We start from the raw sequence: 61,496 nt of genomic DNA, 5'->3' as shown, positions 1-61,496 counted from the left end.
ACCTTTAATCTGGACAAGGCCAAACCTCATGAATACGCAAGTGTAAACGCACTCAAGACACTTCAGGGGGTGGTCTGAGTCACAGCAGTGTAAACGCATCCATCTCTCCAAGACTCCTTCAACAACCAAAACCCCTCCCAGTCCAACCCAAACACCAGGAATAATTGTTTCACAACAAGTGAATTTGCATATTCCATGAAGTTAGCAGGTGTAAACGCGGGCCAAGTAAACGGTTGCATACAACCTTTGCATTACCAGCAGGGGGCGCTGTGACCACTTTTCTTCTCTTTTTTGCTTGAGCATGCTGCGTGTAGAAGGTTTTTCCTCTGCCCAAATGCCCTTTCGTGTGAATGACGCGGTACAACAGTGAATGGAACGAGTGGCATTTGGCTGTAAATAGGGCCCACCTACACTCGCAGGAATCCTAACGCATTCATTCCACACTGTCAGGAGGTGTTACCATCAGAGCAGAGGCTTTGCTTTAAGCATGTTGGACATCAAGACACCTCAGCAGAGGTAGATTCAAAGATATCTGTGAACTTGACAGAAAGATAAATAGTAGGCTTGAAGTGAAGATGAAGTTGAGGAGTACATGTAGGAGAAGGATGCAGAGAAGCGATTCTAAGGGCCTGAGACTGACAGGGTAGTAGGGTCGAGTATTGTGGAGGAGAGTTATGTAGCCCAGTGTATTGTCTTTTCATGGGTCTCCAAAATCCCTGGCAGCGCCCCGGGCCAGAGCTAACAAACACTACCAAACCAAAGGGACCAAAGTCAACACACGAACAACCACCTGGATTGTCATAGCAATTGTCTAGCAGCACCTTGGCCACCACCAGAGATACCACAGCAACTGGTTGGTAACACCAAAGCAAATATCCAGCAGTCCCCTAATAACCGTGAAAAATACCATAGCAGCCACCTGGCAATTGCATATAAGCTTCCAGATTTTCAAGTCACAGCTAAAACCCTACTGGGTCTGGATTAGTCACGTTGGACCTAGACATAGCAGAAGTAGATGAGAAGGATGAAGTGGAATCAGTCCTTAAAGGGTCCATATCCCATATTTGGCTTCCATGTTTTTTTTGTTTTTTTTCACCTCCACATATATGACCTGGGTAGGTTAATGAAGCCAAAACAGTAATTAATACATTTTTGGGCAACTAAATAATTTAACCTCTTTTTATCCCTTAGACTTAAAGTAACATTATGTATTAAATTTTCACTATAAAATAACAGCTTTAGGATTCTCCACTGACCTGTAATAGGGAGAATAGTTCTGCAGCTGTCGCTACTTCGGACTTTGCGTGCTGCTAACTGCAGTATGGAAGTTTGGAGAAGTGGGCAGGATATCTCTTGCAAGAGCTGCGTGGCATCCCGTAACCCGAGTCACGTTTGTGTAAAATACCACCTCAGTCCACATGCTTCTTTAACTATCAGGGACAGTTCTGGGTCTCTCAGCTTGTCCAGAAAAATGTGTCCTTTAGTTGTGGCTAAAGGCGTGAATTACACTTCCCGACTGTAGGAGGAGCCTGTGTTGCAGTAAATCAGTGTTTTTACTGTGACCTTATGACCTGATATGTACATTCTGATTTGAAGAAATCTGTCTTGTGTCATGTTTGAGTGCTAATGGAAACTGGGAAATACCAACTTCGTCAAAACATCTGCTGCTCTTAGTAGACTGTTAATAATGAAACCTGCAGCTGATCAGTGTTTATTAAGCACTAACAGTATTCTCCATATGCTTAGAAAAGCCTATTATCACAATAACAATAACAATAATTTCAATTGTTTTGTTTTTTTATGTGTAAAAATCTTTCTACAGTTAACCGTGTGCGGTCACATTTACCACGCCTGGTACAAACCGCCTTCTAAGGAGCACTTGAATACATCATGCAAAAGGCTATGCACCTTATGAAGACCATAAAGACCTTATAACCTCAGCTTCAGTGGATGGGACACAGTGGAAAGGCTGGAGTTAAACTGCTGTAGGCTAAATGGGTGGCGCTGACATGCTTTAGCTTAATTTGGTAAGGCTAAACTGCTATAAGGTGAATATGCGGGACAAAACACACACTGTAGACGTGTTTGTGCTATAGTGTCACTTTCACTCGAAACCCTTGTGTAACCAAAAATGCAAATTTACAGTAGAAAGGGGATAAAAACAATGTAACCTTTAACAGAGTTCAGTGTTTTAGAACACCTGTTTTCCTGCCACATATACTTTTCCATTAAAATACAAAGGATCTATTACAGTGGAGGGTATTGAGCTTGTACACACGTGTCTGTCATGCTGCAAAACTAGACGAGCTGCATTCTGAACGCTGGGTGCAGCTGAAATATGCAGATTTTTATGTATTTTTCTTGAGCCTGTTTGTGGATCTACACAGCAGAACAACTAGCTCTTTTCATAAAAGCCGGACCAGATCAGGCAGGTTGGAAAGGTCGGAATTGCTGGGATTGAGAACTGTGTTAAAGAACCCGCCATCTTTAATCAGGGAAGTGTTGCCCAACAGTGTGACACATAGGAATGTGTGACCGTGGCTATTTTTGAGTTGTTGATACTGACTGAGACTTGTAGTAAACAGAACGTGAACAGGAACTTTATGCAATGGCCGGCAAATACGTCACGCTTTCATAGCCACCGGCTTATAGGCATGTTTTCGGAACAGCTGAACAGCACAGTGTTTAACAGTAGTATTAATGTTATCCAACTGTCTTGAATATCATCAATTATCCTACAGAGCTGAAATATTAACTCCACTAATTGTGAACCAACCGCCTAGCACCTACCTAAATGTACTTGATAACAAGTAGCATGCTCACTAGTATGGTGCTAGCTGCATAGATCATCGGACAGTCCCTTCAAACCACATGGAGGTGTTCAGTCATCTCTAATAGACTTGCTTATGTGGTTTCTGACACTTGGCCACAATTCCTTATAAGCACACGCTGAAGACTTGGTTAAGTCCTGTCTTGGTTAAGTTCTTGGTTAAGGACCAACTGAAGAAAAGCCTCCACGCTACATGAGCCTGTCCTTCCATGCTTCACTGTTGGAATGGTGTTTGCAGGAATGGGCAGTGTTTGGTGTTAGGTTTGCAACACGGACAGCATTTTGTCCACATTTCTCCAAAAAGCTTTTTGTCAGGTTCGACCACAGAACCGTATCCCACGTTTAGTTGGATTCAGATCATCATGATGCTTTCTAACAAACTCCAGTGGTGCTGAGTTTTACAGGCTATGCAGAGCTCTAGTGCACCATCTCTCCAGTCTCAGCCACTGAACTCTGTATCCCCACTGAACCCCATTTTCTCCTACAGGTGTAGTCACTCCTAAGTCGCACCCACAAGTTTGGACTCCCCCTGTCATAACGTGCTACCAGTACTGGGAGGGTGAAGGCTAGCTTCTCTGTGTCCCATGAAGCTCTACCTTATCTTTTCAAACTTTACGTGATTGAAGAACACTAACCGCTAACTATGGGAAAAGTGCTTAGACATATTTTTGCTAATTTCCTCATGTTTTTGCACACCATCAGCATATAATGGAACTTTTAAAACTGAGACAGCTGAGACATTTGCATTCATCTTGGCTAGAGCTAGCTGCACTGGCTAATGAGTAAAATGCTTTAGCCATTTTTGGTTGGATGATTAGAGAGTTAAAGCTTATTGTATTTGCGATTTTTATTCTCTTTTTTTCCCCCCAGATTTTTACCCATATTCTTCCTAATTTAGACTGGGGAGAATATGGGTAAAAAAAATTCAATGCTGTCAGAATTGCACATCCAATGCATCTACCCTTCTCAACCTTTTGTCCTCATTGAAAAAATGTACATTTCTAATATATTTTATTTCTTTAATACTTTACAGGAGGCTGTGGTTAGGCTACATTACACTGTTACACACCTTTGCCCCTTTATGCTTAAGGCTGAGGCCAAGTTATCCCGCATATATCCCCGATTTTTGTGTGCATGTGGATTGATGAACAAAACATCCATCATACATTTTTACATTACCGCTTTAACAGCTCTGATGATCTCGGCCTTTGCAAATGCATGTCTGTGTGTGAGACTGAATTCTCCTTCTTCTCTCCCTGCAGGCCTGCGTGTGAGGGTGTGCAAGGCTCAGTATGGCTGAGCTGGGTTCTGAGCTGTTCTCGGAGCAGGAGCTGACCTGCTCGATCTGTCTGGATCTGTTCAGTGAGCCCGTCTCCACGCCCTGCGGGCACAACTTCTGCCAGGGCTGTATCGGGGGCTACTGGGCGTCCAGCTCCGTCTACACCTGCCCCCTATGTAAACGGCCTTTTGAAGAGCGGCCCGAACTCAGCATCAACCGGGTGTTCGCTCACATCGCCCAGAAATACAGAGAAATCCAGTATGGGGGGCCGCCTCAAGTCAAGCCACGCCAGAGGACACTGGCCAGCGTATCTGTTCCCATGTCCACCAGCACAGGGTTAGTGTTGGTCAAAATCTTTGCTACTATGCTATCATAAACAACAGTACTGATGGTTTTCTATGTTTTAGACTGAATCAGCTCTTTAGGAAACTAAGCAATCCTCACTATGGTTCAGTTTTAAGATTTAAAAGCACACCTTATCTTCTGAGCAGGGAGGAGGTGCTGTGTGACGTCTGCACGGGCAGGAAGGAGAAAGCGGTCAGTTCCTGTCTGACTTGCACCGCATCCTACTGTGAGACGCACGTGCTGCCCCACCGCCAGGTGGCGTTCTACACGTCGCACCGACTGCTGGACCCACACGAGGCGCTGCGGGGGAGGACCTGCCGCGAGCATGGCCGGCTGCTGGAGGTTTACTGCAGGACTGATCAGCGCTGCATCTGCGCCATCTGTGTGCTGGAGGAGCACCGGACGCACACCACAGTGTCAGTGCAGACTGAACGAGTGATTAAACAGGTGAGAGCATGAAGAATTATTATTATTATTATTGCTATTATTATTATTGTTGTTGTTGTTGTTATTAGCAATAGTAACTTTATTAATACATAAAACTTAAACAGAGTGATAATGCAGTGCAGAGATGTGTTGAGTGAGTGTGTGTGTGTGTGTGTGTGTGATGAAATCAGTGAGAGGACACTTGCAGGTGTGACCGGTGTGCTTCTGTACTCAGCACTATATAAACATGTTCCCTGGACTCTGAAACAAAGAGACATAGTGTTTCTCTCTTCTGCATTACAGAAACAGCTGGGCAAAATTGAACTGGACATCCGGACGTCCATTGAGAGGAGAATGCTCCGTCTGACTGAACTGAAGCGTCGTCTGCAGTCACTTAGAGTAAGTCCAGCTTGAAACAGTGAAAGCCCCACAACGGGTAGTCCCTCACTGCATCTCTCTCAAACTATAAATCAGCGGCCTGACAGCTGAAATGTAAAATTTACTTGTGGTGATTTTCATATCAATATTATTATTATTATTATTATTATTATTGTTATTATTATTATTATTATTATTATTATCATTAATTTATATTTATTTATTTATTTATTTTTATGTCATTCATAGTCATTTTGGAGCATTTCCATTGGTCCATTCAATATAAGGACCGCTGTCATATTTAATTAATGTCACACAAACAGTTGACATAATTGTCATTAGAATATTTTTTTTTAGCATTAGTGAGGTCAGGTTATTGGATGATCACCACCCAACCTCAGCCCCAGCTCCCTAACTCTCCCTAAAAGTATTGGATGGCACACCATTATTTCAGAGAACACAGTTCCACCGCTCCACAGCTCAATACTGGGGGGCTTTATACCCCTCTAGCCCACATCTTGCATACTTCTCCACAAACAGTAGGATATGAAGTGTATTAATTAAGTATTTGGCAAAGTTGTGGGGCCCCGTTTAATATCTTTTTATGGGTACGGCAATGAGAATAAAAGTTTCAGGTCTTTGTCCGTGTGCTGATGAGATCTGCTTGGTTTTTAAACATCGGCTGTGATTTTTGTTGTTTAGAACTACGCCCATGCCGAGCTGTCCGAGGTGGAGCAGGTCCTCTCAGACGTCACTCAATCTGTGGATCGCATCCGCAGTGAGCTTGTGGGTGGAATCGAGGAAAAGCGAGACGACGTGATTGGCCGAGGGGAGAGAATTGCATCACATCTGGAGGCGGAGCTAGGGCAGCTGCAGGAGCACAGGGCTCGACTGGAGGCTCAGACCACTTCTGAAGATCACATCGCGTTCCTGCAGGTACATAGATGTTCTTTCAGGGCTTTAAATCCCTCCCAAAGGTCTTCAGGACGGTGTGAGTGGCACAGAGCACTGAACCCTGAGAAATGTTCGATACTAGTGCTAGGCTGTTATCTGCTCAGGCACTCTCTGTATCACACGTACATTTACATCCTTATATTGTACAACACATCCTCTCTAGCTGCCAGCATGTCCTATCTGCTCTGTTAGTTAGTTAGTCCACCCAGATGTAAGTTTGTTGCTGTTGTGACATAGAGTAAAGTCACCACATATACTTGCTTATGTGGTTTGTGACCCTGTCTGATGCAGTGTATATTGTTTTCAGTTATAGAACATACTTTTTGCATAGAAACCACATAAGCAGGGCTATTTCCAAAGTAATGCACAAAAGGTCGTGCTATGCTGTCAGATATTCAAGAATACAGTCAGACAGTAATGCAATATCCACAATACAGCTCGATTTCAGTGTATTACTGCAGTCATACCATAGTACAGATTTTATTTATTAGATTTTCAGACGCAAAACTGATAACAAAAAGGTTTACTCCCCTGCGCCAAGAAAAGCAGCCCTGCCTCATTTGAACACTGAGACCCCGTTTACACCTGCTCACTTCCTGTGACTAGTATCTGGATTGTATTCTGATCAGATTTTAGACCACATGCATTTACACTCCACATACCAGCCATTCAGTTTGTAAGGTTGTGAGTGGCTGAGGTATAATAGGTATAATAGATTACTGAACAACTCCAAACGGTTTGAGGCGAGCGGGTGGCGATTTCGGCATGCTATTACCACCATGCTAATCGGAGTGGTCTAAGCTTCCTTGTTCGCTACATTGGCCTCAAAGCTTCAGTGTAAAATCTTCAGGTATACTAAGGTATACTATCTCTACTACATTTGGGGGAGATGTTTGGGTAGATGCCATCTTTCCTTCAAGAATGCTGATAGAATTTGAAAGTTCTGTAGGATTTGCATGTTTTAATTTGCTTGAGGAAGTCTCTGAACTCCCTGCTTTACCCCGTCAGAGCTTCGAGGCTGCAAACATCCCCTATCAGGACACCGGCGCTCGAAACCAAGAGGAGGACCCAGACCTGGAGCTGCACTTCTCATTGGGTGAGATAAAAGCTGCTCTTGGAGAAATTCGGGAACGTCTGGATGATATTCACATGGGGGAGGTGCACTACCGCCACTCAGGTAAGCATCACTAATTAATTAAAAACATTGTGTCTCAGACATTTAAGTAAACTGGGTAAAACTCTATGCAGCATTAACTTAACATTAAACCCAAATAATTGGGTTTTACTTGTTTGGATCAGTGGTCAGTAGTCAGAATGTGCTGTCGGTCAGTAAAGCTAGTGATGTTGGTTAGAAGAACAGTTAGAAGAGCAACTGCATGGATGATGAACTTCTCTGTGAACTCCAGTCACTGTAAAGATTTGGTCAGTCCCACCGGCAGCTCACCTGATTTACATTAATGAAGGACTGATTAAACTAGGATGTTTCATTTTTCATCAAAGAAATCCTTACTGCCCAAATAATCAACTTTATAGAACGTTTTCTCAGATGCGGAAGACTTTTGCACAGCGCTGTACGTTATTGCTTAAAAGAGGCTTGGACCTGGATATCTGTAAAGCTGCCACATGACCTTTGTTGTGAAAAGTGGAATTGAATAGATACCACATGCACATAAGCAAAAAATATTACCTTAGAGAACAAGATTCATGTACATGTATGGTAATGGGCTATATCTTTAGGTAATCCAGCCTTTGGGGCTCTATATTCTAGCAATGCCAGTGTTTGGGGCTCTTTTATGGCACTGCCAGCCTTTGGGGCTCTTTATTTGGGTACTGCTAAAGAATGTAAGTTTGATGGTGACAGTTTTATGGCTTTTTACTCTTTTACACTTGTTTGAGCTGAACTGACTTGCACTGAGGAAGCTTAGTCTGCTATGTGCTTTAAGAACTGAATAAATCAAACATGATTCTAAGGTTATCAGGTTTCACTATCATCATGACACAGGAAAACGCTTTGTCTCAGTTTCTTCCTGTTCCTGCAGCTGATCCAGGTAAAAGAACCTGAGAACAACCCTTCATCCACTGTACTCTAGTGTGAAACATTTTTTGGATCAGTTTTTGTGTGAAGCCGTGAGTCAACAGGATGACGATGTGTTCAGGAATTTGAGCTTAGTCACTCTGAGTGTTTGAAGACCCTAGTTTTTTGGCATGTTTTTCTGTACTAACCAGAGATAGTAAATTCCTGCAGTGACATTTCTTAAATTACAGTCAGGAAATCTCAGATGTCATTCCCATTACAGTTCCTTGGAAAGTGATTAAGTTTATTGTAAAATGTCACATTTCAAAATGAACAATGGTTCTTTGAATTAAAGGAGAGGAAAGGGGTTCTTTACAGCCATAAAAGGGTTCCACTATGATTACGTAGTCAATGTTTCTATTATATATCGAGTGTATTCTAAATATAAATAGTAAAATAATAATAATAATAATAATAATAATAGCATAGAAATTGTAAGCATAGAAAAAAGTAGCACAAGATTTCTTGAAAAGTATTATTAGTATTAAAAGTATTAACATATTGGTATTACATATTAGTTTAACATATTGGGGATAATCTAAAAATGTATGAATCTTTGGCACTTTGTACATTATTCCTTTATTTCGGTATGTTAAATTCAGGAAATTTCATATTTAAGTTTATTTTGCTTTAAAGAATTTGTTCCCATGTACTTGAAGCAGGGGTGCAGCAACTTTTGCAGATGACTGTATCTTAATTACTGTAAGAGACAAAACATCCTCTACAGCTCAAATTTAGTACACATTATAAAGAAATATATTTTACTATTTAATTATTATTTTTGTACAATGAACAATACTGACTTTTTTTGTTATCTATAGGTTTCACCTTTTTTGTACTTTATTGTATTTATTATTGTTTCTGTTTTTGATTACAGGGTCTTATCTGCCAGAGTCTGAGAGTATGATGAGTGTCCGATCTCTGAAGAAGAAGGAATTTTCACTCAGAGGTAAGTTAAATAAGCCAGGGAGTGTTCAGAAACCCCGCAGCAACAGACAAACGGAGCATTAGAGTCATTCCAGTACAGTTAAAGATCAGGTGTATACGCGTTTCCTCTTAACCCAGATTCAATCGATCAGCCAAGGCGTGTTTAATGTCCAAAGTTATCTATGTTTGTGTACTAGAACTACTGGAGCTACTGGAGCTGTATCCAGCTCTTCTTTAAGGTGTTTTGTGGATGTGGTTGAGCATGTACTGTGACGTACTGTGAACTAAAACTTCCCAGTGAAGCTGAACAATGGAGAGAGACATTTTAGACATGGTAAAGTTTTGTTAATGTTTATAGTTCACAGTAAGTCATTGTGCCCTATTTTAGTGATCTTTAGGCATCAACCATGCAGCTTGATTTACGTGATACGCCTTGTGCAGGGTGTAAGATAGGGCCCATAGTGTGTCCCAAAACTTATCCGCAAGTCCAACTTAAGGAAGTATTGGAAATGGTTCGAGCAGATTAGGAGAAGCAAGTGAGCATGTATTTACAGAAAACCTTTACCTTCTGGTGTTTGTTAGCAATGTTAGCGTTGTAGTTGCAGCACTAAACTAAAGAAGCAAAATTAGGACACCAGCCAGGTCCTAGCAAATATATGAAATTTTTTAGGAAAACTGTTCCTTCAATACACACAAATAATACAATAAATAAAATATTCACTAGCTCCGCCCACACATCCGGATGAGTTTAAAACAATAAAGGTGCCAGGACTGCCGTTATGGTGGGCACAACGAAGTCATACGTTAAATTTCTATCCTAAATTCATAACCACCTGCTCATGATTTGTCTCCATTATTTAGGCTGTTTAGTCTTCACATGTAATTGGCCTTGTTCAGAGTTGCATGACAGCGGTAACTGTATGTAATGCAATGTTATATTGTGTGCTTCATTATGTTTATGCGTTAAATAAGCAATGTTCATTTATTAGCAAGAAATTCAATACTCAATACGCTACGAGTGCTACCCAGTGCCCTAAAAGCCCTAATGGCTGCCACTGCTTTACCTCCCAAAGTTGTTCTTGTTGTTAAAACAGCACCACAAACGTGTACAGACACTGTGTGTCATTCTGTAGTCGGCATCAAGTCCATAATAGGAGCACTGGGTCCGAACTGATTTTCTGTGTACTGAAATGAACCTGATTTTAGAAACTCTCCACTATCACACCCTGTGGTAAACACGCAGGTTCCGGGCCTGAGACGCTTTTGTCCTATGTACGTTTTCCCCTGAATGTCTATTGAGCCTCTGAATTACGAGGGCCTGATGGGCATAACGCTGACTACACTCTTGCTTCAAAGGGTTCCTTAAATGATTTTATACAGGAATCACCATCCTGACTCCATAGAGCACCATGTTTGTAATAGAGATGGCGAGCGAGTATGAAGAACCTTTTAAAGGGCTTAAGAACCATTGTTTGATGTAAAGGTTCACTACTAATTGAAGGGTTCTTTAGAAACGCACGTCTTATTCCAAACATGGCTCTCTCTGAAACTAGAATAGTGGTTCTTCTATGAAATCGCTCAAAGAATCTTGAGAAGCATCTTTATTTTTAAGACCGTAGCAGGTAAAACTTCTGTTGGGGAGAAAAATCTCTTTTTTTTTTTTTGTTTCTTTTAATGAAAATCAGTTTTGATTTTGTTCTGAGTCATTTTGAACAATTCTGTTGGTCCAATCATGAATTTTTGACACCGTGTTAAAAAAAAAAAAAAAAGAAAAATAGAAAATGGGCATGGAAGTTTTTTTCCAACAGCGACGGAATATTATTAACTGTGTTTCTTTTTCTTTGCTTAGTAAAACTTCTGTATTAAAGCAATAGCAGGTTGGGTATCATGCATTAGTGATGCTCTGTTGCTATGAAACACCAGCAGAATGTGCATTTGTTTAACTCTCCCTTTGTCTGTCCGTCCTGCAGATCTACGGAAGATAAAATCAAGTAAGCAGATTTTAATTCTCAGGGATCAGATGATTGGGCAAACCGTTCTACTAAGAGTTTTGTCCCTTTATCAAAATCCCTGATCTAGTTAATATCATGTGTGTAAAAAGGCTCTTCCATTTTTGACTCTGTTCTTTCTTCTTTAGGTCACAAAAAGGTAAAAGGTTACCTGGGTAAGTAATCTTCAGTGTCTTTCCTTACTTTACATATTTTGAAGCATGGAATTTAACACACTAAAGTCAAATTTTACACTGAAGTTAAATACGATTAGTTAAAGACGAATGAAGACCATGAGCACAGTTTACACAGTTAAACATGGAGGATTGTTGTTATTTCTCCAGAGGATGTAACTCTGAACCCGGTCACGGCGTACCCATTCCTCATCCTCTCTGAGGACAGGAAGCAGCTGAAGCGTGGAGAGAAGCTGCAGTTTTACAGGAACAGCACACAGCGCTTTGACGTGTGGTCCTGCGTCACCGCCAAGGAGGGATACGAGTCTGGGCGACACTACTGGGAGGTTAGAGCATCTCACACACCCTCACTGGCCACTCGCCTACCTTGTGCCTCTAATCACTGGCCACTTTATTAGAAACGCCTACCATGGCCTATTAGAGGCAGAGAGTGCACAATTTTGGGTTCATTCATCACTCCCAAAGTGATGTTGGCCGGCACAGGCGTCTGTTGGCTGATGTATCAGAGCTGGGGATCCGGCGCTCCCCTCCGAGCATGTTGGCTGCCTGGTGATGCTGCTTTGGTGGCTGTTTGAAAAGGGGCAGAGGCTGACTTCACATGTATTGGAGGAAGCATGTGTTTTGGGGGAAAGAAATGGCTACCTTATACTTCCTACATTAGCTACCAGTAAAGCAGCTGATTTGTGTCTCTGGTTTATCTGTGCAGGTGAATGTAGGCGATAATAAGGACTGGAAGGTTGGTGTAATGCGTGACTCGGCTCAGAGGAAGGGTCTGTTTGACATGAGTCCAGCTAACGGTTACTTCGCTCTGTGGTGGAGCAGCAGCCAGCTGCGCGCCCTCACCACCCCGCCGCTTACCAAGGTGAAAGGCGCAGGCCGCCTGCGCCAGGTGGGCATTTACCTGGACTGTGAAGAGGGTCAGGTGACCTTCTATAACGCCAAAACGGGTTCAGAGGTGTACACCTTCACCTCCCAAACCGCCTTTTCAGAGAGAATGTTCCCTCTGTTCGGAACCGGGGACAAAGAGGTTCCACTGGTTCTGCTGACCACAGTTGCGCACTTTCCTGAGTGAGGTCAAAAGGACACTGTTCAGAGAGTGAGAGAAAAGGAGGAGGAGGAATATGGAGGAAGAATCAGGCCATTATCAATTTTCATTCAAGTGCAAAAATCAAAATTGAAATATTATTATTCTGAGTTAAATTAATTTCAGAAGGAAAAATATATACATTTAATATTTTTTTATGTTCAGTAAAGAACCTATTTAACCCCTCAAAAACCTCAAAATGAACTAACATTTAATTTAGTTTAAAAATTAAATGAAACAAAATTTTAAAAAGTATTAGTTTTTTTCCCCACCTCTGTTCCCTCACATTCTCAGAGTAAGGTCCCAGGGTCCAAGGTTGCTTTAGTGCTGCTCAGTTGTTGCAATGGGGTTGCCCGGTGGTTGCTATGATATCTTGGGTGGTTGCTATGCTATCCTTGGTATTTTGTTGCTAGTGTGCTAGCATCAAGACCACTCACGAGGGGGGGGGGGTTGTTGAGGTCTCAGGGAAATCTCAGGAAAATAACAAAATTGTGATTAATGACATCATAACTCAAGATAACAAGAAGAAAAGAAATAATAAGCCAGTCCTGCTTTTGACTGCAAGTTGTTATTGTGAAAGTGAATTTCTTACATTTTTGTTCATTTTGAATTTCAATTTTCAGAGATTAGATGATTTATTTAACATCGAAAACATGCACATTTCTAATGCCCTGATTCTGTCTGAAAATTCCATCTTTCAGTGTTTTACCAGTCCTGCACATTTTTATGGGATTAGAAGAATGAATTTGTATGACTGCCATGGGAAACAAACTGGCTAAATCTGTAAGTCTAGCCAGAGAACCTCATCCCAGTGTCTCTCATTCCTGTTGGACAGTCCTCACTTTGGATTAGTGTTATGCAGCTTTACTGATGTATCTTAAATAGCCACCAGGACCATCCACTGTCTTTTATACCGTTCTGTGAGAACACGGGACACGAACACCATCACTTCCCACTTTTTTTTTTAGGTTTGGCTCAGCGTTTAATTACCAAAGAACACTAATTGTAATTCATCTAATTGATATTTATAAGTTAGTGAGAATCACACCTGTTAATGGTTCAGTTATGTGGTTTATGGTTTGGTTAAAGGGCAGTTTGAAATGAAGCCTCATTATTTCTCTGCTATATGTTATGTCATGTTATAACTGTAATATGCTGTGCTGATTATGAGAATACCATGTAAAGGAGAAAATGCATCAGTTTCTATTTATTACTGTTGCCTTCGTTCTGTCCTGCTGGAGTGTGTAAATGAATGACTGTAAATGTGTTACTACAAATAAACTTGCATTTAAATGTTACATGAGGGAGGATTTGGATCACATTAGGGATCACATTTCTATGACTATTGACTTGTTTGAAGTGAGAAGGCATTTAGTCAATTGGGCACTCGTTAATTTATTATATAATATAAAATTATATAATTTATTATATTTAATCATTTTATATTTATATATGTTTATTCCACAGCCATGTGGGAAAACGTGGTAAGAGAGGATTCTGGAAGATTCTGTCTTATTTAAACTGCAGACATTTAGTTTGCTTAGTTGGAAGCACCGTGGCCAGATCCAAAGAGAGATCCTTACATGACCTCTGAGACCTGAAGATCAGTATGAGTCTGGGCAAGCCTCAAGATTCATCAGTCACCGTCATCGTTGTAGAAGTCCTGGTCTTTATCTGGGTGGTAGTGTTTTTCTTTTTGAAGGGGGGGGGGTAGAAATCTCTAGATGACAGTGCACTTTCCATGGAAATCAGGCTTGTTTGGTCTCTCTCTGATGGTAGATGCTGTAGATGCTCGGAGGCTCTGACTTGGTCATGCAGACCAGGTCATCTAGTTGTTTATTTATTTGATTCATCCTGAATTTTACACATAAATATATACATATTTAAGGTATCAATTTCTCTAGTCAAACTCAGCAGCCTAAATTATTATTATTATTATACCCTATCTGGTGGCTATTAAAACAGAGCTCATTTACATATGTCAGTCTTATACAGCATGTACATGTTGCTATTGGGGGGAGGGGGGGGGGTATAGGGGTAATTATTAGCCACGCCTCTTCCTATTTCTCCCATCTTACCAGAAACTGATAATAAATGTTAGAAGTCGCTCCCGAGTCAGTCCTGTATTAAATGGAGCTAAACATGCTGAAAGCTGTTTCTAGGGTGCGTCTAAGTTGCACAGATACATGTGTTGTATGTAGTACAGATAAGTGTCAAAGTTAGGTACACTCAAAGATCCATGATTCATTCTGGGGTCGGGCTTTGAATGTGCTATGATGGACGCTATTCTCCCAGAATGCAGTGTGAAATGGAAACAGCGAATCTACTCGACGAATAGCGATACAGTGGCAACGACATCAGGGGAACGTTCAGTGATGGATGTTGGCATGGCAACACATCACTTCCTGTCCTGTCGTCATAATAACAATAATAATAATGGCCACAAACTTTTTTTTCCACAAACTCAGATGCTAAAAGTGGAGCTCAACAATTAAAATGCAAATGTAGGAGCTGGGCTGTTTAACGAAGCAGCTGTAGAAGCGCTAGTGAAGGTGCACAGTGAAGAAAACACAGCACAAATAAAAACAAACCCCATTGTCTTTATTTAGTTAGTCATTTTACAGTAGTCACTCTTAAAGTAGCTGCCTTGAGGTTTTTTCTTTTTTTTTTTTCTTTCCTGCCTTTTCCCCCCCCATCGTTTCAATTTTTCATCCTCGCTTTGATCAACACGAAGGAAGAAACAATGGAAAAAGAATGAGAAAAGTAACTCAACAAAAAGAAGCAAAGAAATGGATTTTTTTAAATGCCCCTGAACGAAGAACAAAAGAAGAATTTGGCAAAAGATTCGTTCTCGTGAGAGATTTCGTTCCAACCCTGTGCAGAACAGTTTGGTTCAGATGATGCTGGAGGTGAAGGGGAGTGGGGTGGGGTGGGACGGGGGGGGAGCCAGGGATTGAGGGAGGAGCCAGGTAAGACAAGGGTCTAAGGTCACCTGATATGGATTTTAAAAACACTGGAAGAACGAGAGTGGGGGAATCATTGACTGCATCATTTTGAAACCCCTGATAATCGTGAAACGATGCGTTCATTGATTCCAAAAACACCCCACGGCTCGCGTGGAGCGGATTGTGCACATCGTGTATTTCATCAGCGTCCACGCGCTCTCGTGATCTCGCGCACAGAAAACGGATCTGAACGCATCAGTGAAAGTTTCGTACAACACAAGCGGTAAGGCATTTCCCACTGACAGCGAGCGGTCACACTTCCCGGCCTGACCGCTCCAAATTTAAGGGTCGTCGTTTTCCAACCCGTGCTTATACCCCCTCCCCCCTCCTCCTCCCTCCTCCCGTACATCTACTGTAAAGTACTGGACCCTGTTTCGGATGCACGTTCCGACACGTTTATGTCATTTCTGTTCGTTAGGGCTGCACGATACATTGTTCGCTAAACGCGGTGATAGCTTTTGCAATACTGATATGCAAAATGCAAATGAGCACGTCATGATAATCGCCCAATCGCAGAGCATATTCTCTCCTTGGTCCATGTATGGATGCTTTATGGATGCTATGTTGTGACGTGGTCACACTACATTTACATAACTCCTCCTGTCAGACCTTTCACTTTTTGACAATTAGAACAGAGCTCATTTGCATATGTCAATCAGTCTTAAAGGCACGACAACAACTACACAAACAAAAAAAAAAAAGCCTGTTTCATTCATAGGGATGAAGAGAGATCATGTAAATATGACCCTTTTAAGAGCATTTTCAGCTTCTATGGGCGCGCCGATGAATCATGGTGTTCGTGTAATCCAAAAAAAGGTAGTTAACCGAGTCATTAACTACGTCACATTACTGTCTACAATATGTACCATTTAAGAAATCACAGTAAATGAAAATCACTTCGGTTAAAATGTACACACAAGCCACGTCACATTGATCCCCCAGTGTGTTTTGAATCTGTTTCAAGGTGTATCGAAGTATAGAATTTGCAATACGCAGCAATGTAATCGCAATACTGGTATTCCGGCCATATCGTGCAGCCCTGGAAGAAAGTAAAACACGGTCAGACTCCTGCTTGCGTGTCTCAAACTGAAAGGACTACTACTGCAGACCTGTGGCTCATATCTGTGACCATAACACAATGCAAGGAAAACCAACACTATGGTCTTTAACTGTGAAATTATTACCCAATACCACTTTCTCTCGCACACACTCTCTCGCGCACACTCTCTCGCGCACACACGACAAACCATATCTTGGCCCATTAAAACTGTCTTCTTAAACTTTCTGGCTCATCAAAGTTGATTACAGCTCTAGAACCAATGAGTGGCACTTCGCCAAAAGTTAAAAAAAAAAAAAAAAAAAGAGGGGGGGGGGGGGGGGATTTTAAACAAAACACCCTGTTTTGCCAATTTGGTGAGCTTAGGAAAGCCATTGCTTCAAACAGTCCCTGTTTAAATGTATCCACAAACTAATAAATATTGCCTAAACTGACGACCGCAGGCCTGAAACCAAGTCTTTTAACTCCGACGAAGGGATAGCGAGGATGCGAGCAGGGAAAGAACAGATCGGAGCGCTGACCTGCCTTTTTCAGATTCGGTTAGCCAGATTTTTGGGGAGGTGGTTAGCCTTTCAAGAAAAGAAAAGACAGGATGGGTGGGGGCATTAAACCGGTCTAAACTTAAAGGTACAAAAAGGGGGTGTGGCCTATTTAAAATGAAAACACAAAAGGAGGTAGGAAATAAAAGGGGCATGGTCTAGGTGGGGAGAAGGAAGAGAAAAAGGGGAAAAAAAACCCAGCAGATGAAGGGAGAAGTCCAGAAGGAAGAAAAAAGGCAGGAGGGAAAAACGCGGTGAAGTGGTGGTGTTGCCATGGTGGACCCATTAACCAAAGTCTCATCTGAAATGAAGGCGTAACAGGGTGTGTATTCTCAGTGCAGTGTGGGGAGAAAACTGCAACCTGCCTGGGGTGGTGGGTGTGTGTGTGTTGCAGCGCCCCCTATAACAGAACGAAACAGACAGCGGAGTTAATAAAGATAACTAGTCTTGGCAAAGCTGCACGGTGCAAGCGTGGCACTGGACTGGCAACGCTCCGGAGTGGAGCTGTAGGTATAGGTGGATGAAGAACACCCCAACTACGCAGGTCACCAGGGGTGACAGGGGGAAAGAGAGGCAGGGCTGTATGTTGCAGGGGGAAATGCAGACATTGCACGCATGGAGGGACCCCACATACACACACCAAAAAAAGGGAAGGAAAGTAATATTGGTCCAGATAGAAAAAAAATAATTAAGGAAAAAGGGGTGTGGCCTACAGTCAAAGTGTGTGTTTATATATATATATATATATATATATATATATTCTAATGATGCCAAAGCAATCTCGGTGGGAAAACAATGAAAACAAATAAGGAGGTAGCCTGGGTGAAGGGTAAAGAGGAGATAGGAAGGAAAAAGAAAAAAAAAAAAGGCAGGAGGGAGGAAAGCGGTGAGGTGATGGTGTTACCGTGGTAAACATTAACCCATTAATGTCCATATCTGACATGTTAAATATGCTCTGCATGTTCTCTGAGCACAAACCTGGAGACATTCGCTTGGCCAATCAAACCAGACGGCAAGAAGAGATGAGAATAATCACTCAGTTCAATCCACATTTTAATGTGAATAAAAGCATGGGAATGACATGCAAATTCAAATGTTTCAGGGTGACCAATCAACTACACTATCAAAAAAAAAAAGTAGCGACCATGATCCATGTCAACTTGTATACAAATGCATCTCCTGTAGATGGTTCTTTATAGAACCTTTTAAAAAGGGTTCCATATAGGATCAAAACATGGTCATCTCTCAGTACTATTCAGAACCCTTGTTGCTGTGAGTGAGTGAGTGCACAAGTTTGGCTGCTGGACATGAATGGGTTAAAGACGAGGGGGAAAAAAAAATAAGTAAACAAAAACACCACCACACAAACACACACCCCTCCTCCCCCCTCAGGCTCGTGTTTGGGGTCAGTGATGTTTCGGTTCTGCCTTCTTGTCAAAGACGGACAGTGGGCACCCACCCACACACACACACACACCCTCCCCCCCCAGACTGGAAATATATACGTTAACACTGTTTACAGCTTTCACACATCTCTCACACACACACACACACACACACACACACACCAACACCAGCCCACCCCGACGACGACGACATTAGCCTACCCCTCTGGCTCGTTGTTTTTGTTTGTTTCTGTTTGGAAGAACCTCTCTAGCGGTGGATACATTCTGTGTAGAGTTACACTGTTAGCCGTCCACTGCCTAGTGCAAATATGCCGCCAGTAGAGCCGGCTTCTCCGCTAGAACCCTGGGAGCCTTACCTGTACAAAGGTGAGTATGGGGGAAGGGGGAGATTAGACAGACTGAAAGACTGGGGATTGGGTGGGGTGGGCTGCTGAGCAGACAAACTGGATTATTTTACAGTAAAGCACATTAACACACACTCGCTCGCGCCCACACACACACACACACACACACACACACACACACACACCACTGATACTGAATATGTACATGCTTGTTGTCTTTTTTTTGTCTCTTTAAGTCCATTCACAAATAGTTGATCCAGGAACAAAAAAATAATAATAATAACATCAACTGCAGCAAACAGGATCCCCCCCCTTGTCTCGGTGGCTTGCCACGTCTCAGTGTGTCCGCCGTGTCCCCGGGACGTCCAGTAGTGTGCGTGTGTGTGTATATGTGTGTGCGTACATGTATCTGCATGTTTGTATGTGAGTGAGGAAGGGGTTTGGGGGTGGGGGGCTTTAGCTGTTCTTCAGCAGCAGTCTGTCGTCAGGGGAAGGGAACGAGTGGATCTGGCCGGCGTCCGGAGAGACGAGCCCGCACGAGCGCAGGTCCACACTTTGCAGGGACACACACCGCCGCAGCAGGGACAAACACTGCTCCGTCACTTTCACACAACCTGAAACACACATACAAAGTTCTGGTGAATGGACAACACTGATGCAAAAAACATAGCTGTTCATTCCCCCGTCCATGCAATCCATATACGGGAATGTTTCTTCAGAAGCAACTTATTTGCATATCTCCACCTATTCAGGAATTAAAAGGACTTTTCTCCTCCCTTAACATTCACAGATGAGGTCCTTGAGCAAGGCATCTTACCCCCAGTTGCTCACCGCTGAGGTGGCTGCCCAATAGTCCAGGTGTATGTTCTCACTGACCCCATAGTGTTTTTTTTTTTATAAATTATTATATGTAGTAAACATACAACAGTTACACCACAAACAACAACAACAACAACAATAATAATAATAATAATAAGTAAAGTGTGTTTCTAAGTTTAATAAAGCTCCCCTGCTGTTTAGCTCCACCCATCCAGCCTACCAATTTAGCCCCACCCACTCACACTGCAGTTCTCAAAAAGGGTTTCAGTTCTGAGGGCTTTCTGAATTAGGGGCAATACAGAACAGCCAATCAGAGCTCATATACAAGAGTCTTATATCAGCCGCAAAAGGCGCAGTAACAGCCTGGTTTAAGTGAATAAATATAAAATTCAGAAAAAGAACACAATGTAGGCCTTAGCTACTAAAAAAATTCTGTTGTCAGCTGAACCAGGAGTGACCAGAGCAAATAATCCTATATAATTATAATTGCTTTACAGGTAAATTAATTTCTGCTTTCATCATTACAAATTTCATAGAATGCAGAAAATATGTTATCCTCTTAATTCTCTTACTACATAAAGAAATTTAAATACAATAAAATAACAATAATTAACAACAACTAATACCAATAGGTACCAATTCAATATCAGTGAATGTAACCAGTATTGTAAACTAGTAATCCCTAGTTATGCTCACATATTATTTTTAACCATTCAATAGTCTTTCATTTCTAAAAACAGTGACCTGGTATTCTTATTATTTATAAAAAATAAATAAATTAATTAATTAAAAAAGGTGAACCCCAGCAAAACATCAAGTTATTGGATAAGAACTCAACCAGTAAAAATTCAGTAAATTCATTAAGGAGGTTAAGAAACATAGCATCAATTTCAACCAACAGGCGCTAAATCACACATGCACACGGGTGAAAAACTATTACTGATCAGTGAGTGAGTGAGTAAGTAAGTGAGTGAGTGATACCTGCGAGGTTGACATGTGTGAGGCTCTCCCTCAGCGGGGACATCGGGGAGGTGAGTGTGTGTACGGTCTGGTCTGTGATTTGGCCGCACTGACTCAGGTCCAGCTTGGTCAGGTGAGGCAGGTAGCGGACCAGCAGCCGCGACACAGCATCTGTCACTTCCAGCCCAGATAACCGCAACTCCGTCACGTTCTGGAAACGCCCACCACGGTTTTCCCCTGAACATACAAAGCATGGTTTAGACATTGGAGAGAGGAGGGAGAGGAAAGAAAAGGAAAAAAAAAAAAGCATCAGCTCACAAAGGTAGTTCAGAAAAGGTGACAAATTCCAAACCCAGCTGAGTCCGACGTTCCTTAAACATAAAAATTCAGACCAAAATATAGGAGAAACAGATGTGGACTAAATTAATTCAATAACCATGCAAGACCTGGCCATCTGTGGTTCTGAAGATCTTTTTGTCCACATACGACCCTACATCAGCCCAGCAGGGGGCGCTAATTCCTATTCTTCAAAAGGCGCATCAGCTAAAACAGACACAAAGCTGAATCTTGTTAAATAACCAAAAAATACTGTGTGTTTTTTCTACCTACACAGAAATACTGCAAAAATGCTACAGTTCCTGTCCAAGAACACTGTACAGTGCTTGGACCCTGACGATTGCCACTTGTGATGTCTTTTGTACACCCAGTCACAAAGCTTGCAGCGGTTCGTCCTCAGAGACCAGCACGTTCTACATTCGTGAAAATTCATGTCTTGGTTGCTTGCAATGATGGTTTATGTAATTTAACCCTTTCACGCTCACTGTAAAAACTATCCAAGAAAATTGAAACGTGAAAATGAAAACCACTTTGCTGTCCATGAAACCCAGCTCTCTAAAGGAGGAATATGCATTATTATTAGAAATTAGTATTTAGTAATTAGGCCTTTCTGTGATTGTATTTATGACCCTAAATTACTTTTGCAATTTAATACATTTGGCTCAGCACTGTAATTATTCTTGGTATCTGCCAATATACCATCATTAAGGACACCTTTTTGGCCAAATTTGCCTCTTTACACCAAACAATGAGCCTTTCTATTTTTGAGTGTAAATGCAGGGACTTTGTAAACATTCATTAACAGATAATACAGTATTTAGATTTTATTTTGTGTGTGTTAAATCTTGAATAAAAGTCACTGTCCAAATACTTATGGATCTGACTGTAAAGGTTTTTTCAGGTTAATCCCAGGTCTGTCAATTTAAACCATCTTACTGTCAGCTGCTGATAATGATGATAACTAAAAGATCTGTACACTTTGCGCAAATGTTCCCTCTGATATGTTTACCCTGTAGTCTGATCCAGCGCTGGTTCCCATATTTTGTGCCAAATAAAGGCCAGAAATAGTTCATGTCCAGTCAGGGCTGACCTTCTGAGCGGCTTTATGAGATGTTTGTCTGAATCTGTTACATTTTTCCAGTCTGACGTTATTGTCTGGAACATGATTATATGTATTTGTGGTATGAAAGGTAATCTCGACCATCAACTGTAACTGTAATCAGACCGGCAGCAGAGGTTGCTCTCCACTTTGCTGTAAATGCTTTTCAAATGGAACCAACTTTGTGCCAAAAGGTTTGACAGATTATTAGGTCTTGAAAAGAAACGTGACACTTTGAGAGGACACCGGTGCTCGGAGATCATAGCTAATGAAATCGAACACCCGTTCCAGCATGCTGCCTTCAATTAAAACTTAAAAAGCTGCTCAACAATATCATTTCCTTTCAAAACCCGCTTGCGAAAAACACTCGGGTTCCAGTCAAAACTTAAAAACGCACTGAGCAGCGTTCTCCACATTCGAAAGTCTTATTTTTGCTCACAATTCCACAAATCTCTCCGCTCGATGGAAAACACTTGAACTTTGTGCCAAAACTTCAGCGCATCAGAGATTTCTAGGGGAAGATCCTATCCCAGCAATCCCTAATTGGTGTGTGCGGTGCCACTGTATTGAGTGTAGGGTGCCTGTAACCTTTTTAACATGAACTAGATGGCTTACTTACTTTTTTGCATCCAACACATTTTTTATCAAAAGGAAATTGCCACAATATGTTTTTAGTGTAATTAACGTGGCGAATCATGAAATTTATGGAAACTTTAGGTGATTTGCTGGATTTTACATGTATAAACATAGTTTCAAATTTAGTCATCTAAGCCAGGAATGGTCAATAGGGGCTGGACTCCAGCATTAGTTTGCTGATGTAGATAGATATACCAGTATTTCCAATCCTCAGAGTTAAGCCAACACTATCGCTGGTGCTCCTCTGGTCATATAAAGTCATTTCTTGTTTGTGTGAAAGATCTTAGTGATTTAGACACTGGGAAATGCAGCCCTCCCCAGCTGCAGCCTAGGCTTTGCGACACAGCAAGCATCACAGATGCAAAAGCTGTTTGAGTACTAATAGTGCGAACAGTGGAGAAAGCGGAGAAGTCTGTGCTGTGAGGGGGAATAGTGAAGTGCTTCATGTCTTAAGGATGCGGCATGGAATTAATTGTCTACAATAAGTTTCACCTTGCTGTCTTGTGTTTGTCTACTTGTCAAATGTATAGACAACCCGCCCTAGGGAGCATGACCTGCCTTACTTTAAGTATTAAGTATTTCAGTTTAGGGTTTAAGCTATATCGCCCCCTACACATCCTGTAGTGTATTACAGTCTGTCAGAATGACTATATATGGATCATATCAGCATCATAGAGCATCCAGATTTGACCGCTCAGATGGGTCTCCAGCACATGCGCTTTTTCATGATGAATGGGATACAGTTAGTCAGGTAAATACAGCAGGAAAGCCATGGAAAGCTAAAGACCTGTCCGAGTGTCAGAAGAGGGTGGAGCCAGCAGCTCTTTTAGGTGCGAGTCTTTGAGGTCCTCCACTCGGCTGAGGTCAAGCAGGCGCAGACAAGGACACACCGCCTGACACAGCGCGGATACAGAAGACCATGGGCAGCCGGACACATTCAACTCCAACAAACCTGAGAGGGAGGAGAAACACACAAGAGTTGATGCCTTAAAAGGGCTGTAAAGTTATTTAAGCTCAAACACACTGCCGGTGCGATGTCCACCATTAAAGGGCTGGAATTTACACTATATAAAAGATGACAAGAGGGTAACCTACCTTGTAAGCGATTGATGAGCCACATGAGCTGTTTTTTGGAGATATTGGTATAGCCCAGGTTGAGGGAAACAGGCTGGCGGCGGATTATACCACTCAGCATCGGGGGGGTGATGGACCTCTGACGACTCAAGTCGATCTGAGTCCACAATCTCTTATCACAGCACCTGAAAACCACACAGAAAATTTAAAACCTGCAACTACTGTGTCACAACTGAAGAAAACTCCAGGTTGTATATCTCAGAGCTGAATCTCAAACTGGATTTTTTTTTGCACTGTACTACAAATGTTTTTTTCTCCTCATGTTAACATCTGTTTGAAAAGTCCAGCAGATTAAACACTAACAGTGCATATATATTACACTCATACAAGCACAGCTAAAAGCGTCCTATGTATTTTCACATATGAAGTTCAGGAAAACGTCCGGAGGATCGGGGTTATCTGAAGTAACCCTTTCACACACGTAGCGTACAGCTGGAGATTGTCCGTGTCAGACTACAGGAAGTGTCCTGCATGGTTTAGACAGGGGGCGGCGTCTGTTTGCTGTGCCTTCTGCACACTGCAGACCATATTGAAATGTCTTGTTTACAGCGCATCAAAGAGGCGAATGAGGCTACTGACTAATGCAACATGCAACATGCCCACTGTAAATTCTTGGGAAAATGACCTGCTCTATTTAAAAAATGAGCTCACTCGCATATTACCTGGACTTTGTACTAGGGGGCTGGCAGGTACAAAGACATTTGCACATACACATACAGGATCTCTGGGTAATGTCCGAAAAAGTTCTGGGTTACCTAGCATGTCTGAAAAGGGGCTTTAGTCACATATCAGATTAGTCTGCTCACAGTTTAGCACTAGGGATGCACAGATATAGGAACTATATTAGGCGTAGCTATTCATTATCAACCACATCTCCACTCATTAGCTTTTATTTATACTAATACTTAGAGGTGTAAACCGGGTCCTACGTGTTTTGGGGATCATCCAATGTATGAAATACCATGCAGCAATCAAGAGGTCTGCATGCACAAGTGTACAAACAACTGCAACATCTGCAAATGCTGTCATTAATCAATTTGGAAAATTCATAGTTTACTGAATTGAAGAGGTCCTGAATTTCTTTCCCATTTAACAGATCAGAGTGGACTCTTAAAAACTCTTAAAAATTAGTTCTAAGGGTTAAAAAGGGAGTCCTATATCCCACAATCTGCATTAGTTAACTCTAAACATTAGGAACAACAAACACAACAAAAGGTTAATGGGGCATCTTGTCTGGTAACAAAGATACTGAGTTACAAAGACAGCTACCGGCCAAAACCAGCCAATGCTGCTTGGGTGGGGGCGTTGCTGGTGGTTGAAGAGGTTGCTTTCCTCTGAAGGTCAGCAGAGGTAGCCAACTTCAACCAACTGTCCTTGCAAGCGCAAAGCCTAGTGTCTCCCCTGCCCTCACCTGCCTGCTCCATGCACATCATTCTCAACTCAACTGCCTACGTGCTTTGACTCTGGCTAGTCTTTGTGGAAATCCGTCCATGTTTGCCTTTACCATCCTTGCCGTCAAGCATTATCAATTATTATTATTATTATTATTATTATTATAAGCAGACAACATCCTTTTTCCCACATATTCACAAAAATCGAACACAAATAGTCAGCCAAGGCATAAACCCAAAGCACCAAGTCCCGAGACCACCTAAAGAGCTCACCAGCGGCTCCATGTCCTGCAGACCCTCATGCAGACGCAGAGCTGCCTCTGGCTGAGGTGCTGAAACACTCTGAGCCAGACGTCTCGGGGCAGAACATGTGAGGCGCCACTGTCCAGGGGTAGGCAGTGCGGTTCGGGGCAGGCGGGTGGTGGACGCACCAGGTGGCGCTCCATCTGTACAGGCCTGGGGGGTGAGGGCACGGCCGCTGGGCCACGCTTTACCAGCTGGGTCGCAGAGAGCCGTGACGGGCAGGAGGCAGCCGGAACGCCACCCGCGTTCGACAGAAGCGCCCCGCTTCCTCCATTAGCCGTCCCGCTTCCTGACGTCGTCGTGCTACTCTTGGTGGAAGTTCCCGTCTGTCTAGCTGCAGCGCGGATCTTGCTGCCGCTTCTGGCCTTTCCCGTACCGCCGGGCTGCAATGTGAAAAAGAAATAACACTGGTTGGATAGAAAAGTGAAGATCACATGAACGCTAGTCAAATAATAATGCTGTGGCAAAATCAGTCAATGCGATTAAATGGGCCCATTTACCCCTTAAAGTAAAATTATCACTGCTCTGATAGACTATCTATTGGCTCTGATTCCATAAGCAGCCTGCTGAAATGAGAATTTCACATTTTACATGCTCAATTGTTAGATCCAGAACTAGCCAGCCTCCTAATTAAGCAATCAAATCAATATAATGATTAATTAAAATAAAAAACATACTGTGTTGTGTCGATGGTTAGTGACTGCGCTGCTGTTGGCATTCTCCTTTTCTTGCGTTTCTCGGCCACCAGCTCTCGTCCGGCCGTTCCGCGTTTCCTGACCATTACTCCTTTTGGTCAGGCCCTCCGAGCCGGGCTGCTGGGCATGGCCTGCCGGTGGCTGCTGCTGGGTGGAGGACAGTGGAGAAGGTGGAGGCAGAGACGTGGGTTTTCTGTTTCTGTCCCCATCCTCGTCCTCTGCCTCGGTTGCCATAGCTGCCTTTCGCCCGCGGGGGGCACTATCACCTCTACGCCTCTGCTGAAGGTCCTCCCCAGTGTCCCGCTCCTGTTCAGCGCCCGCCCCCTCACCCTCAGAGTCCTCACTGGCACTAAAGCCAAGCTCGGCCAAGCGCCGATTCCTCTCTCTCTCCCGCTCTCGCTCCCTGTATGCCGTGGCTGGAGAGGAAGGGTCCGAGGCGTTGGCCGGAGAGGCGGAATCCGAATCTGACTCAGAGTCTGATTCCGAGCTGGAAGAAGAAGACGAGGAGGAGTCCCGATTGCGTTCCAGCATTTGGCACATACGCTTAAAGCGCTCCAGTTTCTCGCGCTGACTGGAGGCCGACGACGGAGGCTGAGCAGCTACAGGACCTGACCCCTGACCTCCATCAGATGGGTTTGGGCCATTCGTCTCAGCGGAGTCGGAGGAGTTGGGCTTCTGCTTCTAGGACAAATAAAAAAAGGATTCTAAACTGCAGGCTTATTTAATTATTCATCATAAGGCTTTTATTCATAATTCACTACAAATTCAGCATCAAACATGAATTATTCACACCTACTGTAATAATTCAGCATTCAGAATTCTTTTGTATCCAGCATGAGTTTTTTTTTTTATCCATGTCTACTGTGCATTATTAAATACCTAGTGTGTATTATTTAGCATCCACAATAATTTTTTCAGCATCTACAGTGAATTAAGCATCCACCATGGATAATTCCATATCAAACATTTTTGTGAATATTCTTAATGATTTCATATTCACTATGAATTATTTAAGTAACCTCAAATGCTTTGGCATCTTTACCATTAATTATTCCATATTCAGTATTAATTACGCAGCATCCACTGTGAAATACTCAGTATTTACTATGAATTATTCAGCATCTATTATGAATAATTGAAAGTATTTACCATGTATTGTTCATTAACTGCTATCCTTCATTCATAGCAGTTACTAAATAATTGAGCACAAGTTGTGCTAACTACATGCCTCAAACATGTTGAGTTATGAAAACTAAAACATACTGTGCCTGTATATAGCCGACGTTAAAAGATCACAGTGCCACATAAGCAGGTCTATAAGAGGTTACTGAACACCCCCACACACCTTTAGTCTCACTAAAGCTTTAATTGCCCTGCTGCATACAAGTCACTACTAGTACTACTACAGTGCGTGTAAATAAGGCATATAACTTCAATTAAGTAGTCCTACCTTTTTTAGATGCTTTTCACGAGCGCCTTTCATCTGTGATAGAAAATACATTCATTACATTTAAAAATAATAAATAAATAAATAAATAAAAGACTTGAATAAAAGGTGGAATTTCTATTCACAATCTAACCACATGGTAAAACGTATCTAACTGTATCTGCTCATCTAACGTCTAACTAAATCTTCACCGCCATGCTGACCTTCTTCTTTGGCCCACTATCCTGGGGCAGCTCCTTCTCCTTCTTGCGTTTGTGGCCATCCTGCCGTGCTTCGTCCACTGAAGGCGGTTTCTTTTTGCTGGGCGGCGGATCGTCTGTTAGCTTCCAGCGGCCGACCTCGCCATTATCCAGTCTTCTCTTTCCCAAACCATCACCATCCTTAGAGAGTAAACAGTAGCAGAGATTCACACATACACAAAGAGAGCATCTAAAAAAGCAACAGAAGCTTCTGACACAGGTGTAAGCACCCATCACTAATGTTCCAAAGATGGCATAACTAAAAATAGATGCATCACACTCACAGGAGCGTCAAAACAGAAGAAGATTAGCTCATTAAAAGCAATAGCTCAGTTGCCAACAGTAAGTAAAAGCACTCAGCCAGCTGAAGGCATGATGGGTCATCCCTTTAAATTTTCAGCCGCTCTAAATGGAAAGTTCTCAAGGAGCTCAGAGAGACAGCATCTCTCTGCCGACGGCTCTGATGGAGAACAAGCTAATAAAATAAACAGACGCAGAGTCCTGATCAGTAGATTATGGGGACACTGGAAGCAGACTGTGCAGAATTTACCATGTGCATAAAATCAGAAATGGAAACACGTCCAAAACAACTTTTTTTTGTTTTAAATCCATGAACTGAATCTTACGAGACAACACTCGTTTAGCAGGAAATTACATTAGGGAATGTATTTGATCTAAATACATTTTGATTTTAGACAGCAAAGAGCCCGGGAAGACACCATGGGGAACAATGTACACAGGACTACACCTACAGAGTTTGAAACATGCGTTTACCAAAGGGTAGGAAAGAGGAGAAATTCAAAAACCCTGTTTGTGTCTGTCAGAGAGTTTCATTCAGTGATCTGGCACATAGCTCTCCTGTCACCGTTCCAGAATGCAAGTACCTGACGTCACTGTTGGGTTGCTTTTTTGAGGAGCAAAGAACAATGCTTGGAATTTGAAGTCTCTAATTCTTTCTGGGCCAAGTTTCCCAAAAGCATCTTAGCACAATGATGATTTTTAAAGGATCACACTGCTCGCCATCAGCAGCCAGCGTATATATAGTATGTAATTTCATAAATGGTCAAGAGAGCATCACACTGAACACTCTCTCAATCCTTAACACTAAGGACGTTCTCACATATTTGCACGTTTAAGCAATTATGAAAGTTGTTTTTGAGCCTGGGAGCAGCCCCAAGAACCAACCTCTGGTCCTCCACGGTGGTCTGGGTTTCGCTTCACGCGGACTATGGTGCACTCTCCTGTTATGCATGGGAAAGCTATGCGCTATGCGTGTGGGCTTATGCGATTGGCTCATTTGTCAGGTGACTGTAGGTGATCTGTTGAAGCATGGCTAGAAGCGGCTTCTCTTTCTCATAGGAGGCTGAAGGTGTATGCAGAATGCACAGAAAAGTGACGTTTGAAATGGATCCACGGTTCCAATGGAATTCTTCTGTGTGAAAGTAAACCGATAATGAGCCCCTCTCCAAAATGAGCCAGAATCGGCCTGGGTGCAGTGTGAAAGAAAGAAGAAGAAAAAAAAAAAAAAAGGTTTCTGCCATTTCTTGGAAAACTTAGGCCAGATAGAACTACAGAATGACAGAGGGACCATAAACTCTTTTATGAACTCCAGGGGGTGTTTGGGTGTGTGTGTGTGTGTGTTGAGGGCAGTATCTCACCTTGCTAGTTTTGCCTTCTTTATGGCACTTGGGGCATTCCCAGCAGTTTGGAATTTCCTCATTGATGATGCCCTCCGCCTTGCCCATCTGTGATCAACAATAAACACACATAAACAAACTCCTATTCCTCTCTCTCAGCTGTTTTATGGGAAAAAATGTTTGCAATTGTTCTCCCACTACAGCGCTTCAGTTTGAACAGGTATGTAAAAGTCTACAATGTCACCAGTATCTTTACCATTCACCCGCCTCCACAGACCTTCACCTTTTCCCCCTGAGAACGTGACCATCTTCACCCTTCACTTACTACAGTGCCCGCCCCCCCTTTACCTTCTTTCCTTTGCTACATTTGATTTATTGATAAGCTGCACATGAGATTCAGATACACATGAATCTAAACAACCATTTATGTGGTTATAAACAATCATAAACAGTAGACATGTAGGTGTGTAACGGTATGTGTATCTGTACCAAACTATCACACAGAGTCGGTACATGTATTCCCATGGAGAATACACGGTATGCACTATTAGGATATATATGGCATCTTCACATGCATGCATGCCATCCGAACAGCTTAATATGTAAAAAGTTAGGTTGGCACGTTAACATTTGCTTTTTTAATACACTGTATTAACTGCACAAGTTTGAACAAACTTACTTGCACAACTGTCTGTCCAAATAAAATGAAAAGACCTGTAAGTTTTGCTGTTTTTTTTTCCTTCCTTGTTGTATCATACTTGTAGCAAACCGTGAGGTCCGAACAGCTGTATAACTTTTACACCCTGTACTGTTACACCCTTAAAACATGTGTTTACACTCTTACAATCTGAACAATAAACACACTTTTTCCTTGTTATAATATGAACAGTAAACACACATTTATGCTGCTATAATCAACAGTAAACACGCGCTTATGCCGCAATAAATCAACAGTAAACCATGTTTACACTGCTATAATAAACAGTAAACATGTTTACTGTTTAGATTATAGCAGCGGAAACGTGGTTACAGTTCAGATTATAGCAGCGTAAACATGCATTTACGCTTAATCTGAACAGTAAACACACGTTTACGCTGTTCTAATCTGAACAGTAAACACACATTTATGCTGTTCTAATCTGAACAGTAAAAACGCTGCTATAATCTGAACAGTAAACTTACATTTACAGTCTTATAATCTCCACAGTAAACACACGTTTACTCTGCTATAATCTAAACTGTAAACACACGTTTACAGCCTTATAACCTGAACAATAAACACAGGTTTACAGTTTTATAATCTGAACAGTAAACGTGCTTACGCTGCTATAAACTGAACAGTAAACACAGGGTCATGCTGCTATAATTAACAGTAAACACGTGTTTACGCCGCTAAAATCAACAGTAATTATAGCATATATAGATTATAGCAGCGCAAACACGGTTACAGTTCAGATTATAGCAGCGTAAACACGCATTTACGTTTTTAATCTGAACAGTAAACACGCTGCTATAATCTGAACAGTAAATACACATTTACAGTCTTAATCTGAACAATAAACACAGGTTTGCAGTTTTATAATCTGAACAGTAAACACACGTTAACACTTATCTGAACTGTAAACATGTGTTTATGCTGCTATAATCTAAACAGTAAACACATTTATAAACTAAAGGTAAAGTGGAATAATTTCATACTTATTTTAATTGCTGTTTGATGCTCTAATGAAATGTGAGAAGTTAATACCTGTGGTAAAACGACTTGAAATGACTTGTATTGCTGATTTTTAAATAAGCTACATATGTAACAATACTGCAATGCGTGTCCAATGTGGACATTTATCATGATGGGGACTCTTCCTATAGTCACATCCGTTTTACACACACCTTAAGGCAGCTGGGGTGTATGATCTCGTTGCAGATTGTGCACTCCATCAGAGAGAGGCTGAACTTCTCCTCCTCCGACTCCACTGTGTCCTCCTTACCCGCCTCACCACATGCAAAACACACCGCCGTGTGAGGAAGAACAGGCTGCGCACACAAACACAAATGAAAGAATTAGAACCTGATAAAACTGTGCATCTACTAATTCTTCTCTATATCCATCAACGCTATGTTTCTTCATTTATTCCTTCATCTCCATTTTAATACATTTGTAAATAATTTACAGGTATTGTGATATAAACTGAGGTGGAGTTACAGTCTCTCATTAAGATTGAATATTAATAACACTGTAAATGTACAGGTATAAAATGAGAACTTACCGCAGTGCACTGTCGAAGCAGGCAGGACTGTTTCATGCGTCCCGGACCCCCAAATTTCTTCATGTCTTTGCAGAAGTGGCACTCTCCACACTCAGTGCGCATGCAGGCCTGACAGCGTCGGCAGCGGGTTCGCCGCCGCCTCGCCCCGCCCAGAGCCTTACTGCCCGACATCCCCTCTGCATTCAACTGAAAAACACACACACATACAATAAGAAGCTGGTCTGTGAAAAGGCAACAGAAAAGAAAAAGTGTATGAGCATGAAACATAACATTTAAAGTGGTAGCCATGGGTAGCTATGGGCTTTCTAGGCATGGCTATGCCATTTCAAATGCTATGCAATTTCTGAGCAGTACTTAACACATCCCAGGTGGTTGCTATGTGGATCCCTAGAGAATTCCTATACTGTTCCAACGGTGGCAAGGATGCTAGGATTGCTAAGCGTATGCTACGGTATCCCAAGTGCCTGTTATGCTGTTGCTACACATACTCACAAATTTAAAGCAGCAGTCATGGATGTTGGTGCTGTGACACTATACAAAATCTACGTGACCGTAAACACTAGTTTGTGCTGTGCGTCTTTTTTTTCAGCTCGAGTTTGCATTGAGGGGGATCCTTATTTATCCCAGGCGGAACAGAAAATAAATTACAGACAAGCAACTCAATAAAACAGCAATAAGGAAGATACGTAAACAGAATGAGAATAAATCAGGCTTTTGAAATTAAACATGAGAGAGGTAATTGAACAACTAAACTAATAAAGATTGTTAATAAGAAATTAATGTGAAATCCTCAGAACGATTCCAGCAAGGAAGCAATTCAGATTTGTACTTTATGTAAAAAAAATAAATAAATAAATAAAATAATAATAATAATAATAATAATAATAAGCTAATGATCAATTATCAGCTAAAATGTTATGATCATGATGGCACCAAACCAAACTGCTCTATAAATGTTCATATGATCCACACGGTCATTCTAACGGACTGTAGTACACTACAGGAAGTGTGGGGGGGAATGTGTGTCTCCCCCCCCCCCCCCCCCCCCCAACAAGAGCACCCGTGAAAGTGTACTAGGTAGCTGAGGGACAGTTTACAAGCACTGCTGCTTCTTTATAATACACTGCACAACACAATCCAGCGCACTTTGCCAAATCAGTAACAAAAAAAAAAGATGCAGTCTTATTTATTTATTAGTTATTATAAAAAAAAAATACTTTAATAAACAGTTACACATGTACTATTTAAATATCCAGCATGGCATGTTTTTGATGCTACAAATAAATACTGATATTTTAACATTATACAAGGTTTTCATCACATCATATTGTATTTCTCCATTTCTGTATTTCTCCATAAGCATATCCAATATGAGGTCTTTTCGTGCTGCCCAACCCTCGTTATAAATCATCCCATTGCCCCCAGCCTCGTGAAAACTTCTGCATCTACTACCGTAACACACCTGTATCTGTATGCAATTTAATGTAACATTCGCTAAGGAGAGACCCAACAAGAAACAAAAACCCCCACCGAATCGAAATACAACACGATTTATCCATAATAAGCCCAAATCAAATGAAGTAATTGGGGCTAAATCCACCTGGGTCAGCATTACAAGAATATTTAACATGTAGCAGAATTGTAGTGTATTGTATTTTAGTGCAGTAGCTTTGGAGTTTAAAACACTTAATATAAAATGCTTGAAGATGCTTTAAGACAAAATGTGTATCAAGATTTCTCAATATAAAGTCTAAGGGGTCATTAAAGCAACACAGCATTATTTTTATCTTAAGTAGCAACTTCAAAATCGTTGTGATGCTTCACTGACTAGAATAGGGAGAATTCTAGTTGCTGCTACGGGCCAGCTGTAAATGTATAATGAGTAGTTAATACATATAATACTTGATACATATAGATATAGGTCACAGATTATCTTTTACCAAGCATGCCAGATAGCCCTGCTTGCATATAAAATATAGTATAAAATATAGTTTATGATTCCCATTATTTACAATTCTTCATTAAAATGCTTGACTTAAATCTCGCTTGACTGACCGGTCTTTGACTGATGATTAGGGGGGGCTGTCTTATTTTTATTTTTTAATTATTACAGTATGAAGGTTCACTGGTGGTTCTGTGTGTGTTGTAGTCATGGCATCTACCTGGTTCCCATCACCACTGCTGTAAAGAAATCAGATCAGTATGTTTCTTAACAGTGAAATTTCACATCGAACAATTTCTGAAGATGTTCACCTCATCCACTTAATTCTACAGAGAATTTTGTAAACTGGGTGGAGTTTCCCTTTAAACTCTTCTTCCTGCATCCTTCGGGCAGAGTGTATTTGGGCTCTCTGTGGTACTGCACAGTGTATTGACACAAGGCCTCGCTTTCTGCAGTTCAACTTTCCCACAGTGAGCCCTCTTCACGTTCCCTTTAAGAAGGGCAGGGTGGCTGCGACCTGCTGCAGCAGCGCTTCCTCCGAATCGTTTTGGGCGAGGCTGTGATCCTCACCTGGCCTGTAGCATGTTTTTTATGAAACAAGACAAACAGGTGCGGTTTGTTGACAAACTGCCAAACGTTTGTGTTGATACAGATATAACCAAAATGAATGAAAGGAGTAATGTAAATAAGCTCTATTGTCGGTTTTAATATCATTTAATATTGTTTAACACTACCTAACGACAAATTAAGGGTTTGTTATTCTGCACCAAGTTACTTACACTTCACCCTTTCACCTTCAAAAGACAAGAGGCAACACACATTTGCTAAAGTGCCCATATCATGGAAAGGGTTCAGGGTTTTTTTTTTTTTCTTCAATTTTATAGAAAGTTATGTAACCAATGTTTTAAAAGCGACTCATTTACATACACATTGAGCCTACTGCCATTTAGTCCCACCCATTCACACTGATGCTATGGGGCCTGATGCTTCGGCATGGACTTCTTCATGAACCGAGTACAACACAGGGCAGCCAATCAGAACAGAACTCATTTACATATCTTAGTCATATAAAAAATTAAAATAAAACAACAACAGGTGGTTAAGTTGCTATTGGATGTTGCAATGGTGTTTCGGGTAATTGCTTAGATTTAGGCTAAGGTATAAGTTTTGAAGAAGAAAAAAAAAAAAACTGTGGGCTGAGTTAGTACACAAAAATTAGCACATGGAAAAGTAAGCGTACGTTTTCGGCCAGTGTTTTTTTTTGTCTGTCAGTTCAGAGAGTCTTAACAAATTCCTCAAACATTTCACAAAATAACAATCTACTTTTTTTTGTCAACGTTAGCAAAAAAATGTCATCAGACTGCGACACTGGGTCACTCTAATCTGCAAAGTTAGTCACTTTAACATTCAGACATCATCCCCGAGACCATCGCCTCTAAACTTTAACATGCACTTGGGTATGAATGTATGGAATCATGAGCCCTGTTCACGCTCTAACCCCTGGGACATTACAGAGTTACAGAGTTACAGGCTTTACGTCATTCAGACACGCAGTCTTGATAGGGACCCTACCAAGGAAAACTTCCCTTACATGTCATTCCAATAACACCTCTCCAACTGCTAAGCCTGGGAGAGGCTGACTGCACTGGTAGAGGGGGAAAACGGATTGAAACACACCACCCGTAAAAAGCTGAAGACTGAAAAGAGGACGGCCTCTATAACAGGATACTGATCCTTAACACACCTTAAAAATCCGTCTTGGAGGCTGAAACCACCGATACCACCTTCAGAGGTGGCCCGCAGTGGACCAACAGCATATTATACGTGTGGTGTTAACGATCTGGTTCATCGGAGTATGTAGGTGAGCTCTCCTTATAACTCTCCTAATGACTTGTAATGACTGCTATAGGCTAAATAAGTCCATGTGTGTGAATGAGCAGTTTCCTGTGACATCACACACACACACACACACACACTTTGCACCCAAGTTACCTAGTGACTGAAAGGCATGTTTGAAAACATCACTGTGTCCATCCTGTCATACTCTTCTGCTTCATAAAACCAAAGACAATTCTGTGCGTTATGATATGGGCCCTTTAAATACTGGATTACGCCCTTATAACTGGCCATAATAACCAGTGATGAGCACAGTATGAAAGTAGGAGATACAGCTGGCTATATATTCACCTCTAGTGCGCCCCCCCCCCAAAAAAAAATGAACCAATTGTGAGCCGGAAACAAAATGAGGAAGCAGAACAGAAACATTTCGAACCATATGCAGCTTAAAGAGAGAGCGACCACACTGATAACAGATTACAACACGACCCACAGCAACACAACACATGCATCACATACAGTGTGAACAATGCGACCATATTGATTTTCGATTTTGTGATAAACGCAGTCACTATATGCGCCCCTGACCACGGATGTAGTGATAGTAATGCTCCCAACGAACCATTTCATATATTCAAGCGAACCCAAATCTTTCCTGGAAATACCTGTCCACACACTTTTCTCAACTCACTTGATGCACATCCAGCTTTTCATGAAGATGGTGCAGATTTATGGACGTGGATTGCTGGGATTTCAGTATTGCTGGGAACTAAAACACAAACATGAACACAATTCCACTGGGTCATTTTTTAAGGGTCCACAGTAAGTCACACTGCGTCCTTAACCACATCCACGCGTCTATGGCACCTTATTGGAAGAGCTGGATGCAGTTTGCAAGGTTTGAGAGAGAGGTGTGTGGGCTTGCACTTACAGAAAGAATCTGGGTGACTATTGAGTTCTTGAGTCGGGCAGCAATGTTAGTCTCATAGCGTCAGTGAACAAATAAAGAGGCAAAGGTGGACCCCAAACATGTCCTGGCTGATCAATTACATCTGGTTTAAGAGGCCGGATCAAGTCCACCAAGAGAATAATAATATGGTAGTTTTGCCACATGTTGTCCAAAGTCACGTAGTAAGTGTGTGTCTACCAGTAAAATCCAAACAAACAGCCAGCAGTCAAAATATGCTGTTCATCAGTATCGTTATTGAAAGGTTGGTTAATGTTCTCAAAGAACAACAGCTTAGGTTCCCGACTTCTCGGTGAACTCCAGCCACTGTGTGGATCTGCTCAGTTCCACCAGCAGCTCACCTGATTGACTTTAAGGAAGGACTGCTTAGACAAACTAGGTGCTGGACAGGAACTGGAAATCCTGGCCTTCCTCCAGGTGGGAGCTGGAAATAGTTAACACTCAACGATCCTAATGGGTTGTTTATTTATTGTATTTATGTTCCAATGTTCAAATAACCTGCCCAGATAAACGCCTTTACAGCTTTTCAGTACTGTATATAGCACATACACCCACATCTCCCTCAGTGTAGGTGCAGAGCCAATTTCTCGTTGCACATAATGACTGCAGCTCATCTTCCTCAGTTTGCAGCAAATATCAAATGAGCTTTACATTGCCATCAAGTGTCCCTAGACGTCGTCTAGTTTCTCCCTAATCCTTGGCCCAAATTCACCCAAACCCAAGCATGTGGCAGGGTGGTTTTGTTTGAAAGTCTATGCGAAAGCACACTGACTAAGAAGAAAACCCTGGAATGGCTTTGCACTTTCATTATCGAAACCATTATCATTACCTATGACACAGCAACCCCCCCTTGACTATCACCCTTCAATCTCATATAAGCCTCCTTTTTAATGAAGTTGCTAAGCAAAAGACGTGGGATGTTGCTGACTTGTCAACACCAGTGTTAGCTACATGATTTAACCGGCAAATCATAGCCTCTCTCAGCCAGGATTTACCTCCACTAGAGCTTAGAGCTTTATTCTTATTAGTAGCTAAAAACCACACGGTCCTACACATTTACTACCCACCGATTACAAAATTAATAACATCCAAACCTTGACCTGAGCTCAGTGCAGTCCAGATAGCCTAGCCTGCTAACACAATGCTGGGCAACTAGGCAGCTTGTTTTATTCCGTGTGTGTGTGTGTGTGTGTGTGTGTGTGTGTTAGCTACGAAAACACACCTCTCACTCCAACTGCACTGCTGAATATTCACAAGTACACTAGCTAGCTACATGAAGAATACACACTGAGAGCTGCAGCATCGACCACATAACTCTAAACGTGTTTAACATTTCCAGCTAGCGTGCTAAGTGGCTAACACACACACTCTCTCACATACACAGCTACATACATAGTGCTACATACATACACCCCAAACCAGCCCAGCACCCAGCAGGGTTACCAGCTAGCCTAGCTAGCTCAGCCTAGCCTAGCCTGCTCCAGCTCCATCTGCATCACATCCCGGACACTGCTAGCTAATACCATATTTAAATCATTTCTTCAGCCAAACGTCTGAATTTAAAAAAATATATAATGAAGCAGACACGCTCACAAGCCCCCCGTCAGCGGGCTGTTTGTGCTAGGTCGCACAGTTGCTTAGTTTAAGCTAGCTAGCTAGCTAAGTCGCAGCCATTCACACTGCTAGCTTAGCTTAGCTTATGTTAGCACAGCCGTTATAAACAATGCTGCTGGAGCAGAGCGCGGCGGCTGGAGGGCTTCGCAGCCCGAGGGGGAGCTGCAACCAGCGGGGTGACCCGAAACCCAAACCCGGGAATAATAAAGCGCTCCGTTGGGGGCTGCTCGTACTCACCTGTTAGCGCCGGGTCGCATACTCCCTGGCCTCGCATTAGAAATAATGTTATTGTGGATGGAGGCAGGAACAAGAATGATTTTTTTTTCTCCTTTCTTTCTTTTTCTTTGCTTCCTCGTTTCTCTTCTCCTGCCGGTGCGATACCGATGATTTTCCTCTTTTTCTAGCCTCCGTGGATCCTCCGTCCCCCCACTTCTCCTCTCTCCTGCTCCTGTTCTGTTCTTCTGCTTTGGCAGCGTTTAGTTACATGTGCATCTTCAAAAAACGACCAGCATCAAGAAAACTTGCCATCAAATCCGCTCTCCCCCGCTCCCTTTGCGGGGGGGTTTGAGGTTCACGGGAGATAAATGCAGAGTTACAGCGGTTGCTGAATGGATGGATTATATGAATTATCTGTGTATGTGTGGGTTTCGGTGCCATTCAGTGTTTTCTATGACTCTCTCTCTCTCTCTCTCTCTCTCTCTCTCTCTCTCGCTCTCTCTCTCACTCCCTCTCCTTATCCAGTCCCAACGTGCTCTCACAGCCCAAGGTTTTCACACTGCATCTGCACTGAACGCATCCGAATAGTCTAAAAATGCCCGGCTCTCACAGCGACTCGCATATTTTCATTCGCATTCGTCCCCAGTCCAAAAAATAATAACAATCCCAGAAACGATCAAAACGAAAGAAAACTGAGCATACGACTGAACGTGGCTATTGTTCTCATTTTTCTCTATTGTGTCAAATCTGCTCTGGCTGCTTTTTCTCGTGTCGTGTTAGATTTCATTTCGCGTTACGTTACAAATTCGTCTGTGGGGTCTGGATGACACACAAGACGCCATCGTCCTCCATTTCTGCCTTAAAAATGAAATAAATAAATAGTAAATAAAATATGGAGGTTAAAAAAACACACACACGCCCCTCCCACGTTCGTCACGTCACAGAGTGGCGAGAGCATCACGGGAAGTGTAGTCCTGTGAGGCCTCTTGAGGATTTGGGCTGGTGTAGACTAGCTAGAGGAGTCACAGCGCAGGATTTCATATCTAAGCAGATCGTTTAAGCTCGGAGTCAGGACTGGTAGAGTCGCGGTGTCATTCTGAAGACCTTTCACTCATCCACGGGCCTTCGTCGCTTGATAATAATGAGTGGAGCTGATTCATTCCTGTGATGTCATGACGTTTTCCTTAAGGTGACATCACAGGTGTGAGTTTCATAACATAACATCCCACCCTTCAAAAAATCATACCTCAAATCCACCTACTGATACTACGACACTTCACTTACCTAGATACTTACCTTAAATCTGCAATGCAAATAATGTTAATTACTAAAAGTGCCCATATTTCGATTAATGTTCATAATAGTGAAGAAAGGGATCTACATTTACCTTAGTTCTATTTGGGTCATTAAAAAGCCCATATCCAATATTTTTCTTGCAACAGATGTAAATGTACTGGATTTAATGACATCACAAAACCCGACATTTCAAATCAGACGGCCTCTGTTTGCATGTATGAACTAGTGAGTGAACTGTACATTTGGACAATAACAGCATTAAAAAAAGACAACATAAAATTAAAAAACAAAAAATACAACTGTAAAGAAAAATGTAAAAATCTGTAAATGTTTCCATGAAATCAGTGTACTGTCACAATTCCTTCAATATGGAGACGTAACCGTAACTGTTTCTCAAGGATAAGTTGAGGTGATGAAACATTATTACAAATGTATTACAAACGTTATTGGTTCATATTGTTTAGACACTATAACACTATAATTCAGTCTTTATTTCAATTTATATTTACATTTTATTGACTTGTTTTCCTGTTATAATAAGTCAATTGTTTGAGATATCAAGATATTTATATTAATCATCACCACATGACCAATGTTGTTTTCCTGAGATAATGAAATACCTCATTTGAGATCTTGAGAAAAAGAAACTTTTCTAAACTCATGAGCTGGTGGTTTTACATTAGCTAACCGTTAACTGTGTTAGCCTTGTAGCCCCAATGCTAATTTGTAGGTCATAAGCCTTGCCTTATTTGTTAGCTGCATGAGCCTCGTAGCTCTCATGCTAGTTGGTGGGGTAACCTGATGGCTTCTGCTAAGTGTTAGCTAGCTACATTAGCATTGTAGCTCCAGTGCTAAACTTAAAGAAGCAAACTTCAGACACCAAACAGGTCCCAGCTGAAAATATAAATATATATTAAAACGTATAACTTAGTAAAATCAGTAATGCATTTGTTTCATAAACAGTCAGATGGTGTGACTTGTGACTGAGTTAGCACAGGAAATGACAGCTTAGCTCAGCTGCTGTTTTGTGGTTGTTTGACCTATAGATTAGTCTTTAGTCTTTAAATTAGTCTACATCTGTCCGTTTGCATCAAGCAAAGTGAGAACAGATTGTTGTTTATCTCAGATAACATCAGCTGTTGCTTTCATCATTTCTGAGGTTGTGCGACTATAGGCTAATTAGACTGTCCTGCAGGTGCCGTGTGAAGCGTTGCACTGTGTGTGTGTGTGTGTGTGTGTTTACTATTCCAGGAGGGTAAGAGTTCGTTTGTATGTGAGTTATTACTGATGCCTGTAGTTGGGCTAGCCTAAAAATATAAATAGGCTACAACAGAGCAAAAGTTTGGGCACCTGGTCAAACTCCATGCATGGTTGATTTTGCACATGGAAACAAGTCACATCCTTCACTTCATACACAAGTACTGTTAAAATGCCATATGAAGGATTGGTTAGAATGTCAGCAGCATGTGTACTTTACATTTAATGTCAAATGTCTACAAATACTTAAAATCCACATATTTGAACTTTCAATCTGTCAGGGGTGCAGATCTGACAGGTGGCAGGCAATGCTTCTTGGCAACAAATCTTCTACCGTTGTTAAGTTCCCTTTTAAATGCTGCCACATTTGTAAGGAAGATGCATTTGTGGGATGAGCAGCAGAGCTGAGTATGTGAGTTGTGCCCATGGAAAATTTGCCAAATCCTCTCTGCCACTGAGTGTTTGGTGGACTGGATGATGGAAGTTTAAAGAAGTCATATTGGCAATTTAACAATTTATTCATTTAACAAACAGGAGCCTCAGTGGCGTGTGGAAGAACCATACACAGCCACAACAGACTGGCACCTCCTCCTCATGCTGCTGGTCACCAGCCTGGTCACACACTGCTGTGGGATGGCATCCCATTCTTCAACCAGCATTGGTCGCAAGTCAGCCAACGTGGTTGTGTTGGTCACTCTGGCACGAACAGCACGCCCAAGCTGATCCCACAAGTGTTCAATAGGGTTGAGGTCAGGACTGCTGGCTGGCCGTTCCATCCTTTTCACTCTGGAGGTAGTCTCTGATAAACCCCGCTCTGAGGGGGCGAGCGTTGTCATCTTGGAGGATAGCTTTGAGAACAATAAGTCACTTATTGTGCTAAATAGGTTGTTTTAGTAGGTAAGTGTGTGTGACTGTACAGTGACTGTACACTGAGTAGTTAGTGTATTTGTGTGTGATTGTGCTTAGTGTTAGTGTAATTGTAGAAGTGTGATTGTAGCCAGTGTAGTTGTATAAATGTACAGTAGTTATGCTCAGTATTAGTGTAGTCAATGCGATAAGGCTCAGTGTAATTTTGGTAGTGTACAGTATTTGTGATCAGTGTTGGTATAGTTGTGGTAGTGTATTTGTGTTGTGCTGCTGTAGTTGTGTAAGTGTGAGTGAGCTTCAGCGTTGGTGTAGTTATTGTAGTGTATTTATGATCAGTGTTAGTGTGATAATGGTCAGTGTAAGTGTAGTTGTGTAAATGTGACTAGGCTCAGTATTAGTGTACACTTGTGCTGTTGAGTGTTAGTGTAATTGTATTCTATGTGTGTTTGTAAGTGGGATAGTGTTCAGTGTTAGTGCAGTGTGCTTGTGCACCGTGTTTCTGTGGATGTACTCTGTGTTAGTGTAGTGTGCTTGTGCACCGTGTTTGTGTAGGTGTGCTCTGTGTTAGTGTAGTGTGCTTCTGCACCGTGTTTGTGTAGGTGTGCTTTGTGTTAGTGCAGTGTGCTTGTGCACAGTGTTTGTGTAGGTGTGCTTTGTGTTAGTGCAGTGTGCTTGTGCACCGTGTTTGTGTAGGTGTGCTCTGTGTTAGTGCAGTGTGCTTGTGCACAGTGTTTGTGTAGGTGTGCTCTGTGTTAGTGCAGTGTGCTTGTGCACCGTGTTTGTGTAGGTGTGCTCTGTGTTAGTGCAGTGTGCTTGTGCACCGTGTTTGTGTAGGTGTGCTCTGTGTTAGTGTAGTCTTCTTGCTGTCTTGGTGTTCAGAGCTTGTGCACTTGTTAAAATGTGATTATACTCAGTATGTGTATGTGTATTGTGTAAATGTGAGTGTTCTGAACGTTAGTGTAGTTGTGTGTGATTATAATCAATGTTAGTGTAGTTGTGTATTTGTGCTGTGTTAGTGTAGTTGTATATTTGTGTTCAGTGTTAGTGTAGTTGTATATTATGGTCAGTGTTGTTGTAGTTGTCAATTTGTAATCAGTGCTAGTGTAGTTGTATATTGTGCTCAGTGTTAGTGTAGTTGTGTATTGTGCTCAGTGTTAGTGTAGTTGTACATTGTGGTCGGTGTCAGTGTAGTTGTGTATTGTGATCGATGTTATTGTACTTGTAAATTGTGGTCAGTGTTGGTGTAGTTGTGTATTTGTGCTGCGTTGTAGTTGTAAATTGTGGTCAGTGTTAGTGTAGTTGTGTTTTTGTGCTCAGGTTCGCTGTAGTTGTGTATTTGTGCTGTGTTGTAGTTGTAAATTGTGGTCGGTGTTGGTGTAGTTGTAAATTGTGGTCAGTTTCGCTGTAGTTGTGTATTTGTGCTGTGTTGGTGTAGTTGTAAATTGTGGTCAGTTTCGCTGTAGTTGTGTATTTGTGCTGTGTTGTAGTTGTAAATTGTGGTCAGTTTCGCTGTAGTTGTGTATTTGTGCTGTGTTGTAAATTGTGGTCAGTGTTGGTGTAGTTGTGTATTTGTGCTGTGTTGTAGTTGTAAATTGTGGTCAGTGTTGGTGTAGTTGTGTATTTGTGTTGTGTTGTAGTTGTAAATTGTGGTCGGTGTTGGTGTAGTTGTAAATTGTGGTCAGTTTCGCTGTAGTTGTGTATTTGTGTTGTGTTGTAGTTGTAAATTGTGGTCGGTGTTGGTGTAGTTGTAAATTGTGGTCAGTTTCGCTGTAGTTGTGTATTTGTGCTGTGTTGTAGTTGTAAATTGTGGTCAGTTTCGCTGTAGTTGTGTATTTGTGTTGTGTTGTAGTTGTAAATTGTGGTCGGTGTTGGTGTAGTTGTAAATTGTGGTCAGTTTCGCTGTAGTTGTGTATTTGTGTTGTGTTGTAGTTGTAAATTGTGGTCGGTGTTGGTGTAGTTGTAAATTGTGGTCAGTTTCGCTGTAGTTGTGTATTTGTGCTGTGTTGTAGTTGTAAATTGTGGTCAGTTTCGCTGTAGTTGTGTATTTGTGTTGTGTTGTAGTTGTAAATTGTGGTCGGTGTTGGTGTAGTTGTAAATTGTGGTCAGTTTCGCTGTAGTTGTGTATTTGTGCTGTGTTGTAGTTGTAAATTGTGGTCAGTTTCGCTGTAGTTGTGTATTTGTGCTGTGTTGTAGTTGTAAATTGTGGTCAGTGTTGGTGTAGTTGTGTATTTGTGTTGTGTTGTAGTTGTAAATTGTGGTCGGTGTTGGTGTAGTTGTAAATTGTGGTCAGTTTCGCTGTAGTTGTGTATTTGTGCTGTGTTGTAGTTGTAAATTGTGGTCAGTTTCGCTGTAGTTGTGTATTTGTGCTGTGTTGTAGTTGTAAATTGTGGTCAGTTTCGCTGTAGTTGTGTATTTGTGCTGTGTTGTAGTTGTAAATTGTGGTCAGTTTCGCTGTAGTTGTGTATTTGTGCTGTGTTGTAGTTGTAAATTGTGGTCAGTTTCGCTGTAGTTGTGTATTTGTGCTGTGTTGTAGTTGTAAATTGTAGTCGGTGTTGGTGTAGTTGTGTATTGTGGTCAGTGTTAGTGTAGTATATTGTGTTCAGTGCTGTTGTACTTGTGTAAATGTGACTGAGCTCCAGTGTCGGTGTAGTTTAGCTCAGTGCTGCTTCTCCCGGCCTGAATGCTGTATTCACATCCATCTCTCTGAGCTTCACCCTTTACCATCAACACCACACACACATACACACACACACACATATACACACACAATCATAAAGAACACGGGCTCCGGCGCACAGCCACACAAAACATGATTAAACTATTTTCTTTAAAACAGCAGAAAAAAGATGAAGAGTCTGCTGGAGGAAACAGAACCGGAGCCGGGGGTAAAAAAGCAAGCGCGGCCCAGCTGCGGATACAGAAAGGTAGGCTAGCCGGCTAACGCCGGGGCTACAGCTCCATTAAAGTCCCTAACGCAGACCTGAGACACTGAACACGATCCACAGACGTGCACTTACCAGTCACACTCATCGTCTGAACCACTGTGGTGTTTTATTTCTGTGGAACAGCGACATATTTACACAAACCCCAAACACGTCGTAGCTCGAAGAAGCAAAAGCGGTGGTGCTAACGCTAGCTAGCTAACTAGGATAACTGCGCTAGCTAGCATCACTGGACCAAACACACTGCTTCTGTTTAGTATTCGGGTATTTTAATAGCAGGGTTTTTTTTGTCCTTTTATGTGTTTTCAACATTCCGACTAGTTTAAGACCTTACTTGTCCACGTCTGAATCGACACGATATTCAACTGAACAGGCTCAAAATCCCGTGGCTAGCATGCTAGCTCATTTCCTGATGGAAGCTTTTTAACTGCAACTGAGAGCAGTGGATTAGCTTTGGCGAACTCGCTTTAATAGCTATATTTATTCGTATATGTTACTTATTATTATGTGTCAGTCTCTTAATAACATTAACTGCTAATTAGACACTTAATCCGGTCAGACTCCGTTATGCCATTATGGCCTTTAATGTGGGCAAACTATCAACTAACGTTAAGTTAGCTGTTAGTTAGTTAGCTAGCTAGCACTAGCTGGCTAGCTAGCTTAGCCGGCTACAAAAGTTTACGGTCTGTTTTTATGGATGTGAAGGAGATGTGCGCTGATATTGGCGTGTATGTAAAACTGAAAATGATCAATATTTCTATTTAAATGGGTTAGCAGCACCAGTGCCACTGTCCAGAGTCTAAAACGTGGCATCCATTTCACGAAAATAATCACTTCATTACAATGCATAATTAACCCAACCATGGCTTGTGTTTTTGTACGATCTGCTCTGTGTTTGAGGCGAAAAACAAAGGACAGTTGTTCCAGGATTATACAGAGGATTCCCAAGAACAAGATCTAAACTTACAGGTTTTGAGTAGAAAGAGATGAACTGTGTCTTTGGCTTTGTTTAGGAAACTAGTTTCTCCAGGGCATCTATAGGATGATCATCTGGAGACCAGTTCTGACACTGGCTTGGCTCAGTTGACTTCACTGAGGAGATCTGACTGGACATCTGATGGACAAAAGCTGTAGCAGCAAAGGTGTTCTACCTTCAGTAATCCTTTGCAGACCTTGGGGTTGGCCTTTGTTTATTGGGTCTTCTCTTAAGCGTCATGTCACATTGCTGACATGCAAATAAAGGCCATACTGGGCTTAGATAAGTTACACTACATGACACTGCAGATAAATCTTGGTGAACTGACCTATTCCTATAAATCAGACCGAATCAAGTTGACGGACACTGACAAGGGATTTTCTTGGGGATTTGAAGATCAGAGCAGAACATCATCAGTAGAACTACAGCATGCTTCATAACAGAGAGCAGGATCAGTCCTGGTTAACTGGGTTTAGTGCGGCGCAGTGTGTCAAATGTGAAATGGCAGAACTGATTGTTGGTTTTTCGCCTCTCCGACTGATAATGCATATGATGCATAACTTGAACATTCCTTGACATTTTGTTGTTGTTTTTGCATATTGCCCCACCTCAATATGGCAGCAGTGCAATTTCATGATGCAGTTTGTAACACAGTATTTAGTTTTTTGACGTTAGCTAGCACAGAAAGGAACCTATAGCTGTAAAGTAGAGCTGTTGTGCTGCTAGGGCTGGACGATATGTCAAACATATTTGTATTGTGATACTGAAAGACATTTTCACAAGAGACATGTATCATGATATGCGCTATATATATATATATATATATATATATATATATATATATATATATATATATATATATATATATAAGGGTGTGAAAACCTCTCAGTACAGACTTTTATTCTGGATTCAAGCTTCAATAAGGATAGAAAGAATAATAGGGAGAATAGCATCTCTGTTCTTGCTAACTGCACCATTCAACTGGTGGAGCCACATGAGACCTCTTGCCAGAACTGCCTTACTCTACGTAAGTCAAGTCATATTTGTGTAAAGTCCTTTATCACACTAGTCCACATGCTTTTTTCACGTCAGCGAGTCAACAAGTAAACATGTACCGCTGTCTGTGAGAGGTGATTTGTATTTACGGCAGTGGTGTAAAAGGGAATTGCACTCCCTAACCGTAGAGGGAATCCGCAAATGGCAAATTTATACATAATACTGCTTTCTCACTGAAGGCAGACAATTCACTGCTGCTCCTTTTAACACATTATTTTCAGTGAGCTGCGTAGACAGACACACAGTGCAGGGTCATATAAAGTTCAGATGCTTTCAACTTTAGCTGAATCTCAGCTTGGCCAATAGGAGAGCAGTGGTAGGTTCTAGTGGATCCGTCCGACATGAGGAAAGGGCTGGTTTTATCTGTACAGTTCCAGTCTGAAAAACCATTCTGGTCTGTTCACCATCCGTCTCTACAAAGTACGTCAAAGTAAGTTCTGTTGACAGCAGCTTATGAGGAGGTGAACGGCAAGCGCATACCTTGTAAAACTGCTTAATACTGGTAACGATGTCCACAACACAGTCAGAAAAACATGTTGCCTATCATGATAACAAAGTTAATCACGAACAAATTCCTTTGTGCTGCAGTTGAAATAAATAGGGCTGTAGCAATGCATGCAGTTAGAGGTGGGCAATATGACGATACTTTACCCTTATCGGGACAGTTTGTTACAGTGTTCTTTTCTGTGTGTATCGTTGAGCTTGACAGACTTAAAGAACTCTGACCAACACATGCTGTTAGAGATCTAGATTTGGTCTCAGTTACTAGTAATGTTGAACGGCCTATATCTGATTTTCTGCAGTGAGCAGATTAGTTATGTGCATGTAAACACACTCACTGTCTGCTTTCTACTAATTGCATTTTACTCTTTTAAAAATGAAGGTGCTTCTAATGTTTTTTGGTTCTCACTTTTGGTTCCGTAATCTTTGCAATAGAGATGAGTGACGAACCTTTACGTCAAGCGGTTCTTCTAAGGCATCACACCTTTATGTTTACAAGTGTAGTTGAGTAATCAGTGTGAGCAAGAGTGGAACCGATCAGTGTTTTTTGGGCTGATCCCGATTATCGATTTGTCTTTTAGGATGTCCTTTAGTTAGGGCCAGGCAAGCTTGGTAACACATCATTTTGCAGGGCTTCTGTAATGTTCCTGCATTGTCTCTCGATGTAAAATGTACCTTTTTAGACTCTACCATATTCAAAATACTGTCAAACTCCAGCTGCGAGAGCCTGTGAATACCCGTACAAAACTGCGCTGTGGAGCTCAGTGTTGTTGGCTGTCTATGCTAGCTCTACAGATGTGCTAAAAGAAAAACACCAGACTGGTGACGCTCTATCTGCACATGAAGCAGATTTCAACACTGGCTTCATTGGGTTTCTACAGCACTGCGCGATGTCCATCTTGCCACGTTGCGGTTGACTACAGTGTCTTGTGACGCCACGCAAGGCTGCAGCAAGTCGCAGATTATGGATCATATCATGTGATCAGCTCTCAGGATCTGCAAAATTATCAGCTGATCGCTGACTGCATATTTGGGCTGAAAATACCAATGGAATGATTCATAGCCAGCTATATACCGCTACCTATACGTGGCCAATCAATCCTTCCGTCTCCAGCAGTTCTGGCTGAAGGACAAACTGTTTTCAGCTTGGCTGCTTCGCTAATGCTCACAGACTCGCTCTAAAAACAGTTGTCCCTGTTGTCCTGGTCTTCATTCCGCATGGAAACTCAGCTTTATCTCACTGAGGAAATGTCCTTCACGGTGGAGATGTTTTAAGTGTTTTAAGAGCGCTGATGTCACACCACTGCTTATTACTCCAATAGGTGCAGTGAGCTGCTTTACACGGCTGATGGTTGTTCAGCATGGGTTGCTAATGACATGCTTAATTACAGCAATTAATAGATGTATTCGTTGATTTGATTTGCATAACTAAATATTAATTGTCATTTTTAAAATAATTTGCTCTTAAAATGAATAAATAAAAAATTAAAAAGGAAAAAGACATTTGCAGTCCTGGCACCAGTCTCTGGAAAACCTATGTCTCTGGAAAACCTTTTTTTAAATTTTTTTATAAAGATGCTATGAAGGGTTCTTTGAGTGATGACCCACAATAACCACTGTTGGTTCCATAAAGAACCATGTTTGTAAAAGAAGTGTGTGTGAAGAATTTTTTAAAAGTTTTTTTACTGAAAGGTTCTTCACACTAACATCTCTTACAAAACTGGTTCTTTATGGAACCAAAAAAGGGTTCTTATATGGCTTTGCTCAGAGAACTTTTCGTAGTATTTTATTTTTAGGAGGGCAGTGAAACGTTTTCCCAATTTTTAAAAATGTTACCAGCTGGTGATGCAACACCACTGGAGCGCAACATGCTTGGCTTAGGTAACAGACCCCCACCTTGGCTAGCATCGAGCTGAGGGAAAGGGAGGGCAATCCTGTCCACCCTGAGAGAGTAAGATCAGTTTAATCTCGCAATGGTCACAGTTCTCCTTTATTGAAAAAGCAACTAATCCAGCTCTTCTAAGCGTAAGTCTAGACGTATGCTTTGGTGTCACGTTTGGTGTCAGGGATTGACCCGTACTCTTTAGCGCAGTTCAAACAGACTGTATTTAGAATCTGAAAGTAAATTCTGAACTGACTGATTTCATCACAAACACGTTTTTTGTTTTCGGTTTGATCGCTATGAGAGAGAATCTAAAATAGTGTAGTCAGAGAAAAACCCATGTTTGGTTGTAAGTGTGCAGTTTGATCTAGAGTCTATCCTGACAACGGGCCTCGCTTGACTTGAGGAATTCTGTAGAAATTCTCACAGTAGTAATTCGTCTATCTACAGACTTAACAAACAAATAGAAAGTCATCAAGTGCCAATAGACAGACAGCTGCAAAGTAAGTGAACCCCTTGGAATGGAATAAGGTGTTTTTAGTTACACTGTGTTTATCTATTACTGTGATCTAGACAATAATTACACCACAATTTAATAGTAGGCACTACAGAAATCCAGGTAATACTAAAGAATTTACTTTTTTTTTTCAGAAAAGCAAGAGGGAGCTGCGACCCAATTGCCATATGAAACATCTCATTCCCTGGTTTTGCTTGACCATAGCTCACAGTTCTACAGTAGATATCTGGGACACTTTTCACATTTACAGCGTTACACACTCCGATCATTCTACACATTGATTTACACTTGCCTCATCTTTGTGAATTATGCTATGTTTTGCTATGTATACTATGCTTTGTGAATTATTATTTAGTCCGACAAGAAGTGTGTGAATTAACACTGTGCAGAGTACATAATGTCTTTATTATGTAGGTGGAGAGCCTCTTTCTGAAGATGTTGGATGTTTCTATTTGTAATTCTCTCTTGTTCTCTCTCTCTCTCTCCCTCCCTCCTTAACCCCTTAATGCAGACATCAATGAGCTGAACCTTCCAAAGACGTGTGAGATTGTGTTTCCTGATCAGGATGATCTACTGAACTTTAAACTCATCATTTCTCCAGACGAGGTAACCTCTAGATGTCTTTCCTAGTCTGGTCACACTTTGGGCCTAAATTAAGTATACTGTTAAAGTTGCTTTCCACAAATGAACTCCAGCAGAAGAGCAAAGGAAGCAGCTTAGAAATCAAATTATGTGCCGAGTAACTTCAAGACCTGCAGTGAAGCTTCTTAGTCCATCCAAAACTGAAGTGTATTAGACTTCTCTTGCTGGGTCCTTTTGGTGTCAAATAAAACACCAAGGTCTAAATTAAGAGAGGCATGAGGAACAGTAAAGCAGTCCAACAGCTGCGCCAAACACAATAGAATCAGACTAAAGTCAGGGTAAAATGGAGTGAGCTGCTGCACACCTCTGCTGGTCTATTTAGTATGATAAGTCATGAGAATCTAAATGTGGATCTATGTTATCATGAACCAACTAAAAAAAAAAAAATTGGGATACTCTGATATGGCCTGATTTCTGATATTGATGATGTGTATATGTGGATGGTGAAACAGAAACATTTCTAAAATGTAGAAATTGGGCATAGAAATAGAACATTTTATTTCTTTTGGTTTACAAATGCTATTTTTTTTTAGCTCAGTAGTTCAGTGTCACCTAAACATTATGCTTCTCTGGAGTTCAACAAATATATTGGCACATCTCAGCTTCAGATATGACACTAATCTACTCTGTGTTGTTTTTTTAAGCAATTATGTGCTGACACAGATATGGTTCTGATATTGTGGATCCCTAAAACAATGATGTATCACTCATTTGTTAATTGTTTACTGTGTTTGTTTTACAGGGCTTCTATAAAGGAGGGAAGTTTGTGTTCAGCTTTAAGGTAAGCGACCTGAGTCAGCAAGCCAACACCCACACACTAAGATTCACATACGCAACCAACCTTTTGGCCTTTACACGATCTGTATCTGACTAATAATTCAGTTCTCGAAATATTGGCTTTGCTCTTCTCTGATTTACGACTGGAGGCCCTAGGCCCTCAGGAGATGGTCTGGGATTGTTTGACGCATTGTCACTTGTGCAGAAAAACTAGTCAGACCCAAACAACCCAACTGTGAAAAATGCCCTGAAACTACTGTCACGATCAAACCGACACCATAAGAAGTTGGTTAACACTGTAAATTACCTCGCTAATGTTTTAACAGTGCTGACACATTTGCCTAGTTTGACCTCTCGCCCCTTTCGTAGTACTGCAGGCTGAAGCTCAGCTGCTCACACTATGCTGTGTGAATCATAGCTCCTTTCATTCAAACATCTTTTAACCCTTTTGAGGTCTTAGCCTGTTTATGCCTGTTTTAGTACCTGGGTTAAATAGTACATAAGGACACCCCTGTTCTAAGGGCGCTTTCACATCTACACTATATGTCCAAATGTTTGTGGACACCCCTTTTAATGCATTCATCTTTTTTAAGTTGCACCCATTGCTGCCACTCATGTACAAATGCACATACAGCTTGTCTTGTCCCTGAAGAGAAGTACTGCCAATAAAATGGGACACTGAAGCAGATAAATATCAACATGTTTGGCACTATGCCTAATGTGGCATGGGATAGAGGGGTATTGAGCTCAACAGCATTGAGCTGTTGAGCAGTGGAACTGTGTTCTCTGGAATGATGGTGCTCCATCCAATATTTTTGGGATGAGGTGGGGTGGTGATCATCCAACATCCTGACTCCACTAATGCGCTTGTTGCTAAATGCAGTCAAATCTTCACAGCAATGATTCTCCAAATTGTAGTAGACAGTCTTCCCTGGACAGTGGAAATAGTTACTCCAACAAAAGCAGGATAAACTCTCGTTAATAGCCTTGATTTAGGACGAAACAATGAATAAACAAGTGTCCCAATACTTGTGTAAATATAGTTTAGATTTATATATATATTTACATGTAGTGTACATTTATAGTTTATGCCAGAAAAAAAGGGCCGGATCAACTGGACCATGGTGGTTTCCGATTTTCAGACCAATTGCAGGAATTTAAGAATTATTTAGTATAAATAATATATGAATAAATGAAAATACAGTGATGTGCGGTGAAACCAAAATTTTAAAACAATACAGTGAAACTCATCTTTGGTCATACCGCCCATCCCATAATAAACTATATAATTCAACTGTAACTGTAGAATTGCCCTTATTTACAAGCAGAAATAAAAGTAAATCTGAGCGTAATCTGTTATGCTAATTAAGATGCTTGATGCATGTGCACTGCAAAGCAGTCTGGGACTGATTTTGTGGCAGGGAGACAGAATTCACCCTTTCTCAGACCAATCTGTGTCAAATCAGGTTTATCGCCACATGACATGTGTAACAGGTGTAAAGGTGAGTGAGATGTAGGTACATCGTCCCTCACTGTAGTAAAAACACAAATATATTTAACATGGAAGTACAGAATATATATATATATATATATATATATATATATATATATATATATATATATATATATATATATATATATATATATATATATACACACACTACACTCACATTATTGCACTGTTTAAAATGTACTGAAATGTTTACATTACTATGTACGCATACATATGTGGATAAGATGCGAATTCAAGTGTAGTGTGAGTTGGGAATAGTTTTTGGTGGGTGCAGTGTGAGCAGCGTCACATTTCCAGTAAGTAAGTGCAGCGTGTGTTTGTATGGGGTGGTGATGAAACTGGGAAGTAGAGTAGTAGAGTTCTTTAGTGTGCTCGTTGATTTGTAACATGAGACCAAAATTAGCTGGGCCAGATTTTTACAATGACAGCATGAACCTTGTTGTATGTCTTTTTTTTCTCGTTATAGAGGGAGCTGTGTGAGTTTCACCACAACCTTGTGTATCATTCTGTTTCAAAAGCAACGGAATAGATCAGAAAAAAGTCAGAAACTGCTGAGTGTGCACACACACAGTGATGGCCAGATGATAATCTCTATGCTGCTTTTACGCTATCTGGATGGTCTTGGCTGTAATTGAGGATTATATTAGACCCATCCACAAGATTTAGAATTATTGGTGACGCTCAAAAAGGCTTCTGGTTGGTGTAGTGGCTAAATAATAGGTCGTCTGATTGGTTCAGAGGTCTAACACGCTGGCTATTCTTCAAAATAAAACCTGATGTCGAGTTGATGAATATTAATTTGATTTGAATTTGAGTTCATATACTTTGTCACTGGGGTTTTTACACACTATGCACTCTCCCCAACCCCTTTATAAGAAACCCATCTCTTGTAGCTCCATCTTGCCAGTATACAGTTAAATACTGTAGCCCATCTCTTAAATGCACAGCTTATGTTAGTCATCCTCTAGCCCTTTCAGCAGTGTTCACACCTAGCAGTGACACTGCTCATACCAGTGCCGCACACAGTACCATACACACTACCATGAACACTTCGATTTCGGTGTCGCTGCTGTGCTGACAATGAGCCCCCACCCCAATAATATCTGGTCAGCAGTGGTCAAGTGGTGGTAACTTTCCACTGAACCATTTTTGAATAGCGGAGATCTGTTGTCTTGTGATTAGGAATATTTTAGTGGTTGTGGTTTGTACACTACATGACTGATCAGCGAGACAGATTAGATTTTTATCATGAGGAACCCGCAATGAGTCTGAGTATTCTGCACATGACACTGATATAAGTTTCTGGCATGCTGATTTGCAGCAAAAGCACACAAGTCAAACGTGTACGTATAATAATATCTATAACTCCACACTTTGCTTTGTGCCATGTTTTGTGCACTCATTGGCTGTAGCTAGTAGCTGCACTAACTTCCAGTCACAACACTTTTCACACTACCGGATTTAGTGTGACAATCAGGTCCAGATATTTGGATAGCATCTTTCAGCAGCATCGAGCCAGCGGTGAGTGAACGCCTTAGGCTTTTGTCGACAATCTCGAAAATGTGGTGAAAAATATAGTATGGTGGGAACCTGGCATTAACTGTGATTTCTGTCTGATTCCTTAACTTTCTGTTTTGCTTGTGTTTCATGTTTGCCAGGTAGGACAGGGCTACCCTCATGACCCTCCTAAAGTGAAGTGTGAAACGATGGTGTATCACCCCAACATCGACCTGGAGGGCAACGTCTGTCTAAATATTTTGAGGTACCATTTAAAGCACAGTTTTACCAAACAGTTAATGTTTGTTACATCGCCTTTAAAGGGCTCGTTATATAAAGAATAATTTCCTTTGCTGTTTTTATGTAGGGTATGTGCTCTTTAAGACCCATATATGTAAATGACTCTGTCCTTATTGGATACCCTGTATTGCTTTTTCCATTGGAAAAAGCAGCCCAGCATGAGGCCTTCCTTATAAGGTCAAAAATTCATCTTCACAAAAATCTTGAATGGATTGGGGAGTGGATGGTGCATTTTTGGTAAAACTTTACCAGTGTTTGCACACATCATCTCACTTTTATTTATAAAAAGTGGGTCACATGAAGACATTTGTTCAGCAGAATGCCCACATAGCAATAGCAGTTCATAAACAATAGATCATGCTGGCCTGTATGTGCTGTGCATTTATGGAGATCAACTGTTATTTGACTGATGCAGACATGACCCTGTTAAACTGCAGGGTTATTTAATCTTAATACTAGACATTTCCATATATTCCATATTTCCAAATGATCTGTCAATGGTTAAATAGGTTTGGTGGATAAAATAGTTTAAGCAGAAGGTTCTAGAAATCTGCAGAATAATGTCATTCTTACGGCATCTTTTATTATTTTGCTTATCAAGATAATTACATTTACAGCATCACACACTTTTCAAGACTTGCATTTTTTTGATACAGTCGTGTTCGTCAATATTTGGACAGTGACCAATTGTTTTTGTAGTTTTGTCTTCGTACACCACGTCAGTGGATTTGAAATGAAGCAGTCAGGATATGATTGAAGTGAAGATTGTTAGCTTTAATTCAAGAGATTTAACAAAAAACCTAAAGATTTAGGAATTGCAGGCATTTTTTACACAGTCCTCCATTGTCACAGGCTTTAAAGTAACTAGACCGTTTCCTCCCCTGTTCTGTCGTCATTTCATAACAGATTAAGGATATAAAAGCTCTGTATTGATTCCATAGTTTTGAAGTTGCGTTTGATAGCTGTTCTTGTGAAACTTTTAATACGTTCATCAGTTTATTTACTGTGTATCTGTGCCCCTCTGTGAGTTCATGTAGTACCTGTCTTTCTTTTTCTTTCAGAGAAGACTGGAAGCCTGTTTTGACAATTAACTCAATCATATACGGACTACAGTATCTATTCTTAGTAAGTGGATGATGTGATTCAGTTTTGTCTCTTATTTATGCAGAAAGACTTGATTAGTTTTGTGAATCTGTTCTTGCCCTGTGTTCACACTGGCAGTGGCTTTTTGTTGCCATGTCACTCTTGTTGCCATAGTTTCGCTGGCCCCAAGCAAATGCCATTGCTAGACTGACTATCAGTAATCAGTTACAATTTCTTTCCTATTGAATTTGTGCCACAAATCACATCAGTGTTACTGCTGAATTTCATCTTTTAGTAGGGACAGAAAATCTAGAAACCAAAAATAGCCACAGTTTCACAGTGGAGGGGATAAATCTTGTGCCAGCCTGCTAACTTGCCATTGGTAATCACCACATGGCCTTGCTTCTAATTTGCATAATCAAACTTTTAGCCAGTGCGCATAGCTGGCCTCACACTCTCTAGGTAGGTGAGATAGTCCTGCCTCTTTCACCCCGTCACTCAGCATGGATGTCCGTTAGATGGCTTAACAGAATTAGCACTTCTGATTACTATTAGGAATGCTAAACTCCTAAAAGGACTCTTAGCTATACAGTGCCCCTCATAATATTTAAGATACGTACATGATTTTTTCTGTCACATTTCAGGCTTTATTTAAGGGTGTTTGCATTTCAGTTTCACCATGTTGAAGTTACAACACTTTTAACACAGTCCTCCTCATTTCAGGGCACCATCAAAATATAACTCTATATATAGCTTCATTACTGTATTTATTGATCATTGTAGTCATTGTATTTTTACAATCTGAAAAAAATATAAAATGTGAGATACTGTGACTTAATGAATAGGGACAGATATTTACACCCTTGTAAATTACTATTGTGCAACTTATTTCAAGCTTAAAGTTGCACTAAAGAATAAATAGCTTCCATGTTTGAGCTTTGTGCATCTGCTGAGGCAGCACATCACTCAACCTGTGATTTACAGAAAGGTGTCCACATATTAGTCTAGGTTTATAGGCAACAGTGAGTCTTGCAGTGGTTGCGTATGTCACTTCACCTTCATGTTCTGATAAATTGTGTTCTTGTGCTCCCTCTGCAGGAGCCAAATCCTGAGGACCCGCTAAACAAAGAGGCTGCGGAAGTGCTGCAGACGAACCGGCGGCTTTTTGAGCAGAACGTCCAGCGATCACTGCGCGGGGGATACGTTGGGGCCACCTACTTTGAGCGGTGTCTGAAATAGTGCCCCGCCTCGGCCAGCGCTTCATACCAAGACACATTTATCGTTTACACACGCTGAGACACTGACTGACACCGACGGAGAGCGGAAAGAGGGTGGGGGTGGGAGGGACTATTTTGGAAGTGGGCGGGGTTTTAAAGACCGGTGAGGCTTGAACAGTCAGTTAAAAATAAAATAATAATAATAAGTTGCCCGGAGAAGGCCGAGGCGATAACAGTAATGAGTAATGCCACTCTGCTGGTGCCCACTGTTTTTATTTTGTTTTGTTTTTTTTGTTTGGCTCTTCTTTTTTTTCGGTTCATTTTGGCTGAGATTCGTATGGCAACCATTTGACGGACAAAAAAAAAAACCCACAGACGCTTCAGTAAGATGAGGGAAAAATCCCCATTTTCCTCCCTGACACACACTCTGTAGACGTTTCTTTATGAAGGTGGGCCGACCTCAGCAGAGAGTTGAAGCCATTTGAGCTCCGCTGAGGTAGAATGGCACACACATTTGACTACACACACACACACATAAACACACACACACACACACACGTATTGATAGGAGACCTGTATAGCTGAACCCTGACGCTCACGCACACGTCCATGACGGACTGACGAACTGACATATGACTGACTTGCAGAGATACACAAAGGACAGGATCAGTATGCAGGTTTGGCTCTGGAGGATTGGGAGATCATTTGTTTTGTCATGGTTTTCTCCATGTGTAATAGTCGAGAAGGGGGGGGGTGCAGAGTGTTGGATTTTTGTGAAGGGGGGCTGGGTTTGGGTTAGGCAGGGTGGCAGAAAATGTTACAATTCTATTGTGTATATTGAAATCCCAGCTGTTCACAATGACTGCAATATGAATTATGTTGAATAAAATATGGACTTGAATGCTTATATACCCATACATATTTATAACTCAACCACCATCACGTTTTCCTTGGGTTATTAGCCAAGCTGTGCCTTTTCACCTCTCGCCCTTTTCTTTTTCATTTCTTTTACCACAGCGGTTGCTTTAAGCTACAGTCAAACTAGATATTTGCAGTTGATGTGGCCTTGCGAAACTGGTGTCACCATGGCTGGATCTCGCCTGCTAATCCTGATTTCAGTAATCAAGGAACCTAGGGGGCGATATTGTGATCTCTGGAGCACTATTAGTTAAAGTCAGCTTGATTTAGACCTGTTAGCTAGGACTAGGGTAGTCTGTGTTCATTTAAATTATCACCAATTTAGCCCTGTTTGCTTGCATTAGCTTTTTAGCACTGCCTTATAAAGTTTGTAAGTTAGCTTTTTGCTCATATGGTTTTGTTTATATAGTTCAGTCAGACACATATCCACCTGTGCCTTTTAAGATTCTTCACAGAGTTGCTGATGGATAGATCTGGTGTACGATTCATTCAATAACCTGTGAAAATAGCCACCAGAAACCAGCGGAAGCAAAATCAGGATGGCAATATGTAAATGGATTTCCTACAGGAAAACTGGCCATAAAAATAAAAAAAAAATCACCTAGTTGGTGCAGTTGGCAGTATCCAGTGATCACTTCAGCCACCTCAGTGGCAGTCCAGTTAGCACTCAGTAGCTAGAATGTCAACCAATCAACATTCAGCCCTAATGCCAGCCAAATCAGGCCTCAGAAGCCAGAATGCCAGCCAGATTAGCCATCAGAAGCCAGAATGCCAGTCAAATCAGCCCTGAGTAGCCTGAACGCCAGCCAAATCAGCCCTCACTAGCTTGAATGCCAGCCAAATCAGCCCTCACTAGCTTGAATGCCAGCCAAATCAGTCCTCAGTAGCCAGAATGCTGGTTAAATCAGCCCTCACTAGACAGAATGCCTGTCAAATCAGCCCCTAATATCCTGAATGCCTGCCGAATCAGCACTCTAGCCCAAATGCTAGTCAAATCAGCCCTTAGTAGCCTGAACACCAGCCAAATTAGTCCTCAGTAGCCAGAATGCCTGCCGAATCAGCACTCTAGCCCAAATGCTAGTCAAATCAGCCCTTAGTAGCCTGAACACCAGCCAAATTAGTCCTCAGTAGCCAGAATGCCAGCCAAATCAGCCCTCAGTAGCCAGAATGCCTGCCAAATCAGCACTCTAGCCCAAATGCCAGTCAAATAAGCCCTTAGCAGCCTAAACACCAGCCAAATTAGTCCTCAGTAGCTGCAAGGAACGGGTATCTAATAAAGTGGCCAGTCATTGTACACAGTGCTGTCCCTGATATGCTTGTACCAAGTCTTGTCAGTGTCACTGCTAAGAACAGAGCACCAACATTGTAATATCTGGGCAGTGGTTGCCCTATCTATGGTGGTCCCTTTTTCCATGACTGGGGTAGGATTGGGGCTGACAAACTGAAACGGATGAGCTACGTGGGTCGTGTCTCTGATGAGAGTCGCCAATGAGGGAGAGTATTTAATGTGGTGTTTGTGTAATTTCATCCACTCCGCTCGAGAGCGATTGCTGGTCTATGCCACCTCTATTTTAGGATATACATGGCATTAGGGCTGCACAATGTAGAAAAATAGAATTGTCATTATATTGTGATATCAATATCATCATCATTATCCCAGTCATATGAGCAATAACAGTAACTTAGGAACATGACTGATGATATCTGGTGTGTGTTCTTCTTTATCACAACAGGAGATGGCTAGAAGAGGCTAATGTTGCTAACAAACACTGGACTTCACCATTGGCTATCACCAATCATATCTCAATAAATACACAGCCAAATGCATTCAAATTCATATTCAGTTGTTTGCTTCGGGTACATAAAAACAACATAAAAAATTCAGCAGAGCAGAATTTTTATATATAAACCTTATTTAGACATTTGAGCTAAGACTGGACCTACATTATGTCCAGCTTTGTACAACCAAATCCACCTTCAAACTGAGCTGCAGTGCACAAAGCAGTACTACGTGCTGCGCTGAGGTAAAGGTGGTTCCTGTTACTCCACTGTTCTGCTCTGTAAAGAAGTCTATTTGTGTTTTTACAGACTAAAGTAAGTCACATGATCTGTGCAACAAACAAAGATTGGTTCTGGTTTCTGATCAGGTTAGGAGGCATTTTTTTGGGCGTGTGGTGGTGAAGGGAACTAGACATTGAAAGAATCTAATGCCCCTACACATGGTTAGGAGCACATTTCCTGATTCTTAAGACACTGTTTTAACATAATTAAACATCTGGATGTTTGATCTCCATTTGAACTATATACAAAGGTGTCAAAAGTATTCATATTCATTACTCAGGTAGAAGTGGAGAGGGTTTAAAATATAAGACGTCTATAGAAGTTGAGGTATCAACTTAAGCTTTGTACTCCAGTAAAAGTGTAAAAGGACTGGTTTCAGAACTACTTAAAGTGTAAAACAAAAAGTAATGTAAGGAAAACAAAGACCAAAAGCTTAGGCCGCACCACAGGGGCCTATAGTGCACTACCCCACCTCCGCAAAAAAACAAAATAATTACTCCAGTAAAGATAACCAACGTTTCTACTTAAGTAAGTTATCAAAGTATTTGTACTAAGAATTAGTTAATAGAAATGCACTTTTTTAATTCAGGACAAACATAGGGCACCTCCACATTTATTACTACTTCAAATGATTACAATTAGAATGAGGTGCAGCATAGTAGCAGCAGATGATTAGAACATCATTAGAGGGGATTTTGGAGGAGCCTGTCTTATTTAAACCTCACACATTTAGTCTGATTTGCGCTTGATTGGTAAAGTGAGTGTTGTTACCATGGCCAAATCTAAAGAGCTCTCTGAGCCCTTCAGAAAGGAAGTTGTAGACACAGATGCAGAGTCTGGAAAGGGATTTAAAAAAAGATCTTGAAGAATCTTCAAGAATTTGAAATCACCCCACCTCTGTCTAAATCACTGAATCATTCACAAGTGAAAACATGCCAGCATGGATAGGTCAGGACGTCCTAGCAAGTCCAGCCTAAGAGCAGCCCATAAGATGCATGAAGAAGTCTCCAATAGCTCTAAAATGTCATCATGAGACCTACAGGTAGCTCTTACCATAGCCATATGTACAGCATCTACCATCAGAAAGAGACCACACCTACACCAAGACCAGGACATCCAAAGTTACATTATTAGGACATGTTATGAAGCATGGAGGTGAAAAGGTCACAGTTTGGGGCTGATTCTCTGCAGTAGGGCCTGGAGATCTCTCCAACACAGAATCCGCTAGATTTTTTTATAATATCAGAGGGCGCTTGAGGAAAATGTGAGACAGCTGACACAACTGAAAGAATTCTGCATGGAGGAGTGGGAAAAACTCCCAGGCGATGAATGGCTACATTTGTGTTGTACTCATGGTGACCTCTGGTTCCATCACCTCCACTGTAAAGAAATGTGAGGGTTTTGAGCTTCAGGGCTTCAGGTTACTGTGGTTAACTCACTATAAGAGATTGAATGTCAACAATTTAACCAGGTTATTTAACATATGAGTAATGCACATGTGTTTATGTGCATGGTTTCAGCCTACAGATTTGAGATTCAAACAAGTGAAGCAGAAAGTTTGTGAGGATTAGAGTGAGCGGCCTCATTAGATCTCACAGGGAGATTATGAGAAAGTAGCAGCCGGGGGTTTGAACCCTCATTATTGCTGAACCAGACAACACTGAGAACAACAAACACCACCTAATTATTCATTTCAGGACTGCAATTTTACAAACTCTGCTTTACAACTCCTCCCCTTACAGTGGCCCGATAATTTTACACACCCTTTTACTGTGCCACAGAACTTTAAAACACCACCCTGCAACAGCTTCCTCCCCATCAGACTCCTC

At 41.4% G+C, this 61,496-nt stretch overlaps 3 protein-coding genes across 6 annotated transcripts; 2 read left to right on the top strand and 1 right to left on the bottom strand.

The window, feature by feature from the left end:
- The first annotated feature begins 4,122 nt into the window (after positions 1-4,122).
- Positions 4,123-12,467, top strand: LOC140551311 (E3 ubiquitin-protein ligase TRIM7-like). The gene is made up of 10 exons (XM_072674717.1): positions 4,123-4,445; positions 4,601-4,901; positions 5,184-5,279; positions 5,961-6,194; positions 7,221-7,389; positions 9,164-9,235; positions 11,184-11,204; positions 11,351-11,377; positions 11,546-11,721; positions 12,102-12,467. Exons 1-10 carry the CDS (start codon positions 4,123-4,125, stop codon positions 12,465-12,467), a joined length of 1,785 nt encoding a protein of 594 aa, XP_072530818.1.
- Positions 12,468-15,074: 2,607 nt separating this feature from the next.
- On the bottom strand, positions 15,075-39,216 carry LOC140551918 (F-box/LRR-repeat protein 19). 4 transcript variants are annotated; one of them, XR_011979290.1, is made up of 13 exons: positions 38,387-39,216; positions 31,791-31,976; positions 31,414-31,557; positions 29,548-29,634; positions 27,854-28,030; positions 27,654-27,686; positions 26,186-26,884; positions 25,479-25,891; positions 23,776-23,939; positions 23,468-23,632; positions 20,631-20,846; positions 17,067-19,444; positions 15,075-16,998 (listed from the first exon to the last, which is right to left on the bottom strand). XR_011979290.1 is itself a non-coding variant. In XM_072675716.1 (12 exons), the coding sequence occupies exons 2-12, from the start codon at positions 31,959-31,961 to the stop codon at positions 19,287-19,289; spliced, it is 2,427 nt and encodes an 808-aa protein (XP_072531817.1). In that variant the 5' UTR covers positions 31,962-31,976; positions 38,387-39,216; the 3' UTR covers positions 15,075-19,286. The 4 variants fall into 4 exon arrangements, 3 of the variants coding, with proteins under 3 accessions (XP_072531817.1, XP_072531819.1, XP_072531818.1); XM_072675716.1 differs by having other exon boundaries at positions 15,075-19,444; XM_072675718.1 differs by having other exon boundaries at positions 15,075-19,444; positions 26,186-26,881.
- A 5,205-nt stretch (positions 39,217-44,421) lies between these two features.
- Positions 44,422-57,589, top strand: ube2m (ubiquitin conjugating enzyme E2 M). The gene is made up of 6 exons (XM_072675715.1): positions 44,422-44,709; positions 50,171-50,265; positions 51,044-51,082; positions 54,250-54,353; positions 55,450-55,513; positions 56,570-57,589. Exons 1-6 carry the CDS (start codon positions 44,595-44,597, stop codon positions 56,708-56,710), a joined length of 558 nt encoding a protein of 185 aa, XP_072531816.1. The 5' UTR covers positions 44,422-44,594; the 3' UTR covers positions 56,711-57,589.
- The last annotated feature ends 3,907 nt before the right edge of the window (positions 57,590-61,496 follow it).

The sequence above is a fragment of the Salminus brasiliensis genome, chromosome 3 (assembly GCF_030463535.1).
Source record: "Salminus brasiliensis chromosome 3, fSalBra1.hap2, whole genome shotgun sequence".
Lineage (NCBI taxonomy): Eukaryota > Metazoa > Chordata > Actinopteri > Characiformes > Bryconidae > Salminus > Salminus brasiliensis.
The sequence above is the reverse complement of the archived record's forward strand: the minus strand, read 5'-3'. Positions and strand labels throughout refer to the sequence as shown.

What these genes read in the sequence shown, in the direction of transcription:
- LOC140551918 (XM_072675716.1), bottom strand. Translation starts at nt 31,961, where the DNA reads ATGTCGGGCAGTAAGGCTCTGGGCGGGGCGAGGCGGCGGCGAACCCGC. An exon ending in GCTCATCAATCGCTTACAAG is followed by an intron (nt 23,633 to 23,775) that starts GTAGGTTACCCT and finishes CCTCCCTCTCAG; the next exon opens with GTTTGTTGGAGTTGAATGTG. An exon ending in CTCTTCTGACACTCGGACAG is followed by an intron (nt 20,847 to 23,467) that starts GTCTTTAGCTTT and finishes TTGTATGTTCAG; the next exon opens with GGGAAAACCGTGGTGGGCGT.
- ube2m (XM_072675715.1), top strand. Translation starts at nt 44,595, where the DNA reads ATGATTAAACTATTTTCTTTAAAACAGCAGAAAAAAGATGAAGAGTCT. An exon ending in TCATCATTTCTCCAGACGAG is followed by an intron (nt 50,266 to 51,043) that starts GTAACCTCTAGA and finishes TTTGTTTTACAG; the next exon opens with GGCTTCTATAAAGGAGGGAA. An exon ending in GACTACAGTATCTATTCTTA is followed by an intron (nt 55,514 to 56,569) that starts GTAAGTGGATGA and finishes CTCCCTCTGCAG; the next exon opens with GAGCCAAATCCTGAGGACCC.
- LOC140551311 (XM_072674717.1), top strand. Translation starts at nt 4,123, where the DNA reads ATGGCTGAGCTGGGTTCTGAGCTGTTCTCGGAGCAGGAGCTGACCTGC. An exon ending in CTGAACGAGTGATTAAACAG is followed by an intron (nt 4,902 to 5,183) that starts GTGAGAGCATGA and finishes TCTGCATTACAG; the next exon opens with AAACAGCTGGGCAAAATTGA. An exon ending in GAAGGAATTTTCACTCAGAG is followed by an intron (nt 9,236 to 11,183) that starts GTAAGTTAAATA and finishes TCCGTCCTGCAG; the next exon opens with ATCTACGGAAGATAAAATCA.